Source organism: Cornus florida, unplaced genomic scaffold (assembly GCF_030987335.1).
Source record: "Cornus florida cultivar Cherokee Brave unplaced genomic scaffold, ASM3098733v1 CherokeeBrave_3.0.0_Hap2_Chr03, whole genome shotgun sequence".
Classification (NCBI taxonomy): domain Eukaryota; kingdom Viridiplantae; phylum Streptophyta; class Magnoliopsida; order Cornales; family Cornaceae; genus Cornus; species Cornus florida.
This window is the reverse complement of record NW_026775573.1, coordinates 6,947,945-7,020,033: the sequence shown is the minus strand read 5'-3', so window position 1 is coordinate 7,020,033 and position 72,089 is coordinate 6,947,945. Positions and strand designations below refer to the sequence as shown.

At 34.5% G+C, this 72,089-nt stretch overlaps 2 protein-coding genes and 1 pseudogene across 2 annotated transcripts; 1 reads left to right on the top strand and 2 right to left on the bottom strand.

Annotated features, from left to right (window-relative positions):
• Positions 1–30,829: 30,829 nt before the first annotated feature.
• Positions 30,830–45,931, bottom strand: LOC132298629 (non-specific phospholipase C4-like; annotated as a pseudogene).
• A 15,009-nt stretch (positions 45,932–60,940) lies between these two features.
• Positions 60,941–63,710, bottom strand: LOC132301010 (non-specific phospholipase C4-like). The gene is made up of 4 exons (XM_059798307.1): positions 63,100–63,710; positions 62,244–62,653; positions 61,364–61,534; positions 60,941–61,281 (listed from the first exon to the last, which is right to left on the bottom strand). The coding sequence occupies exons 1-4, from the start codon at positions 63,708–63,710 to the stop codon at positions 60,941–60,943; spliced, it is 1,533 nt and encodes a 510-aa protein (XP_059654290.1).
• Positions 63,711–65,843: 2,133 nt separating this feature from the next.
• Positions 65,844–71,831, top strand: LOC132299247 (IAA-amino acid hydrolase ILR1-like 4). Its single transcript, XM_059795756.1, has 5 exons — positions 65,844–66,342; positions 66,950–67,075; positions 69,547–69,861; positions 70,385–70,513; positions 70,902–71,831. Exons 1-5 carry the CDS (start codon positions 65,983–65,985, stop codon positions 71,307–71,309), a joined length of 1,338 nt encoding a protein of 445 aa, XP_059651739.1. The 5' UTR covers positions 65,844–65,982; the 3' UTR covers positions 71,310–71,831.
• Positions 71,832–72,089: the final 258 nt, after the last annotated feature.

Here is a 72,089-nt window from a genome sequence, read left to right as displayed (position 1 = left end):
GTTAGAATATTAAATAGATATTTGTGTGTTTGATTGATGGGTCTGAATTAAATATTTAGATAATTTAATTGGATTCATTAAGCATTGAAATGCATGATTTAAATTTACCTGCTAAGTATGAAATTTAATTAATTTTAAAAGGATAAATTAATTAAATATTGTTGGATTAAATTTTTTAATCAATTGTTGGATTTAAATTAATTTAATCAAAATATGGAGATGTACACTGTAGTTGAGATGCATATTAATATCTTGTGATGTAAATTAAGTGCATGTTACTTAGAATTGATATTTTTGCTCAAAGAAATGCAAAAGATGTGTATATGATGCATATCCTGTTTATTTGGATTATTAGATGTAAATATTATTTACATTATTCTTGGATTGGAAACTTTTATTTGATTATGATATGGATTAATGCACCATTATGGGATGGGGGCATATTAGGGACGGATTAACTTAAGAGTTAAGTCCTACCTATTTTTAATAAGGGAATGGATTAACCATAGTGTTAAGTTCTACTTATTCGTGTCAGGTCAACGGAATAGTTGGATGACATATTATTAAAATAATAATTGTATTGGTTATTATTTTTTTTAGTTGGATAGGACGGATTTTAAATATATAATTATACGCCATGATATGAGCTTGAGTCTCAAGATCAGTGGTTAGGGTGCGTATATTGCCAGGGATGTGTAGCTAGATATAATATAGTTGTGTACCCTGGTAGGTATAGGTACTCATGCCCACTGTATGTGCGTTTTGCATGTTGCCTACTATTCAGGTTGAGACAACTCTATAGTCTAGTGAGGTTCCTTTAGTGTGTATATATCTATATATGGACTATTTAGTTATTGTTGAATTAATTAGGATGTGTATGTGTATCGGGTCTCTGTTTGGGATGTAGTAGATTAGAACTTGTTTGTGGGCCTGACCCACCATTATTTTTCAGGTGTTCGTCAGTTCCAGTCTTAGAGATTGTTCGTGCCGAGCAGAGACATCCATTCACTCTTCCGACTCTACGTAGGACTCCTCTTCATTAGTTACTTACTATTTTTATTTCGGTTCGGTTATTTCAGTTAAAATATTATTAGGGGTCCACAATATGGATTCCCGAGTTGTAGTTTAATTAATTACTGATATCAGAGGATTGGAGGATTTTAGTATGGGATTTTTAATTATCATTTATTTGAGGATTTTTTTAAATGAGGTTTTTAATTAATTATCATTTATTTGAGGATTTTTAAATGAGGATTATTTATTTAGTTTTCTTTTCAGCTTCTTTATTTATTCTTAATTCATCTTGTATTCCAATGCTTGTTTAAATATTAATTGTTTGATATCCCTTGTATTCTGTGCTCGGACTTGATCACCCGTGGCTCTAGAATCGAGGGGTATCACAGTTGGTATCAGAGCACTCCAGGTTCAAGTGTCTCTAGGGATCTATCGTTTAAGACTTCCCGTAACGTATTCTTTTATTTAGAGCCTAAGTTTAGGATTCATTGTATTCCTTTACGGTCCGCTTAAATCGTACTGATGTTTGTCTTTCGTTGTTAACAGAATGGTTAACGCTAGAAGAAGACGGGATAATCAGAGGAACAGGCAGCATAGGGGAGCGGCACGTAGGCAACAGGATTTCCTACGGCGTCAGCAGATAGAGGAAGGACAACAACTGCCTGGGTTTCAGGAGGAAGATAGTCAGTTGCACAATAGGCAGGAGGAAATGCAGCAGACTACTCAAGAGTCTCAGGATCGAGGCTACAATCAGGGCAGGGATCCGGAGTTTCCTCCCCATATAAATGATCTCATTGCTCGGGCTATAGAAGCAGGTATAACAGCTGCACTTCGAAACCAGCCTCAGGTACAGCCGGCCCCATTACCGATACCGTTACCAGCTCTGGTTGTTCAGACTGATACTTGGGAAAAGGCCAGGAGTTCTTTCACAAAGGGGAGCCCACCTGAGTTTACAGGCTCCACCGATGCGAGAGCAGCTCACCAGTGGAAACAGGACATCGAGCGACATCTTCGCTTGGTTCAGTGCACGGAGGTTCAAAAGCAGATGCTTGCTGCTTTCAAGCTAGTTGGGGATGCACTACAGTGGTGGGAGTCAGTTACCACCATAGAGGAGAGGATGACATTGACTTATGAGGAGTTCAGTGCGCGTTTTGAAGAAAAGTACTTTCCTTATGCAGTCAGGGCAGCTATGAAGACTGAGTTTCTTAATCTACAGCAGGGGAACATGACGGTGGCGGAGTATGAGCAACAGTTCACGCGCTTATCTCTATTTGCACCGGAGGAGGTGAATACAGAGGAGAAGAAGCGCAACAGTTTCGTTAAGGGACTGATGTGGTCTATCAAGAGAGCTATTACAGGTAGTCCAGCCTATACTACTTATGCTCAGGTGGTAGATGCCGCTCTTCAGCAGTATCAGTTGACTATGGATTTCAGACAGGCCAGGGGTGAGAAGCGGGGCGACAGAGACTCTGCTAATCAGTCAGCTGAGAAAAAGAATGGGAACGGACACCGACAGAATGACAAGGGTAAGTTCCAGGGACAACAGCCTTGGAAGAAGCACAAGGGTGGTTCAGATGCTCCCAGGGATGTGGCACCTATTCAGCGACAACAAAATGGGGGATCACAGGCAGGACAGGGTCAGCCACTGGCTAACCGACAGAAGAGGCCATTTGGTACTTTCCAGGGTAGTTGCTACACCTGTGGAGAGTATGGTCACACTTCCAGGCAGTGTCCTACAGTAAGATAGGGACATGGACAGCATGTACAGCAGGGGCAGAGGGCGCCAGTGCCTTTACCAGCTCCACAGGTACCACGGATTCAGGGACAGACATATCCGGCTTTACCAGCGCCGCCGCAGCCTCAGGGACAGGCACCGCAGCAGTTACATTATGGCAGGGTGTACAACCCCATGCCACAGGATATGCAGGCACCTCAGGCTGTTGAGGGTAAGTTTCCGATTCATGGTTTACTTGGACGTGTTTTATTTGATACGGGTGCTACACACTCGTTTGTAGCTAGGTCATTTGTTGCTTTGTCTGGGATGATGACTCGAGTATGCAGTAAACCACATGGAATCACTACACCGTTAGGAAATACAGCCATTCTTCATGAGAGTGATGGGCTTGTGACACTAGATATTGGAAGACTCAGATTTCTAGCCAATCTTTTGGTCCTGGACATGCACACTTATGATGTGATACTTGGGATGGATTGGTTATCGCATTACCATACCCAAATTAATTGTTATGATAGGTCTATTGTTTGCACCATACCTGGTCAAGACATGCACGTCGTCGCTATGCCACGTTCTAACGGGGTCACTAGCACCTATTTGTTCCATATGAAGGAGGAAACGGAGGAGGGGACTACTGTATTATTGGATAACATACCAATTGTACAGGATTTCCCGGATGTATTTCAGGAGATTCCAGGGTTGCCGCCTAGTCGAGAAATCGACTTTGTGATAGACTTAGCTCCAGGCACTACGCCTATTGCTAGGGCACCGTATAGGATGGCCCCAGTAGAGATGCGTGAGCTGAGGGATCAGATTCAGCAGCTACTCAGCCAGGGTTTCATTCGTAGGAGTACTTCACCCTGGGGAGCACCGGTTTTATTTGTGAAGAAGAAAGATGGTTCGCTCCGCTTGTGTATAGATTACAGGGAGTTGAACAAGGTTACTATTCGTAACAAGTATCCTTTGCCCAGGATTGATGACTTGTTTGATCAGTTGAAGGGAGCTACTTATTTCTCTAAGATTGATCTGCGGTCCGGATATCATCAACTTCGGGTTCGGGAGCAGGATGTTCCGAGGACAGCATTTCTCACTAGATATGGATCTTATGAGTTTCGGGTGATGCCGTTCGGGTTGACTAATGCGCCAGCGGTTTTCATGGATTTAATGAACAGAGTCTTCAGGGCTTACTTGGATCAATTTGTCATTGTCTTCATAGATGACATTTTGATTTACTCGAGGTCAGAGGACGATCATGCTAGACATCTTCGGATAGTCTTGCAGACGCTTCGTGAGCATCAGTTGTATGCCAAGTTTGAGAAATGTGAATTTTGGCAGCGGGAAGTGAAATTTCTGGGTCACGTGGTGTCAGAAAGGGGAATAGCGGTGGATCCAGCCAAGGTTTCAGCGGTGGTTGAGTGGGGACAGCCTACGTCACCTACCGAGATTCGGAGTTTTCTCGGTTTGGCAGGATATTACAGGAGGTTCATCCAGGGATTCTCGAAAATAGCGGGACCACTCACTCATCTGACAAAGAAGGGTGTACGGTTCGTGTGGGATGAACATTGTCAGAAAGCTTTTGAGGAGCTGAAGACTAAGTTGACTTCTGCACCGGTTTTGTTTACCCCACAGAGCGGGATAGAGTATCTTGTGTACACAGATGCTTCGTTGCAGGGTCTTGGATGTGTTTTGATGCAGGAAGAGCGACCGATTTCGTATGGATCTCGAAAGCTTAAGCCTCATGAGCTTAATTATCCAACGCATGATTTGGAGTTGGCAGCTGTGGTCTTTGCCTTACGTATTTGGAGGCATTATCTGTTGGGTGAGTCCTTCAGGTTATTCAGCGATCACAAGAGTCTGCAATATTTGTTCACTCAGCGGGAGCTGAATATGAGACAGCGCAGGTGGTTGGAGTTTGTGAAAGACTATCATTTTTCTATACAGTATCATCCAGGAAAGGCTAATGTGGTGGCGGATGCACTTAGTCGTCGACCTGTTGGTAGTCTTTCCGCTCTATTCACTACTGAGTGGAATGCGTTGAAGAGGGTGGATGAATTGTCGGATGTTTTCCTGGCTTGCATGGTAATTACACCTTCTATCATTCACAAAGTTTTGAAGGCACAACTCACGGATCAGCAGTGCATTGATAAAGTTGCAGAGATAGCTTCCAGAGAGGTTCCATTCTACCATGTTGGGGCTGATGGAGGTTTGAGGTACAAGGGACGGTTAGTGGTACCTTCTGCTGACGAGTTGAGGAAAGATGTGATGACCGAGACTCACCACTCTGAGTTTTCGGTTCATCCAGGAGGTGACAAAATGTATCAGGATATGAAGCGGCAGTTTTGGTGGGCATGTATGAAGAGGGACATTGCTCTATTTGTCTCACGATGTAGTACTTGTCAGATGGTCAAGATTGATCATCAGAGGCCGCCAGGAGCTCTACAACCACTGCCGATACCGGAGTGGAAATGGGAGAGCATTTCTATGGATTTTGTGGAGGGATTGCCTAATTCGTTCAAGAATCACAATTCTATTTGGGTCATCGTTGATCGGTTGACCAAATCAGCTCATTTCTTGCCTATTCGCACTGATTACACTTCGGAACAGTTGGCGAGACTTTACATTACAGAGATTGTGAAGTTGCATGGCATTCCGTTATCTATTATATCGGATAGGGATTCGAGCTTTGTATCAGGGTTTTGGAAGAGTTTTCAACAGGCTTTAGGTACAGAGTTGCATCTTAGTACTGCTTATCATCCTCAGACTGATGGACAGACCGAAAGGGTTAATCAGATAATGGAGGATATGCTTCGTTCTTGTGTCCTTGACTTTAAGGGTCATTGGGAGGAGTATTTGCCACTTGTGGAGTTCGCATATAACAATAGCTTTCAGAAGACTATTGGTATGGCACCATTTGAGGCATTATATGGCCGACCTTGTCGATCTCCTGTCTGTTGGATGGAGGTTGGCGAGAGCAGATTTTTGGGTCCTGAGTTCATTAAGGATACTTCTGAGAAGATTGCTCTTATTAGGGATCGCATGCGCACTGCCCAGAGTAGGCAGAAGAGTTATGCGGATCGTCGTACCCGTGCATTGGAGTTTCAGGTTGGGGATCAGGTTCTACTCAAAGTGTCTCCTATGAAAGGTGTAATGCGCTTTGGGAAGAAAGGGAAGTTATCACCACGGTTTGTGGGTCCATTCATGGTTACCGATCGCGTTGGAGCTGTAGCTTATCGGTTGGCACTTCCAGATCATTTGGATCGAGTGCACAATGTGTTTCATGTTTCCATGTTGCGGAAATTTCTGCGAGATACAGATCGGTATCAGCATATCGGTGTTGGAGAGATTGAGTTGCAGCCGGATGCAACATATGTGGAGCCACCATGTCGCATTATAGACCGTAAGAATCATGTTCTTCGCAATAAAGTCATATCGTTAGTACGTGTCCAGTGGAGTCATCATAATGAGGCTGAATCTACTTGGGAACACGAGGATGCCATCCGCTCCCAGTTTCCAGACATAATGGAAGAAGGTAAGAGCGAATTCCGAGGACAGAATTCCTTTTGTTAGGGGGGAAGAATGTAATACCCCTAATTTTGAAAGGATAGTCTCGGTATTATTTAAATTATTTTAATTGCGTTTTAATTATTTCTTTGATTTCTTGGCTAATTGTTTACTTGTTTAATTAATTTAAGTATTTGTTTATGTGTTAATTGAATTGGTTGTTTAAATTAAATGGTGTGCTAAAAGTATGTGTACTTGACTTATTTATGTAAATTAAATTATATATGATGATGTGTATTTGTTTGGGAATTTAATTGTTTTATTTTTATATATAAGGAAAGTCATTTAGGAATAATCTGATGTGTATATTTATATAGGGATTACACATAGATTATACGTAAAGATATATTTTAGTTACCTTTTTAGTATTTACATTTTATTTTATTTTTATTATTAGTTTGACTTGGATTGGGAAAAGGATTTTAGGGTTATTTTAGTTGCCTATAAATATATAACTATAGGGTTGTAAAAGGGGTTAGAACATAAATCACGTAATATATTCTAGAGAGAGAAAAAAAGGAAGAAGAAGGAAGAGAAAAAGGAAGAAGGAGGCTAGGGTTGAAAAAGGAAGAAGGAGGCTAGGGTTTTTTTTTTATCAAATCCCTAAAGGCAAGTTCTAATTCTTCTCTTCTCCTTTGATTCATACTCTATGCATGCTAGATTAATTATAGGTTCGTTAAATAAATTAATTGGATAAATTACATGAATTAATTTAGAAATTTTAGTTCATGTTTTAATAAAGGGGTTTTATTTATTTTATTTTTCTTCTTTTATGTCGAACAGGTCATGTGTGGTGGTCATGAGTTTAATTTATTTTGTTTTATTTTTACTTGAATTAATGAGACAGTATTGTATATAAATACGAAATCAGAATTTATTTTTGCATAAAGCATGCACACAAAACGAGGCCTTAAGAGTACTGAATTAAAACATAAATTGATTTATTTGTATAAACTCAAAAGTGGACGTGAGAAGCAGTTTTGTGCACAAAGTATGAAATCAAATTTGTTTCTTTCTTAATAAAGGCACGCCGAACGAGGAAGGATGGAAAAAGTCAAAAGGTTATATTAATGCATAAGTTTTGCTATTTGTAATTAATACTAATACTAATAATGGGTTATGCATTTAATTTTTGTTTTTAATGTTATTTTGATTAATGTTAGAATATTAAATAGATATTTGTGTGTTTGATTGATGGGTCTGAATTAAATATTTAGATAATTTAATTGGATTCATTAAGCATTGAAATGCATGATTTAAATTTACCTGCTAAGTATGAAATTTAATTAATTTTAAAAGGATAAATTAATTAAATATTGTTGGATTAAATTTTTTAATCAATTGTTGGATTTAAATTAATTTAATCAAAATATGGAGATGTACACCGTAGTTGAGATGCATATTAATATCTTGTGATGTAAATTAAGTGCATGTTACTTAGAATTGATATTTTTGCTCAAAGAAATGCAAAAGATGTGTATATGATGCATATCCTGTTTATTTGGATTATTAGATGTAAATATTATTTACATTATTCTTGGATTGGAAACTTTTATTTGATTATGATATGGATTAATGCACCATTATGGGATGGGGGCATATTAGGGACGGATTAACTTAAGAGTTAAGTCCTACCTATTTTTAATAAGGGAATGGATTAACCATAGTGTTAAGTCCTACTTATTCGTGTCAGGTCAACGGAATAGTTGGATGACATATTATTAAAATAATAATTGTATTGGTTATTATTTTTTTTAGTTGGATAGGACGGATTTTAAATATATAATTATACGCCATGATATGAGCTTGAGTCTCAAGATCAGTGGTTAGGGTGCGTATATTGCCAGGGATGTGTAGCTAGATATAATATAGTTGTGTACCCTGGTAGGTATAGGTACTCATGCCCACTGTATGTGCGTTTTGCATGTTGCCTACTATTCAGGTTGAGACAACTCTATAGTCTAGTGAGGTTCCTTTAGTGTGTATATATCTATATATGGACTATTTAGTTATTGTTGAATTAATTAGGATGTGTATGTGTATCGGGTCTCTGTTTGGGATGTAGTAGATTAGAACTTGTTTGTGGGCCTGACCCACCATTATTTTTCAGGTGTTCGTCAGTTCCAGTCTTAGAGATTGTTCGTGCCGAGCAGAGACATCCATTCACTCTTCCGACTCTACGTAGGACTCCTCTTCATTAGTTACTTACTATTTTTATTTCGGTTCGGTTATTTCAGTTAAAATATTATTAGGGGTCCACAATATGGATTCCCGAGTTGTAGTTTAATTAATTACTGATATCAGAGGATTGGAGGATTTTAGTATGGGATTTTTAATTATCATTTATTTGAGGATTTTTTTAAATGAGGTTTTTAATTAATTATCATTTATTTGAGGATTTTTAAATGAGGATTATTTATTTAGTTTTCTTTTCAGCTTCTTTATTTATTCTTAATTCATCTTGTATTCCAATGCTTGTTTAAATATTAATTGTTTGATATCCCTTGTATTCTGTGCTCGGACTTGATCACCCGTGGCTCTAGAATCGAGGGGTATCACATTATATGGAGGCCTTTGACCATTAGAGTGGAGGCCTTTGACCATGAGAGTCGTTGTTGGAGAGGACTTGGGTTCAAATCTTGGACTTGAAGATGTTAATTTCAAGTCACGTTGCTGGACTTGGAGATTTTAATCTGAAGTGTCGTAACTTTGGTGGGGATATATTTCTGTACGATTCTCACAGACGGCGCCAAAGTGTAGGTGCAAAATTTCTCTCAACCAATAATGATTGAGAAAAATAAAATAACTCACTCAAAAAATAATAAAAATAAATAAGAACAGTGTATAGAGAAGCGTAAATTGCTTGATCCTTTTATTGGAGGTCTGAGCCCCTATTTATACACAAAAGGGTGGTCGAATTAAGGTAGGACTCGCATTGCTTGTCCTCCAATTCTTCCTATGCAGAGTTTCTTTACAAATAGAGCTTTCCCTTTATATAACTTTCTATACGTATTACTTGCCTTGTACAGAACTTCCTATCATAGAATTCTCCTTTTATAACAAATCCTTCTACTGATAGGATTTGTTCACTCTTGGATAACTGGGCTGAATGTACCTTGAACCGGTTGGGCTTGACCAACGGGCTAGATGTTTAGCGCGTTGGACTGATAATCTCTTAATTCGGGCTTTAATGGGATTAAAGACCAAATAACATTAGTATCGGGCTTATGAATAGTGATCTTGGATTGGCAGCGTTCTTAATTTGGATTTGAGCGAAGTGGGCTTTATAAATTTCCCTAATTTTATATTTATGATGACTTGGATTAGTCTTATTGGAGGAAGATTTTTTCCCTCCACACCCTCGATTTTCTACTTGAAAAAAAAAAGTGCCCTAATTTTCTTCATAATAAGATTGACTCCGGCCATCTGCAATTTCAAAAAGGAATTTTTTATTTTAGTTAAAAAAAATAAAATAAAGATTGGATAGAGTTCACAATCCCCAATCAATGTTATGTGCTTGGACTGCATCAAATATTAATATTTTAGTTATTGGCCCGAGACTATGTAATAATATATATTCAAAATCCACAATAACATAAATTTAACCTCCAAAAAATATATATATAACATAAACAAAAATAGACAAATAGGTTAAAGTAAATTTTCAATATTCTTCATTCATTACCTAAGTTCAACATTCTTCATACATCACCCAAAAGTCATAAGTTCAATAACCAAAAATCTTCTTGACATATAACATAAGTTCAATAACATATCACACAAGAGAAAGCCAAAAATATAGTTTTCATACATTCACAAATATAATTGTACTGATTAAAAAAAAAAACATTTCAATTTATTTTACTCCTAAGAATGCAATAAAAAAATTTAACCTTTACACAAGTCTCCATTCTTAGGATATATGCTTTTCTATTAAATAACATTTGAATTTTATTAATTTCAAAAAAGAAGGAATATTTGCATTAAAAGTTGACTTTCATTGTCACATTTTTATTAATGAATTATCCTGTATCTCAAGGTCTCGCTTATGGGTCCTCCAAACACATTAATTACATAAAAATAAGGTCCTCGTTAATCACTACCCATCTCTTTCTTTCAAAAATCAATAATAAATAAAAGCAATTATGTGAGACACACTAATTATTCGGGAAATCCAACATTAATGCCAACGTAAGTGGAGGATAGCTGAGATGAATGAATCAATTCAAAGATAAAAAGAACAGAATCATAAAATTCAGAAAACGTAGAAGTTGAGAATTTCAAATAGTAAAAAGACCAAGTTCATTAGTTCATCTCTGTTACAATAAAAAGATAGATAACTGTGCTCTTGACAAAACAAAAAACACAGAGTCTTGTTCCTGTACTTAATGTTTTGTTCCAAATAGTGGGTTACTTAAATATGTACACAGATAGTTGAAGAAGAGGAGAGAGGAAGAGAGAGAAAAGAAGCCTACTTGGTGTAGTCGCCGTAGAAGACACCGGAGAGAAAAAAAAATCTGCTAGTAGTCGACGTCGGAGAGAGTCGCGAAGGAATGGAGAATTTGACAATTTTGGGTTAGGGCACAGGTTGAGTCTGTTTGGCCCATACAAATTTACAGGACAGAGGAAGTATATATATATATATATATATATATTTTTAATAGCACTCCTATGGGTTAGGATTCCTAAAATTCTTTTCTTTCTTTTTTTCTCACCTCACACTATAAACAAACAATAACTTTCCTTTATGTATCTTCCCAAAAAAAATAACTTTCCTTTCTGTATGTGTGTATATCACACGAAGAGATATTGATCAGTAAAAATTAGATGATATATATATACGGAGTATTTATATATATATATAGTAATTATATACGCACTTCTTATATAGCTAAACACAATTAAAAAAGAAAAGAACGCGAAGTAAAAAAAGAAAAAGATAGAAAGAAAATAATATTATGAGAATTTTTTTTTTGGTCATGGAGAAGAAAATCACACACATTCTACTTACACACCCTACTTTGCTTCTTTAGAAATATGAATCCACCACATCCACTTTGAAAGGTAAAAGAATGTTATTGATATATACATATGTGTTTACATATGAATATAGATCAACTTAATATAGAAGAAATAACTAAAATGTCATTTTTGTCCTATAAATTTATATTTTAATGTTCTATAATGATAGAAGACATTTAATTAACTGGGGTGTAATTTTATGAATCTAACCATTCAATGACAATAAATTACCATTATAGAAAATTCATTAAAAAGGACACACTATGTCTAAATAGACAACACCACATACAATTTCTAATCGTGTATTAGCTTTACTTTAGACTCCTATCTCATGTAAAAAAATATCAGTGATCAGTGGCTTGTAATGGTGGGAGTTGTTCTTACTTATCAAAAAAAAAAATGCAGTGCCTATACATATACCAAAATAGTATAATTTTTGGTAAGTAAAAACCTTCACAAATATATATATATATATATATATATATATATATATATATTGGTAAGTAAAATCCTTCACTAATTGCGTGCTTTTATGTTTTTGGGACTGGAGAAACATACAATTCTTTTTCTTTTTTTAATAAATAATATTGTTGTTCCTTCACTTCGAATTTGGGACCAAACAGAGGAGCCATGAGTGACCCACCTGTTAGGAAAGTTTAAATTATATTTAAAAAACTTTCCTTGTCTAATACTCCTATATTTGTTAGGGGATCAAGAAAGTAAACAATATATGAATATATTATATTGTGAAACTCGATCTAAATCCCCAATGGATATGCTAACAAATTTTTTTTTTTTTTTTTTTTTCCTCCTGTCAATTGTTTCTAAAAAAGTAAGAAAGGCTTTTGTAATGGGATCGAGTTTGAAGATTATCTTGTATTCGTAATGTAGTTTCATCGAGAGACTTGAACGAGAAGGTGTTGGCATATTAGAATACCTAAATTTTTTAGAAAATTTTCCCAACAGTTTAAATCAAGCTATTGCCTTCGAGCAAAAATTAATCCAAAATTTCATGTCAGAAAGTCCAATTCTTCTTCAAATCCACAGGACTCCCCTAGAATGGGTAAAAGACGAAACTATAATTTTGGGACATCATCAAATTTACATTTATTCGGATCCAACTGAAGTCAAGATGTTGATTTTGCACATAACTTTCGTAATGAGATAGAACCAGCTACCTTCAACCATTTAGTGTACTATAAAGCCGATCGTCAAGTTAACTCAAGTTACAATCCTAGTTTCAGACTTTACGACCATAATATTAACATGAAATTTTTTATCAAAGCCAGAATTCCCCATGGCATCAAAGCTCCTCCTGAGATCGAGATATCTCCTGAAGTTGAAGAAATAATAAATGAGGAAAAAATGTTACTTGAACAGTTCGAACTTGCTTATAGAAATGAAGAAACCAGTTCACCAGACAGCACTAATACATATTTGGCCCACATGCACAGAGATGACAGCCCACCAGATAGCAATACCGACAGAAATTTGTCCAATATGCAAGAATTCTAATAATTGCAAAGAGCATCCAAGAAAAGCAGATTCGCCACAGTATACCGATAAAAGCATTCAAGAAAAAGCAGATTCGCCACAGTATATAGATAAAGCAGATCCACCGAAAGTAGATTCTCAACAGTAAAAGCCATCTTATCTCTCCAGAAGCCGACATTAATAGTCCAACAATAATTCAAGCCATCTTATCTCTAAAACATCTTGCATCTCAACAGTCTAAATAGTATCTGCAATCTCAACTGAAGATTCATCTCCCACTTTTCCTAGAAAAGGAGCCTCTCTACTCTATCAAAGGATATCGAGTTTTAGAGCAATCAAGTCTAGAACCATCAAGCATTCCAGCCTTCCGTGTGTTTTGTGACTTCTTTCAGTATATTTTCTTTGTAAAATATAGTGTGAGAGTGTATCTATGTATAAACAGTGTGTATCTATGTATTTATTTCTTATGAAATAAATTATCTAGTTTGCTCTTATTCAAAACTTCTTAATCCCAATTTAGTATTATAATACTTTCGGGCAAAAGACTTCGATCGACAAAAGATCAAATATATGGATTTTATTTAGCCAGACACTGTAGATCTTAGAATTTTCTTTGAGTCCAACCAGTACAAACAACCTTAGAATTAAATTAGCAATTTCTTCTGTGAGTTGACTCGAACTGTTGGCTTGTTGGCCCGTTCTTGCCGGTGTCCAGGCGTTTTTATAGGGTATTATCAGAGCGTTATCAAGTTCGGTAATCATTTTTGTGATTTAATTGTTAAATTTATTCTATATTTATTTTGCATGCTTCTATCCTGTTGGATTCAACTCAATTTTGCTATCAGAGTCTGTACTGTTTTGTTAAATTTAATTTATATATTAGATCTTTTATCGAAAGAAGTCTATAAGTCCATACTAATCTACTGAGAATTTTAATTTAGTGGAAAAATATTAAAAAGTTTGTTCAATGATCTTTCCGTAAGCTTATTTCATGTTTTAAAGCTTTTATGATATAATAACATATTTTGTTGAGTCAAAGTAACAATATAAATTGTTGTGTGGTCTAAAGTAGAAAGTAGTCCATTTTAGAAAAACAATTATGTAGTCTTTTCATTTGTAAGAAAAAAGTTGTGTGCTCCCCTCATTTTCTTGATAATTTAAGAAGTTGACCTCATCTTATAGTAGTATTTGGGCCTTAAGTCCTTGGTAAAAATCCCTCAAATATAAACTTTTAAAAGTTGTAACAAATTTTTATATATAATTGTATAAATGATATGTGAATAAAAAATAAAGGAAAAAATAGTTTACATTATCAAGTCTTGAGCAATATTTTTTTTTAGAATCAACAGGAAAAGAAAGGATTGAAATGGAAAATTTTTAAACTTTTTTTATAGTTTGGTTGGATAGAAAAGGAAAAGTTTTAAAAAAATTAGAATTCTTGTAACCTTTTATTTTCTCCAAAACACGAGAAAATTTATTTTCTCGTATCGTATATAAATAATAATAATTCAAAAGGTCTAAATTAATTGAAAAACTTTATCTTTTTTTTAAATATATTTTATTACTAATTCTTTATTATTTTATAAAATAAGAGTAATTTAGGTATCCAAACTATAATATGATATTTTCTTACAATTTTCTTGAAGAAATTTTCATCAACCAAATATATACTAGAAAATCACTTTTCTTTTCATTCACTTCACTTTTCTTTTCATTTCCTTTCTTGCTATTTCTATCTAACCAAAAGGAGCCTTAGTAACCATAAACAGATCTTTTCTTTAAAAAAAAAAAATTACATTTTCTATTCAAAATTATCATTAATCACCATAAATAGTTACTATTAATAGAGTTCAATAAAAGGTTAAAAAAGTCAACAGGAAAGACATGGACAACTTCAGAGAATCTGAAATATCATATCTAAATTCATAAACATTAAAAAAATTCCATATTTATATCGAAGGAAAAGGTTGAGCAGAAGCAATCTAGCTAAAAGCCCCTGGATGGGTGGAGCGGAGATATAAAGCAAATTCGCAATTGCAGACCAAGCTGTTGATATAAAAGGATAGCTAGCATCACTTCAACGAAACCAAACTGTTGACATGGGCATGATGGGAGTTCTTCAATATTACGTCATATTTCCCCCCTTTAAATGAAGAAATTTCATGTGTCTTGATATTATAAACAATGTAATTTCTAAATGGATTTAGAGAACGAAAGATCACCAACTCTCCATTTTTTAACCAGACAATAGGTAACATACCAAACCATACTGAATAATTATTGCGCCGAAGCATTTTAATATGCATGCCACCTCGACCTCTCAAGTCAACTTTAAAAAGTCTGGTCCAGTCTCCTCTTCCTGTCTTTAAATCTCTCAATGCCCACACCTCCCAAACATAATCCGCAACGACAAATATGAAAGTGAGTACACTTTCCCTCACTAAAAAATAACCACGTTTATTATTGAGGAACGTGGGAAGTGGAAGCTGGTGCATTATTTCAGCTTCAACATCCATAGCTAGAAGAAAACTACCAGCTGTAGCCCTAGAAGTCCAATAAATATATCCTCCAGCAAATAGTGCAACGTCAACGAAATGCTGATAAGTATTTAGAATAGATTTAGTATCAATCAGCCTCCACCCAGTTTCAGCACCCACAGTTAATATTGCAAACTTATATTGAAGGTTGTTAACAACAAAGCGATGGACAACTTTGTATCTCCTGATAGAATGATCATGTACTAAAACAGAAGAACTATCACATAACACAGGTTCTAGAAATGGAGGGAGGGTAAGTAAATGCTTGGTAATAAGATTTGCAACACCGAATAAAAGTTTATTCTTGTCGTGACGAAACAAAACTAAGCCATCACAACTGGAAAGAATATGGGTAGAGAATCCATATCTTAATTTTCTTAACCTAACATTGCTATTGCTAGTCTCCGCAATATAGATCACTTTTCGATGCTCAGTGTGTTGCACGAGGAAGAGTTTCTTTGATCTTTGAAGATGTGCATTAATGAAGTGGGGGCTATTGATAATATTATACCACTCTCGGCAAACATATCTCATCACATTGAACAGAATCTCGGCAGAAAGCAAAACCAAGATGTTGAATACAATTCCTTCAGGAAGATAAGGTTTGTTGCTTACCCTCCATCTTTTGCTTGAAAAAGAAAATGCCTTGAATTTCTTCATAACATGATTGACTCCGGCCATCTGCAATATCAAAAAGGATTTTTTTTATTTTTTTAAAAAGAAAAAATGCAACTTTAGATATGATTCACGAAAAAAATTCCTAACATGGAATTCACAAGACTACAGAATAAAAAAAGAAAAAATAACGTACTAATTTAATGTTGTTACATGTGCAAGAATCCATTCAATATGATCAGAATCATGTCTTTAGAGAGAAAAGAAGCCTACTTGGTCGAGTCGCCGTAGAAGACACCGGAGAGAGAGAAAAATCTGGTGGATAGTTGCTGCCGGTAGTAGTCGACGTCGGAGAGAGTCGCGAAGGAATGGAGAATTTGGCAATTTTGGGCTAGGGCACAGGTCGCTTCTGTCTGGCGCATACAAATTTACTATTTTGCTTTTTTAATAGCACTCCTATGGGTAGGATTCCTAAAATTCTTTTCTCTCTTTTTTCTCTCTCCTCACACCATCAGCAAACAATAACTTTCCTTATGTACCTTCCCAAACCAAAAAAAAAAAAAAAAAAAAAACTTTCCTTTCTGTATGTATATATATATTGGAAAATAATAGTTATAGTTAATTGTTACACTTACTCTTTTAATTTTTTTTTTTCTCTTTTTTTCCCCCTATTTTTTATTTTTTATTTTTTTTTGCCATTGACAAAAAAAATCACACACTACTTACACACCCTACTTTGTTCCTGTTAGAACATATTATAAAATATATTATTATTACATCTAACCTTACATGGGATTAACCATATATAGGTTTACTTGTTCAGTTCCTTTGGAGACATGAACCCACTCCATCCACTTTGAAAGGGAGAGAATATTATGAGAATGTAACTTCCGAAAAAAACAAAAAAAATAGTATGAAAATGTTATTGATATATACATATGTGTTTCATATAAATACCGATAAACTTAATATAGAAGAAATAACTAAAATGTCATTTTTGTCCTATAAATTTATATTTTAATTTCCTATAATCGTAGAATACATTTAACCTATCAATTTATATATTTAGGAATCCTAACCATTCAATTACAATAAATTACCATTATAGAAAATTCATTAAAAAGGACCCACAATGTCTAAATAGACAACACCCCACACAATTTCTAATCGTGTATTAGCTTTACTTTAGAATCCTATCTCATGTAAAAAAAAAATATCAGTGATCAGTGGCTAGCTTGTAATGGTGGGAGTTGCTTTTACTTATCAAAAAAAAATGGTGGGAGTTGTTCTTACATTAATAGAGTGATCTATAATGGCCCTAATGAAGTGGATCTAGAGATGCAAGCTGAGAACTTGGAAGCAGAATTGGGGATCCAGGATGCTAACAGAATTCAGAAGGAAGTCATTGTGCTTTCAATGTATTATATATATATATACACACACACACAGTCCCGTTCAGTTGCTCTGCAAGGAGCAGTATACGCGACTTCAATTTCAGTTATTGGATAAATCCAATGATTGAAATTGATTGCTTCTGGTTTTTTAAGACTCTAAAACCACTCAATTTGAGTGTTTTAAATAAAATTAAACATCTTATAATAAAGAGGTATTAATAATGAAAAAGAGTCTTTCTATTACGAAAAAAAAAAAAAAAAAAAATCTAAGAATTATTTTATACCATCAGTTGTGATGATAACTCCCAAAATTTTTTTATCTTCTTTCATTTTTAATGTTAGCTAAGGAAAAAAAAATCTCAACAATTGGAGAAACAAATTGATTACACGAGAATAGGAACTAAAAAAATGTATCCCCTATTCATAGTCATGCATCGAGAAAAGAGTATATTGAGTGAGATACTAACCTCTATGAGAAATTTACCCGAGTACGCAGTAACAAAACTTGCATTGTTTGAAGAGAAACTTTTTCACCAGAACATGAATATAGTGAAAAGAGCTATAAAATAAAAAAATAAAAATGTAAGTTTTTTGTCAAAATTATTTTAGTGTAATTATTTGTTTAATTTTTATTAATACCTCCTTATTATAAGGTGTTTAATTTTATTTAAAACACTCAAGTTTTGGAGTCTTAAAAAACCAAAAACAACTAATATAGTTATTTTCAATTTCAGTCATGGGATGAAATCGAACCACTGAAATTGAAATCGCCTATATTAATAACACCAGGAGCAACTGAACAAAACTGTATGTATATATATATAGATACATATATATATATATATATATATATATATATATATATTAGTGAAGGCTTTACTTACCAATATATATATTGGTAAGTAAAAGCCTTCACTAATTGCGTGCTTTTATTTTTTTGGGACCGGGCAAGCATACAATTCTTTTTTCTTTTTTCCCCGAAAAAAGAAAGAATTGTCTATCACCATTAAATATATTGTTGTTAAATGAGAAAAACCATTACTTTTTCTTTGATATAAGAATATTGTTGTTAAAAAAAATATTATTGTTCCTTCGCCTTAAAGAAGTTTGGGACCAACCATGAGTGAGCCACTGGTAGTGGTTAGGAAAGTTTAAATTATACTTAAAAACTTTCCTTGTTTAATAATCCCCCAGCCTTGTCCCAAAAAAATGTCATACTTTCATTTTTCTAACAATATATTTTACATCTTTTTATATATGTCTTGAAGTTTAAAATTTAAACTTGAATATTTAAAACTTAGAAGGCAAATTAATAACTTTCCAGGAAGACAGGGCATGTCCCACGTGTCCTTTAAAAATTACTACTTCCCAAAAACGACATCTAAATTGAGATAGACGAAATATTTGTTAGAGGATCCAGAAAGGAAACAATATATGAATATATTATATTGTGAAGGTGTAAATCCCCCATTGATATGTTAACAAAATATTTTTTTTCTCTGTCAATTGTTTCTAAAGAGTAAGAAAGGCTTTTGTACTGTGATCAAGTTCGAGGATTAGCTTGTATTCGTACTGTCCGTCTTCGATGCGGATAAAATTACTTTTGAGGTAACTCAAATACGCTTCCGTACTCATTGTTATTATTATTATACTTGATTTCCTACAAATTTATTACAAAAATTCTTAGACAACAACAACAAAATAAAAAAACTAATAAAGAGATAAGACAAGTAAGACACCAGCTTGATCAGAAATTCGGACCCAACGAAAGTATTTTTTATTTTACATACACATTGAGTGTTATCATGTAGGCTACAGATCTAAAATATTATTTACAATTCTATTTTTTATATTTTGGTATTTGGTTGTCATAAAATATTTACTTAAAAAAATATATTAAAACCTAATAAAAATAACATATTCAGTAATTTTTGACAAGTTATTTTACAAATCCCATTGAATTCGATTGACTTAGCCTCAACCTCCTCAACTTAGACCTTTATCAAATTAGAGAAAATATATATATATATATATATATATATATATTACATGAATATTAGTTGGTGTAGCAATCAGTTTCTAGCTTTGGTTTTCCATCGCATACTAATCTTTTCCGCTATAGATACACATTATATAGTATAACAATAATGTAAAGTTATCCTCCAAAAATAGGGAAGAGAGGAGGGAAATTTGAGTAATGTTTTTTTTTTTTGGTTAAAGGGTAAGCTTGTATATATGATAAAAAAATGTACAAATGGCCCCAAGTTGGGAAGAAACACCAAACATTACAACCAAAACCAATTAATGGCCTCCAGAATTAACTAATATATATGCTGCAAATGTGAAAAACTATCCAGTTTGATTCTCCCCTAGAGCAGTAATGAAGTATTACTATCACTCCACACAATAGGCCCAACACTCATGATTCAGGAATGAAGCAAACGTTGCCCGGAGGCAATGGCACAGCCTTGTTGAGAGAGTGGTTGCAATTCTGAGATGGATGTGATCTTCTTCTTTTAAGTCCATGTTTGTTCTAAGGTTTTTTTTTTTTTTTTTTTTAATTAAAGGGTAAGCTTGTATTAATAGATAAATATAAATGGGGCCCCAAAGGGGAATGAAGCAAAACAAAGTAATGTAGAAATACAAAACAAACAAGGCCGTAGCCTAACAACACCTCAGTCAAACAATAAAACCATTGTACCATATAAACAATCCAGCCCAACCAAATCAGGAAGACATTTTTCCTTACAATCTTCAATGCAGACTACGGATGAGGACTTAAGAAATCAGCCAAGAGTGCAATCTTGAATCACTACAAGACTGAACAAACAAGCTGTGGAGGTCGTGTGTATCGGATATATCTCTGAGCTCAGCACTACGTTTCAACTTGATGGCTGCAAGTTTGGATCTTGTAGAAGATTTAATCTTGTGAAATGATGAGGGTAGGTGGTTTAAAAGAATTCCTGAATGCTCTGAAATTCCTCTCCTGCCACAGAAAGTAAATTGCTGCAGAAAGCAAGAGCTTGTGAATTAGGAATTTTTCTGAAGTCCAATGAGTTGAGCATCATTCAATCAAGTCTGTCCAGCAGCTGGGGAGAATAAAAAATCCTGCAATCTCTTGGAGAACTCTCCAAACCCGAGAGCTGAAGCCACATTTGAAGAACAAATGATCCATGGATTCATTATCAGCTAAGCATAAATAGCACCTGTTAACATAGTGCCTATGAACCATAGGTTTAGAGTCCAGAGTAAAGAGTCTTCCTCTAACTGTTAGCCAAGCAATACAACTATGTTTTGGAATATGATTCTTAAACCAAATCAATTTATGCCATACAAAGGTTAGAGATAGTGGAACAAAGTAAGCATAGGTGTGGGAGAATGAGAATGTTTTAGTTAGACTAGGAAGCCATATGATATTGTCATCCTGCTCAGAGGGAGAATGCAGAGAGTAAAGCTGTGAGAGGAAATCTAAGTTTGATTGTTGCTAGTCTAGCTCTGACACAGTTTTTGATTTGTGCTATTATACTGTGATTGTGAAGATGATTGATTCCTAAATTGTGATACTCCTCGATTCTAGAGTCACGGGTGATCAAGTCCGAACACAGATCCGAAAGATATCAGACAATTAATATGTAAACAAGTAGGAATACAAAAGAATTAAGAAATAAATTTAAAGGCTAAAAAAAATTCTAAATTTGAAAATCCTCCAAAATTATAGATTAATAAAATTCAAACTTCCCAATATCCGTACAACTCAGGAATCCATCTAGTGGACCCCTAACAATCCCAAATGAAAGTAAAATACAGAATCAAAACCCAACACTAAAAACATAAAAGGAAATCCTACATAGTCGGAGAAGTGAGTGACTATATCTGTTCAGCACGATTAAGCTCTAAGCCTGAAACTGACGAACACCTAAAAAATAAGAATGGGTCAGGCCCACATGCAAGTTCTGTCCTACTACAATCCATACAAAAACCCAATACACAAATACATCCTAGATAGCTCGGCAATAGCTAAAATAGTCCATATAGATATAAATACACATTATAGGACGCTTACTAGCCTATAATGTAGTATCAACCCGAATATAAGGTAACATATAACTCACACATTACGGTGTGCATGTGCACCTAGACCTACTAGAGAACATCAACTATATCTAGTTACTCATCATTGACAATATACACACCCTAACCATGATCCTGAAACTCAAACTCATATCACGGTACCATAAGTATATATATAAATCCTTTTTAATACAGAAAAAAAATAAAACAAATATCCGATATGTCGTTCAACTGTTTTAGTTGATAAGACATGAATCCATGTAGGATTTAACTATTTTAGTTAATCCATTCCGTATGTATGAATAGGTAGGCATTAGCGTTTTGATCTAATCCATCCCTAATATGCCACCATCCCATACCAGTGCGTATAATGCATATGATCCATAAATGATGCACACTCATTTGAACATTAAATACATCCAGAAATGAACATAATAGAAATCAGATATAGATAAGATCCTATTATGCATCCAGTATATGATTATAATCTTAGAACCTCCGTTTAAATTGCTAGAGTAATGATACATAATTTAAACTATCCATATCCATATAATTGATAGAACATAAATTATAACAGTTCATCAATTAACATCCATAGCACGATATAATGATAAGCAGAATTATGAACTGAGCACATTATACTAGAATGCCAAAACCACTTTCATACTAGTCCATTTAATTTACCAAAACAAGACTAGTAATTAAAATTTTCACTACTCCTGACAGCATACAATTTAGTATCTAAATTTCATGATGTCTATAACTATAGCAGAAACCAACATTCCTGGGACTTAAATATGTTATATATATCATTTATATAGAATCCCTAAAGTAACTTTCATATCAGTCCATTTAACTTGCTAGAACAAAATTAGCAATTAAACCTTCCACCATCCTTAACAACATGCCTATTAATATTTAAAATTCATGATGTCCATTCCCATAGCCTAAATCAATAATTCTAGGTATTTAACGTGTTATATACTTCATTTAAGAACCCCCATCAAAGAATTGCCCTTTAGCCCCTGGAGTAGCGAAAAATAACAAAAATACCCCAGTAGGGGTGTTTTGGCAAGAAAGCCGGCTCCTCCTTCATGGGAGCCGACTCTGGCACTCTTGGAGCCGGCTCTCTCACCTAGGGAGCTGGCCCCCTTCATTACGGAGCCGGCTCTCTCACCTAGGGAGCTGGCCCCCTTCATTACGGAGCCGGCTCTCTCCCCCTTAGAGCCGTGCCTCTTCTCCTCTGGTCTTCTTCTTCGCTTCCGGCGAAGCTCAAGTCGTCTGTCCCAATTTTTTTAAAGGTTATAAGGTTCAATCCAAGTCTCAAAAATTCTAGAACCTCCTGAAATTCCAATATGGATTGCTTGACAAAAATTTAAAACATGATTGAAACAGTTTATGCAAGAAAAATAATTTCAGTTAATTAAATATAAAAGAGTTTACAGTCCGACATAACATGCATCAAACATCCGTTTTAAAGTTTAATTAAATTCCTAGAGACTATATAGCATGCACAGAACACAGGTTTAAGGGAAGGAGTTAAAATAAAACTTACCTTCGGTTTCAGTTTTGAAACCTCAAACCACTATCTCTGAGTTCCGGCGAATCCCAAGACTATTCTCCACCTCTATTCACTGTTCTCCTCCTCTGTTGCCTCTTGGTTCAACCCACGAGCAACACCCTTTCTTTCTTCCGGCCTTAAGCCTTTCTATGTTTTCTCTCAAAACCCTCTCTATTTTCCTCTCAAGACACTATTACGTGAATAGGGTTTTCCCAACCCTAGCAGACGTAAACAAGAATACATATATAGGCGTCCCAACCTTAAGTCTGATAATAAAAGTATATATATAAGCTTTAATTCAAACCTAATTCAAACCCCAATATAAGTCAGCGACTGCATAAATATATAAAATTTTAAAATCATTATTAATAAAACAGTATAAATGTAATTATTAATAAATCATAATAGTTAACTTAATCCTATACACACATATATATATACATGTATATCCATCCATGGGTAATCACTGTATCCAAAAAATCCCATATCCAAGCCCAACTCCATTTTAAAACATTTAATTTAACCATTTAATGTAAGTCCACCTAAGCACAAAATTCAATTAAAACAAATAAAATAATTTATAACATTCCACATAAGCATATAATTCAAGTAAACAATAAAATCAATTAAACAAATAAATCAATTAAGCAAAAATCCAAATAATTCAAATAATTCAATAAAAATGCAATATAATTCAATAAAAATGCAATAAACACATTAATTAAAATACCGAAACTATCTTTTTAAAATTAGGGGATTACATAAATGCTCTAGCATTTCTTTCCATCCAAATGGAATAAACAGCCGCAACCCAAAGCAATTTGTGCACCAAGAATTCAGTGGATCTCGAATGAATATAACACCATAGTACCGGTTGAGACCAGTTGTCTGGACTAACGTAAAACCCTACCACACCACATCCTGAACAAACCTCTAAACATGTGAAGTGTAGTCACATTTGAAGAAGAGACGGTCAATGGACTCCCACGCTGAGTTACATAGATAGCAGTAGTTAGTGTAATGCTTGTGGAGGACATGTTTGGCATCTAAAGTATACAATCTTCCCCTCACAGGCAGCCAAAGAATAATGTTGTGCTTAAGAATATGATCTTTGAACCAAAAAACTTTGTACCAACTGAAAATTGGAGAGGGTGGAGTGAAGTATTTATAGGTGTGTGCCATTGTTTAAATTTGAGTAATGTTTGTTACAAAAATTATACTACTTTGGTATATGTATAGGCACTGCATTTTTCTATATTTGTATTTGACTTGATTTTTTCCCGATTTTATAAGAAATTATTTTTTGAAACTGAATTGTAAGAATACGTTTTAAAATAATTGTGAATTGTGTAAGTATTTTAAAGGACAATTGTGTCATTTATATTTTTATTTTCAAAAATATAAAAAATAATAATAATAATAATAAGTGGAGTGCAAGTCTAAATATTGGTATTTCTCTAGCATCTCCTCAAGCCTAATTTAAAAGATCAATATTTTGACTTTATTTTTTGGATGATTAAAAAAGTTTTTCTCTCTCTTTGATTTTGAAATTATTGTGAATATAAATTTTGTTTTTCATTGAACACAATCAAGACAAGGTTATATGGTGTCCATCAAATGCAACCAAATTCTCAATCTCTCAAACGTTGAAACACCTAAACAAACACTTACCTACCTTACCATGGACCAGGGATGGCAACGGGGCGGGTTTGGAGCGGGTTTCCCTAAATCCCGCCCCGCCCCTTTTAATTTTTGTCAAGTCCATGCCCGCCCCGAGACCTGCGCCGGGTTGAATTTTCATATCCAACCCCGCCCCGTTAGGAAATACTGTGCCCCCGTGCCCGCCCCACTAACAAATTTTTTTCTCCCACTTTTTAGAACTTAAACTCCTGCTATTTAAATATGCAAAGCCTAGGAATGACACAACATAAATAAAATTATGTATTCTAACAAAAATAAAAAAAATAACATGCACATAACATAATTCAAAGAACATAATAAACAAAAATAAAAATTTAATACAACCAAATCACAAGAAGTTCTAACCTCCAACTTCCACCATAACCAAAACAAAAGTAAATTTAATACCAAGTTTACATCCCAAATTAGGATTGTAAGAGATGGGTTGGGTAAGCCGCTAAAATAACTTATTAATATATATATATATATATATATATATATATATATATATATATATTAAATATAGTTATATGCGGTGCGGGGCGGGGCGGGGCCCCTAGGATATGTATATTGAACCCTTACCCGCCCCGTGACCCTCGACGGGTACAAAATTTGTATCCATGTCCGCCCCAACGGTATAATAAGTGTTCCCATATCCGTTATTAACGGGGCGGAACGGGGCGGGGCCCCGGCGGGGCGGTAAAAATTGACATCCCTACCATGGACTCACCTAGTCTGGACCAAGCCTTCAAATTCCAAAACATTCATTTACTTTATGGGTTGCCATCCAAAGCCACCTCCCAACATTAAATAGAAGATGCACCTCCCACATCAATGCCACAATGCGTGTCCTCTGCAACAAGAAATTGGAAACCCATGACCACCTTTTCTTCAAGTGCGATTTTGTCAAACCTTTGTGGACATTTCTACAAATACGTTGTGGGTTTCACATTCAGCCCTCTTCATGGTCTACTTTGATTAATTGGGCATCACACCATTGGAGAAGAAGACCAAACTTCTACAGTGTCACAGCTTCAAAATTAGGATTGGCATCACTTGTTTATTGCATCTGAAATGAACGCAACAGCAGGATTTTTCAGAAAAAGTCTCTTCATGCAAACTCACTCTTACACCAAGCTCTGGAACCAGTTCGATGGAAATTGCACTCCATCCCAACAATCGACTCATCTAACCCTAGCAGAATTGCAGAGGAATGGGAGCTTCCATCTACTGTGCTAACCACAAGACCACCGGCGAAACCTCCTGACAACAATGTTCGTGATTGAGGAGATCTTCTCCATGCGCCTCGCTGCAGTGTTTGCCTCCACCGGTCTTCTTCGCTCTACGTTGGGCATGGTTGTTTGACCTCAGGTCACTTCCTTTTTTGGGATGTTTTTGGGCTGTAATGTTTGTTTGGCTGTTAGTCTGTCTTAAAGGCTGTAAATTTGGGCTGTGTGGTTTGGCTGCATTGGTTAACATTGGGCTAGCCTTTGGTTGGTCCTCTTTTTTATAAAATCTGATCTTTCAAAAAAAAAAAAAAAACCTGAAAGAAAGATTAGTGTCATATGGCATTTGAATTAATTACTCTCTATATGGATAAAATTAATTAAATTAGGGGATTTAGTAAGAAATATACACATTTATGAAATTTTACAATAATTTTATTGTAGATGCCAAGTTTTCAAATGTATCTGACCGGGAATAACGATCATTATTGTAAGATCCATATATCTAATGGGAATCCTCGATGCCGTAGCTGCTATATATACCAGGTTTGTATATATGTGATAAGAATATGGTTTACTTCAAATTTGATGCAATTTGTACGTAGCATGAATGAAAGTCTGAATTTTATATAATGACAATTGTCATAACAAAATGGTTTTTTTTTTTTCCATTCTTTTTTCTTTTTATTTGTTGTGCAATCTTTATGTGAAATCCAAATTTATATAAGACAAATTTTAATTTTTTTTTCTATTTTTAATTATGTAAGTGCAGGCAAGAGGTGTAAGATATCTCAATCTTTCTTTTGATCGAAAACTTTGTCAGGACTGTTATTCTGTAGCGGTCCTGGATGATGAAAAACTTGGACTTGCCATTCATAACGTGCACAAGTTTTTCGAAGCATTGAATATTAAAATCAATAAGGACATTCAGATTTTATTGGTCGATAGAGATGAGATGAACAAGTTTGCAAATATGGGAAATCTAGTAAGGCATAATATAAAGTTTGAAAAGTTTATACGCTATTTATATATATATATATATATATATATATATATATATATATATGTTTCACTAGGTTTTTCTGTTTTTATTGTATGAACAGATTGGTCATCCGCGTAATACAAATATTGGATCGTGCATTTCTGTTGAGGGTACAGTCAACAGGATTAGGATTTTTGTCGGTTTTCATTTTTTTTTTATTGTTGTATTACATAATTTAATAACAATAATTTTGTTACCAGAAAATGTATTTATTATTTAATAGATTGATTTTTCTTCATATTTGTTATCACAATCATGGGCTCAAATCCCTTATTGTGAGTTACCCTGCAGTCCCCTGCTGTGAACTGATGAAAGGCCTTAGTTTAGCCACGCGTGCTTCAGTTTGTAATATGTCTGTGGGCTCCACTAAAATGGTGTAAAACGCATTATTCCGTTAAATCTGTCTTCCGTTAAACATCCATCTCTCGGCATCTCTGAAAAAGCCCAAAAGAACCGGCTCTACAAATTAATTGAACCGTCTCCAAAAAATTGGGTTGAGCCGTATCCACATTTCTTCTTGAGCCGGCTGTCCATTATTTTTTTTTTCCTTTTATTTTTATTTTTTTTTGCTTGGCAAGGAGCCGGCTTTAAAAATTCTGATCACAGGAACTCTGATCACCTTCACCATCAAAATAAGCTATTGACACAGTTCTGTAAAACTAATTTCACACCTCTGTAAAACTAATTTGACACCTAAATTTAACATTTTTTACTTCTTTCATTTGTCATCTGTTAGTGTAAATTATGATATTTTTCTACTTGAAATTGACATTGGTTAAGCATTCTAGCATATTTGAAATGTTGGATAATTGTAGGATTTTTTTCTATAATCTTCAATAACCATTCTAGTGAATGTAAAATCTTACATAATTATTTTTTTTAACTGAGTTGGCTTCATTAGGTACCAATTTGTTATCTAAATATTGTTTCTTCTCATGTATGCGGCAATTACACATTTCACAGGTTATTATGTGACATTTATGAGAAAAAATACATTGTGAAGTTTAATAAGTAGGGACACTGATTACCTTCACCATCAAAATAAGTTATTTACACAGTTCTACTAAACTAATTTCACACCTCTGCAAAACTAATATCACACCTAAATTTAACATTTTTTAATTCTTTCATTTGTCATCCGTTAGTGTAAATTATGATTTTTTTTTTACTTGAATTGACATTGGTTAAGCATTCTACCGTATTTGAAATCTAGCGTAATTGTAAGATTTTCTTCAATAATCTTCAATAATCATTCTAGTGAATTTAAAATCTTCCATAATTGTTTTTTTTTTTTTTTTTTTTTTTTTTAACTGAGTTGGCTTCATTACATACCAATGTATATCCAAATATTTTGCTTTCTCATGTATGCGGCAATTACACATTTCATAGGTTATTATGTCACATTTCTGAGAAAAAATACATTGTGAAGTTTAATAAGTAGGGACACTGATCACCTTTACCATCAAAATAAGCTATTCACACAGTTCTATAAACTAATTTTACACCTCTGCAAAACTAATTTCACACCTAAATTTAACATTTTTTAATTCTTTCATTTGTCATCCGTTAGTGTAAATTATAATATTTATTTACTTGAAATTGACATTGGTTAAGCATTATAGTGTATTTGAAATATTGGATAATTGTAGGATTTTCTTCTATGATCTTCAATAACCATTCTAGTGAATGTAAAATCTTCCATAATTATTTTTTTTTAACTGAGTTGGCTTCATTAGGTACCAATGTGTTATCCAAATATTTTGTCTTCTCATGTATGCGGCAATTACGCATTTCACAGGTTATTATGCGATATTTATGAGGAAAAAAAATTATGAAGTTTAATAAGTAAGGATACTGATCACATTCACCATCAAAATAAGCTATTCATACAGTTCTGTAAAACTAATTTCACACCTCTGCAAAACTAATTTTACACCTAAATTTAACATTTTTTAATTCTTTCATTTGTCATCCGTTAGTGTAAATTATGATTTTTTTTACTAGAAATTGACATTAGTTAAGCATTCTAGCGTATTTGAAATCTTGGTTAATTGTAGGATTTTCTTCTATAATCTTCAATAACCATTCTAGTGAATGTAAAATCTTCCATAATTATTTTTTTTTTAACTGAGTTGGCTTCATTAGATACCAATGTGTTATCCAAATATTTTGTCTTCTCATGTATGCAACAATTACACATTTCACATGTTATTATGTCATATTTATGAGAAAAAATACATTTTGAAGTTTAATAAGTAGGGACACTGATCACCTTCACCATCAAAATAAGCTATTCACACAGTTTTAACAAACTAATTTCACACCTTTGCCAAACTAATTTCACACCTAAATTTAACAGCTCTTGGGATTTAATGGAGCCGGCTCTTGAAGTTCAATGGAGCCGGCTCTTTGAGTTGGCAGCCGGCTCATAATAAATATGGAGCCGGCTCTCAGAATTTTTAAAGCCGGCTCCTTGCCAAGCAAAAAAAAATAATAATAAAAGAAAAAAAAAAATGGACAGCCGGCTCAAGAAGAAATGTGGAGATGGCTCAACCCAATTTTTTGGAGACGGCTCAATTAATTTGTAGAGCCGGCTCTTTTGGGCTTTTTCAGAGATGCCGAGAGATGGATGTTTAACGGAAGGCAGATTTAACGGAATAATGCGTTTTGCACCATTTTAGTGGAGACAAACTGAAGCACACGTGGCCAAACTAAGGCCTTTCATCAGCTCACAGTAGGGGACTGCAGGGTAACTCACAGCAGGGGATTTGAGCCAGTTGTTGAGGGGGTACTGAATGATGACGCGGTGGCACTGTCTGAAATTGCTTCCTCTGTTATGATATTCGACGGGACTTGCAGCTATTTCAGTAGGTGTATTTGTCTCATGTTCGTCATTCTAATAACCGGGTTGCTCATGCTTTGGCTCAGCTATCTTCATCTTCTCTCCAGGTGGATCACCTTTTATCGCCGATTCCTTCTTCAATTCAGCGGCTTGCGTTGGCGGATGTTGGGGGTTCGTTGTGGTGGTTGTTTTGCTTTTGTTTTGGGGCCTTTTGGCTCCGTTGTCAAAAACAAAAACAAAAAAAAAGCATCTTAAGTAATTCACTAAAATATTCTTTTGTGTAAAATGTACATTATGATGTATGATGTGTAAAATTTTTTTTATCTCTAATAATATGTTAATATACATTGTTAGATTACTAATGTGTAAAATTATTGTATATTTTGTACAATTATTTTATACAACTACATTAACATATTTCCTTTCTCTTCCATCTTTCTTATTCCATTATTAATCAACCTTATATTAAATAGGTTTGTAAAAATTATATGGGATCCAGGACACTGGTTGGTTATTATTAGAGATATATTTTTACATAAAAAGTATAAAACAACTGTTAAAACTAAAAATAAATAATTTAAATTTTTTATGTACATCTATGATACATCATATTTACACAAATATATATATATATATATATACACACAAAACAGGTAGAGATGATCTAAGCAACAAGCCACAAACCTCACCTTTTCTCCTCTTCTTATCTCTCTCAATTACTCAATTTCTCTCTCCCCGCCAATTCCTTTTAACCTTACCTCCTCCATATTAATTGAAAATCAAATTACCAAATTACGTAAATAAACAAATTTTCCTCCTTCATATTTCTTTCTGATCTGCAGCATTTATAAATTGAAATATATAGTTATATTTGTAAGGGACAGAAAACACCTCTAAAGTATACTTAGCATATTACTTTTACCCCCTATTTAATAAGTGTGCAAAAAACACCCTTAATTTTTTCAAATTGTGCAAAAATATCCCCTTATTATAATACCCGTTTTGTCCTTTTCCTCTTTCGAAAATGTCCAAGGGAGTATATATGTTACTAATCTCATAGTATAAGTGTGTTACCTTATTATTATTATTTTTTGAAAGTTTTTCCTCTACATATATCTCTAAACATTTTTTATTTATTTATTTATTTTTTAAGAATTTGTAAAACAAGGATTTGAATTTTTTAAGATTTCAGTTTACTTTTTTCTACTAAAATTTGTTTTTCTTTATTTTCTTTTGTTTTTTTTTTTTTTTTTTTTTGTTTTTCGTACCAACACTTTATGACCGGAGAGACACTACCATCGCCAATTGAAGCATGAATTCTCTGCTTCCAAAAGGTGATATAAAGAGAATTTGTAATTTTCCCAAGATATGATTATTTGACTTTGCAGCATAATATTTCAAGCATTGGATCAATTAGTTCCCCCAGCAACCCAGAACTGATGGAAGAAAATTTTCGAAGTATGAGTAAATCCTAGGTACGTTGCTGGGGAAGTAGCAATTGATCCAATGCATGAACATGCTGCAAAGTCAAATAATCATCTTGTGAAGATTTCCAACTCTTTTTATATCACCTTTTGGAAGCCGTTTTGGAATTGAACTTAATTTTTCTTTAATTCTAATTTCAAGACACATATTTCATTTTTTTTTTTCATATCTATTTAATTTTATTTGATCATAATTGGAAAATAGAAATTGTATATTTACAATATGCTAGTTCTAACATTTGATTCATACTATAGTAGTGCTTTGCGGCCTACTTCTGCCTCTATCTAAACTTTAGAATCTGCTATATATTTCTCATGCTTGTTGTAAAATCAGTTGTACATTCAAATCTTTATTAATTACAACAAATCATTCAGAAGAAGTATATGAATATGGAAATTTATGAATGCTCACAAACCAGACAAGAAAAGAACTTGGAAGCAAAGGACTTGGACTTAGCCAAATTGGGTGGATCTCCTCCCGGCACACAAATGTGGGATTCATCAGCACCATTTTTCATGGCATTTTCACATTCATCTAAGAATCTCTTGAATGCACTATTCACATACTCAACAGCCTCACCAACACTCATGTTCTCTACTAGGTTGTGAGGATAAATGTCCTTCTTATGATCCCCACATAATGCTGCTCCCAATTGCACCAGCTCCTCTTGAAATTCACTCAACTTTGCATTCTCTTTCGCTTCGGCTTCGCGCAACTTCACAGGCTCTGGCAATGTAACTGGAACACACACATTACATTGCAACAAGTAACTAATCTTTGTTCAAAATATTTCAAATATATATGGTGCTTTTTAGATTACCTGGGCAGTCTGTTCTTGAGATTTCTCTGCTAATAACACACTCAAAAGTGCCTGCCCATGCGTCACGCTTTGTCAGGAACTCTTTTAAATTGAAGATCTTTTTAACAGTCTTTGGAATTGATGAATGCTCAAACTCTGACGTAGGATATGGCCCTGAAGGCCCATGCAACACTGCAAAAGATTGGATTAATTTCTTGTGTGAATTAAAGTGACTGAACTCTTTGTTAAAATCTACTATAACAAAGGAAAATTGTAACTATAACCACTCTGATTATTCCAAGTGAATGGTATATATATATGACCCTGGAGGCTTAGGATCTGAACCGTCACATTTTATCATCAATAGTTTGGATTGTGGCTGAAAAAGAACACTAGTTTTCAAAACCACTGCATAAAGTATAGCTTGAAGTTGGCTATAATCAGGGAGAAATTGTGTGAGGGAGGCCTTATAAGGATTTTTTTTTTATATTTTATTTTAGGGGGAGAGGCAATATTAAAATTTTATAAGTATATAATTCAAAAAAGGAAAAATCACTACTATATAATACTAAAAAAGAATCAATCGGGGCAATTGCTCCCACTGTCTGTATACTAGGTCCGTGCCCGGCTATAATAACTATGCATAAGAATAAATACTATGGAATTTGAACGCATAGTGAACCGAAGAGAATCTAGGTTTAAATATCGTAACGCCCCTACTATTTATATACTAGGTGCGTGCCGGTCATAATAACTATGCATATGAATAAATATCATAAAATTTGAATGCAGAGTGTATCAGAGAGAATCTAGGTTCAAATATCATAATGCCCCCCACTGTCTATATACTAGGTCCGTGCCCGACTATAATAAATATGCATATGATTAAATACTATAGAATTTGAATGTACGGTTTACCAAAGAGGCCAATCTAAGTTCAAATATCATAATGTTGGCACTATGCGTACCTGTTCCACGTTCGATCCATGAAGAAATCAGGATAGCTGGAATACGGACACCTAAACGATCAAATTGGAAGTTGTATGGCTGAGGACCCGTGATACCATCTAGACTTGGAACTCCAGTCACTGGCGTTGGCACATGATCATAGAAACCGCCATGCTCATCGTATATGATTATAAACAACATCTCATTCCACTGTGGACTTCCTTTCAGTGCCTCATAGACTTCCTTTACAAATTTCTGGCCCTCAAAGACATAATGAGAAGGATGATCATCATTCCCTGGCAATAATTTTAAATCGAAATATCATTGCTCAACCACCATATAGTTTGGTAGCTTTCCCTCCTTACAGTGCTTTTTGAAGTTTAGATCAAACTGGTGAAAGTTCTTTATGTATTTCAATTTTCGAAGATTCCTTGAAATAGACAACACATTTTGTATCAGAAACACAAAATGTGCTAACAATAAACAATATGATTAAGGCATGCCATTCCTAGACCATAACACAAATTAAAATAATTTGCATATAAATTATTAAAAAAAATTACAAGTACTAGAGGAATATAAATAAGTTATATGATTTATAATGTAGCTAGACTAAAAAAATATTTCAAGTTTTGAACAAATAGGTACATTTGACAGGGGATATGACTATGCTATGTTCCCCTGTATAGGGAATTTTGTGGTGGATAAATTTATAGTGCTGGAGGATGATCATATTTCACCAAATAACCTTATATATCAACTCTGCAAAGAGAATAAATTAGATTTCATATGAATAGTTCGAGCTCAACTCATTTAAGACTCGATTCAGATTCGTTTTTTAAGTAAAAAGTTTTAAACTCGTTGTCGATTATAAGCGATGTTGGATTTCATTCGTTTAAACTCCTGAACAAGAGCTGAAATATAGAGGGTAATATATTGGTTATGATATGTTACGTGTCAAATTATATATATATATGTTACCTGTAAAAAAGTGTGGAGGGAGGGTACTGATAATAGATCCCAAAACTGTAACCAGCCTTATCCAAGGGTTCAAATATAGTCTTCTGAGGGAACCCTTCAATCAACTGCAACCTATTATTGCTGGTGGCGCCATGTGACGTGGCCGAGTGCACGTACAACCGGTTTGGCTGCGTGGAGGCCGGAGCCGCCGCGAACCACCAGTCACACACCGCAAACTTCAACATCAGCTCCCTATAAACCGGCATAACGTCCGGTTCGTATCCATTCATCACTGTACCGGACAGACCCACCTTCATGCGCTCAGCATTCTAAGCAAACCCCTCCATAGTTGGCAGTAGTTTAGTGGAGGATGACTGTGGGGTCCACACAACGCCGAACACTTGCTCGTAGATTGATTGGATGGAGTGGTCCGGGTCCGGCTCAACGTACTTACTGTAATACCCCGATAATTTTAAAAGATTTATTAATTAGGATTAATTATTTTATTTTATTTTTCAATGATTTATTTTATTTTATTGAGTGCTAGATTAATTATCTTATTTTAATTAAGTTATATTTCGTGATTATGTATGATGATCGATTGTTGTGTGGTTGATTATTGATTGAATTATTGGTGTGTTGATTTTATTGGTATTATATGACTTAGTTGTAAATTCTTGTTTGTTTATGTGCTTCATGTAATTAGTTATTTTAATTTCTGTATTTAAGTAATTATCTTATTTATTTAAATTAATTGGATTGGGCTTAAGGAAAGTTGGACCAAAAGATGTGGTCTTGGGCTTGTATGAAACCTTATTGGGTTAATTAATGAAGGTCCGTGGTTATTTAATTATTTAAATGATCACTTTTGTATCAATTATATTTATATATAGATATATATATAATTATATATAAATATAATTAATTAATAATTGTTATGGAAAGATATATATATAGATATATATTTATTGATATTTATAAGTATATATGATTTAATTAACTAATGAGTTAATTATGGAAGGAATATATATTTATATATATATATATGTTTATAGATATAAATTATTTAAAGATTATTATTTTAATTCATAATACTAGTTGGAATAGGATTTGGAATTTAAGGTGTATAAAAATACACATAAGGCTTTAGGATTAAAGGTTTTACACGTTAGAAAAATAAAACAGACAGAGAGAGAGGAAGAAGAAGGGCTGATAAGGAGGAGGTCGGATCTGAAAAGGAGGACGTCGGAATTGGAAGAGATAATTAAAGCTTAAAGCGTCGGTTTCGTTTCGAAACCTTCAGGCGAGTTTTCTCTAACTTTCCTCTTAGAACTCATAAGGATTTCACCTTGAGTATCAAGGCTTTAATTAAATTTATTTGTTTAAAAATTATGGTTAGATCGGAATAATTAAAAAGTATAAACTATTATATTTGATTTTTAGATTATTGGATTTTAATTGATATATATAGGTGTTATGTATATTTTAAAATCAATCTATAGGTGGATTTGTGACCCAAGAGAGTTAATTATGGTTTCTTTATTTTCTAGAATTGTTCTGTAATTTTCTGGAATTTTTCTGATATTTTTAGGAATTTATTAGGATTTATTTTCCTATTATTTGTTAGGAAAATAATTTTATATATATATATATATATATATATATATATATATATATATATATATATACTAGGTAACTGGCGCATGTGGAGCGGCGGCACAATAAAGAATTGATCCAGTGCGGCGCGATGTAGGATAATAGGGTGTATACGCCAATTAGGGCCATTTGATTAATTAAACTTATGTGAATTGATATGGTGCATCGCGGCGCATAAAACTTTGGTGCGCATGTGTATCTGGACCATAGAAGTGGTCTGGTCAACTATGGGATTATTTGGTGTATTGCAGACCATGAGAAGATGGTGCACTCGCTGATCTGGACCTTAGATCTATTATAGTTAATAGAAAATAATCTAGTGTGAGCGTGTTCATTTGCGCACTCATTTATAACCATTGGATGCGGCATAAAGGAAGTGATGGATTCAGTGTGGTGAGCTCACGGTAGCTGAAAGAGCTTAGCCAATACCAGCACACAAGGAGGCTTGAATCCAGCGCGTGCAAGTGCATAGTAAGCACGTGGGCGCGCGTGGGAAACTATGTTGGCCTAATTCGACACTAGAAATTAAAACGGTCATAACTTAGTCATTTTAAATCGAAATTGGGTCATTCTTGAGCTCAAATTCAAGGATTTTTCGTCTTCTTTCCAATGGTACCAATTTCATTATCAGATTCCCATCCTACTAGGAGATATTTATGTTTTAGTGAGAAAGTGTCGGAAAACTATTTAAACCAATATGGAGTATTTAAAGGAAACTATTTCTGACACATTTAGTTGCACTAATTTGTGTAAATATAATAAATTAATAATTTGTTATGGAATGAAGTGTATATACATATATATATATATATATATATATATATATATATATATATATTCATCCTTCCATACAATTCATAGACAAATTAAACTATATATACCCATATATATATAAATAGTTATATATATATATATATATATATATATATATATATGTATGTATGTATGTATATTGATTTTAAATAATCAAGGATTATTAAAGAAGGTGTTAAACACATATATACATTAAATAACATATGTGTAGGTATATATATATATAAATCATTTAAGATGATTAATATTATCATTCTTATTTGGCATATCTTAATAGGCTGGTTTTTAAATTAATGATATGCGTATAATATGCATGTGATGGCTATGTATGATTTAGCGTATTGTTAATTTTAAAGTTAATTCATGGTTAAAGCGTGGGCATGGATGAATTGTCAAATGATTAAATATATTACCTAAATATTTGTATGAATAGAATACATATATGGAAAGTATGGATGAATTGCTAATTAAATGTATGAATAAATATACCTGTGGAGGCATGGTTGAATTGCCAATGTATAAATATACATACACGGAGGCATGGTTGAATTGCCAATGTATAAATAAATATACTTATGGAGGCATGGTTGAATTGCCAATATATAAATAAAAATATTTACAATGGCATGGTTGATTTGCCAAAGCATAATTACGTTGTTATGTGTTAGATGATTAAAATATCATCTATGGTTGTTGTATGTATGGATTGGATTAGGGTTAGATATTCTTAAATGAGAATAGTTTAGTACTTACTGGTTAGTGTATTATTTTACATTAATAAAATAATATTGGGGAAGACGTGGATGATTTATCAAAACTTGGATTTTGGATATGTGATTTAAACAATTAAAATCATTATCGGGTTGGGATTAAATAGAGTATTTCTTTTATTATAATTTGTTGTTTAAATGATTAAACAACTGACTAGGATGGGATTAAGGTCAAAGGAGTTTTTATAAAATGAAATGGTAGATTGGTCTAGGTATGAATATTATTTTAATAATTATTTAATAGGTATGGAAATTTAATAAACCTATTAATGGATGTGATTAGTATAGTATATATAATTATATATAGACATGTATATCGTGTTTTATTAAAGTTAAAACTTTATTAGGTTTGGTTTTGATCAGAGATGATCTGCTTATTGGTTTTCAGAGGCCTGGTAGAGTGAACTTGCTCGTAGGGTTTAACCCACGATTTATTTTTCAGGTTATTAGAGGGTCCAGTCTCGAGGTTGAGGATCCGCAGCTGGGAGACTGTCATTCGTCTATTCATCTTGTGTACTTTTAAATAGTATTGGATTATTGGATAATGTTTTAAGGGGTCCTTGAGTTATGGGATTTCCGAATTGTAATTGTTGGAGAATCATTAAGTAATATTTATTTATTAGTTTTCTCCAGCGGTTTATTTATTCTTTATTATTCATCTTTGTATTCTGTGCTTGTTAAATACTTAAATTGTTTTGATATCCCTTGATTTTGTGCGCGGACTTGATCAACCCGTGTTCCGAAATCAGGGGGTATCACACTTACACTGGTTGCTGAAGAAAATCCAGTCTGAACCTGTCGAGAGAGGGTTCAACTCGGTTCCGTCTACGCCGTTGATTTTGTTAACAAATTTGGAGTTACAAAATTGGAATTGAAGTTGGCTCAAAATATGTCATCGTTTACAATATCAGGCTTTGCATATGTCATCGCTTACAACATCAGGCTTTGCATATGTCATCGCTTACATCATCAAGCTTTACTTACATCATCGTTTACATCTATAAAGGGAGATTTGTTGGCTATAAATAGCCCTTGTATCTCATAATTTGAAATCATTTGAAAATCATCCAAGAGCATTCAAGTGAGGATCGACTTGGATCAAGAAGAGAGAGTTTGAGTGAGCAAAGAGAGTTTGGAGAAAATAGTATTTATTTTCTCATTTGTGAGTCTTTTGTAACCCTTTGGGTTTTGATATTAGTACATTGATCTTGAGCTCCCGTGGATGTAGGCACATTGCCGAACCACGTAAATCTTTGTCTTCCTTTTGTGTGTGTGTTTTCTCCTATTTATTATTTTGTTAGTGCATTCTTCTTGTGTGTGTGATCACAACCACCATTATTTATTTGTTGGGCCCACGCTTTTGCACAACAAATTGGTATTAGAGCACCACGGTTCAGTTATTTTGGGTGATCGTGATCGTTAAAAAAGAAGATGGCAACTGTAAAATTTGATAGGCGCAACAACTTCAGCGTGTGGCAATGCGAAGTTATGGATGTTCTGACTCAACAAGAGTTCGACACTGCTCTGGGGAAGGAGAAACCAGAAGAATGAAGGAAGAAGATTGGAAAATGATCAATCGTAAGGCTTGTAGTCAAATTCGGCTTTATCTTGGAAAGGATCAAAAATATCCTTTCATGCATGAAGTTTCAGCAAACAAGCTTTAGACATAACTGGAGGAGAAATATATGACAAAGAGCATTGAAAATCAGCTCTATTTGAAGAAGAAGCTCTTCCGGTTTGATTATAAAGAAGGTATGTATATGTCCAAGCATCTGGATAATTTTAACAAAATTGTTACTCATTTGCAAAATTTGGATGTTAAAATTGATGATAAAGATAAAGCATTAGTATTGTTGAACTTTCTGCCTGATTCGTATGACCATTTGATTACCACACTACTGTACGGAAAAGAAGAAATTAAATATGCTGATGTCTCTAATACCCTCATGAATAATGAGCTTCGCAAGAAGGATAAGGAGGTTAATAGAGACTTAACAGCTGAAACTCTAATAGTACGTGGTAGAACAGATCAGAAAAATTCTGGTAGTCGTGGAAGATCTCAATCCAGATCAAGAGAGCATTAACTTCAGGTAGGAAAAATCTTGCCAAAGATGAATGTGTCTTTTGTCATAATAAAGGGCATTGGAAGAAGGATTGTCCTAAATTGAAAAACAGGGATGACAAAAAGATTACCGCCAATATTGTTAGCAGTGACGATGAAGCTGCAGAGTTTATTTTGACTGTGTCAGTTGGATCCAATTCTTATAATGCATGGATCTTGGATTCGGGTTGTTTCTATCACATGTGTCCCAACCGGGAGTGGTTCTCCAATTTCCAAGAGCTAGACGGTGGAACTGTTTTCATGGGCAATGATCATGCCTGTCAAACAAGTGGTATAGGAAAGATCTATTTGAAGTTACACAATGGAACAGTCAGAGTTCTCGAAGATGTCCGGTATTTACCGGATTTGAAGAAAAACCTCATCTCACTTGGATTATTGGCAGCAAAAGGTTATGAGATTACACTGAAAGACGATGGTCTAAAGGTGACCTATGGAGCTCTAGTTCTGATAAAGGGTACGAAGAAGCGTAACTTGTATTTTCTCCTTGGAAATACAGTTACAGGCGCAGTTGCTGTTGCAAACAGTTCAAAGGGAGATGTATGAGATGTTACTAGATAGTGGCATGTACGCTTGGGACATGCGGGTGAAAAGGTTTTGCAGGGACTAGTGAAATAGGGTCTATTGAAAGGTGTCAAGACCTGTAAGCTTGGCTTTTGTGAACATTGTGTTCTAGGCAAGCAGACAAGAGTCAAGTTTGGCACAGTAATACACCGTACGAAGGGAATACTTGACCATGTTCACACAGATGTTTGGGGACCTACCAGAGTTGCATCTTTGGGAAGTAAGCATTGATTTGTCTTATTTGTTGATGACTTATCTGGATGAGTATGGGTGTACACCATGAAATATAAAGATGAAGTCTTAAAAGTATTTTTGAAATGGAAGAAGATAATGCAAGTATGCCAGGACGAGGGTACTGTTCTTCACTTTACAGTCAGAGACACGCCACAACAGAATAGGGTGGCAGAATGCATGAATCGAACCTTGTTAGAAAATGTTAGATGTATATTGTCCAATGCTGGATTGGGTAAAGCGTTTTGGGCTGAGGCTATGACATACGCATGCCATCTCATCAACAGGTTGCCTGCAGCTGTGAATGAGGGCCAAATGCCCATGGAGGTATGGTCTGGGAAACCCACTACAGATTATGATTTTCTGTGAATATTTAGTTATACTGCCTACTTTCATGTTAAAAGAGTAAGTTGGATCCTAGAGTCAAGAAAGCTATATTCTTAGGCTATAGTGAAGGCGTAAAGGGTTATAGACTTTGGTGCCCCGAGTTGAAAAAAATCATTAATAGCAGGGATGTTACATTCGATGAGTGTTCTATGCTGAAAAGTTATTCTACAGAGAACATGACCAAAGAAGTTTCGCAGTAGGTGGAGCTTGAGGCTCCAATTGTTCCAGCTAGACCTATCAGTAACTTAGATGATAAGGAAACAAGTACAGATGAGGAGGAGGCTCCTACCCAAGAGTCTCCACAGCAACCGTATTCTATTGCAATTGGTATATCAAAAGGAGAAATAAAGAAACCTGCATTGTTTACTGATATGGTGGCATACGCACTACCCATAGTTGATGATGACATCCCATCTACCTATAGGGAAGCTGTCAGAAGTTCATAAAGTGTAGATTGGAAGAAAGCAATGGACGAGGAGATGCAGTCTCTTCATATGAATCAGATTTGGGAGTTGGTCCAACTTCTAAAGAAAAAAAAGGCTATAGGGTGCACGTGGGTATACACCAAGAAGGAAGGCTCTTCAGGGCAAGATAGTGTGAGATTCAAAGCTAGATTGGTGGCGAAAGGCTACGCGCAAAGGGAAGTGTGTGATACCCCTCGGATCCGAGACACGGGTTGATCAGGCCCAGGCCCAAACCCAAGGAATATCAAACAATTAATACTTTAAAACGAACACGGAATACAAAATGAAATAAGATTAAATATTAAAAGCTGAAAGAAACTAAATATAAATCCTTTAAAAAAATTGAATACTGAAAATCTGACAATCCAAAACTCTTTAAGTTTAATAACTCGGGAATCCATCCCTAGTGGACCCCTAATAAAAATCTAAATTGAAATAAAACAACTGAAAGAACATCCTGATAAAACTATGGAGAGAAATCCTATGTCGTCGGTAGAGTGAGTAGAACCTCTGCTCAGCACGAACACGTCTAAGTCCGGAACTGTCGTGTACCTGAAAAATAGAAGTGGGTCAGGCCCACGCGCAAGTTTTATACTACTACAATCCAAACAGATGCCCGATACACATGTACATCCTAAAAAATTCAATAATAGCTAATAGTCCGTAAATATATATATAGTCACACTACAGGACTCTCACTGGACTACAGGCCTGTCTCAACCTGAATAGAGGTAACATGCTAAAACGCACACGAATGGGCATGTGTACCTAAACCTAAACATGTTACACCTCCAACCATCGTATTCAGCTATACCTCCCAATGCATATGCGCTCCCTAATCATCGATCCTGAGACTCAAGCCCACATCGAGGTACCATAACAATATATATAAAATCTGTCCAGAATCCCTAGTAGTGCCGCTCAACTAATCGTTGCCATGACACTACAATTTAATAGGACTTAACTTTTAGTTAATGTATTTCCAAATCCAGAGTAGGTAGGTTTTGGTATTTTGAATCCAAACCGTCCCTAGTATCTCACCGTCCCATACCGATGTATACTATCCAATCATCCAGTAGTTGATAATATCAACAATTAAAGTAAACATCAACTAAATCCATATCTCCATCACTGATACTAACAGGCATAGTGTAAGCATCAATAAACAGAATCAGCTATATACGTAAACATGTTTGGTTGTATATCCAACACTGATACTAAAAATCATGATGTAAGCATCAAGAAATATAGTCATCATATATATACAAACCTACTCAGTTCAAGTTGTTTCATTAAATCTGATATAATGATAGGATTATTTCAAATTATCATTCAACACTCAGCAGTTGATATTACAGACTTTTAGAGTAAACATCAACAAGGTCCATTCCTCCAACAGTTGATACTAACATTATTAACGCAAGCATCAAGACAAAATTACAATATGCATATATACATGCTTAGTTTAGGTTGTTTTACAAAATCTCATTAGTGCTAAGTTTAAGAATTATTAATCTTCAACACTAACATATTCTAAACAAGTGTAATTCAGATACATGCTCATGATTTATATTTAATAACCATTCACAGACAGTTCATAGAACAACCTAAACAATTTGAACCACCTGCAGTCACAACAGTTTGCATAACTTGCTAGAAACTAATCAATGTTCCACCTAGCAATCCTAAGTGATTTAATATTCATTCCTACATCCCCTGAAATTCTGATACCACCAAAGAACTCATCTAAATCTCCACTTACAATCCTTGAACATCCCAAAAATTCAAACCCATTCATTGTCTGAAGGAAAACACACGGAAAAATCAAAATAACAGATCACTGGAGCAAGAGCCTGCTCCAAACAAGTGTGGAGCCGGCTCTTTGCCCTTGGAGTCGGCTCCCACATCCTTGGGAGCCGCCTCCCATCAAAAGGAGCCGGCTCTCTCCAAAGGAAAGCCGGCTCTCCCCCTCTGCCTCGTCTCTTCGCCTTCTGTCTCCATTTTACACCTCTGCTACCTCACGCCATGACTTCCAGAGGCTACAACCTAATCCCAGTACATTCCTAATCCATGCTTAAGTTCAGTTAACATTACATATATGGCTTTAAACAGAGATTTATGTAAGCAAACATCATGTTTTAAACAGTTTTACAAAGCATAAAAACATACTGATAAGTTTCAGTTTAAGCACGAACAGAGAATGTTTTTAATTGATGCAATTAATCCTAAAACTGTTTAAGGATGCAAAGAACACGAAACCTAAGCGAGAGAGTAAGGATAGAACTTGCCTTACACCGACGTTCGTCTCAAATTTCTGGCGAACCCTCTGTTTGTCTCTCTGTTTCTTCCTAGTCGTCTCCAATTCCCTCAGCCCTTACTATATCATAATAGTTATCTACAACCCTAGTCAGAATAATACTCGTATATTTATAGGCCACTAACCTTAAGTTCAATTAAACCCTAAACATGACCTACTCGACCCATTGAACAATCTAGGTTAAAACAATGACAGCTGCCTATGAAAAGCTATATAACAGTCCCGTTGAAAACTAACTCCATGTAACTAAATCCAATCATTTAAAACAATTAATTTAAAACAATTAAAGTATTAAATCCCACAAAATTAATTCACTTAAAATAATTAAGACAACCAATTAAAACAGAACAATTAATTAATTAACTTAAACAATGAAATGTAATTAAAAACAATCACACCAATAATCAAATAATTCAAACAAATTAAGCAACGAGTAATTCAAACAAATTAAACAATTAAATAATTAACCATTAAAAATTGTAATTAAATAATTAATGAAATTCCAGGACTATCCTTTGTAAAATTAGGGGTATTACAAAGTGATTGATTATAATGAGGTATTTTCGCCTGTTGTAAAATACTCTTCCATTCGGATTTTACTAGCTTTGGTTGCACAGTTTGACCTCGAGTTAGCTGAACTCGACGTCAAAACTACCTTCTTACATGGAGATTTGGAGGAGGAGATCTATATATCTCAGCTAGACGGATTCAAGATTGCTGGTAAGGAAAATTGGGTTTTCAAACTGAAAAAGTAGTTGTATTGGTTGAAACAAAGTCCAAGGCAGTGGTTCAAATGATTTGATCAGTTCATGAAAGGGCAACAGTACATAAGAATCCATTTTAATCACTGTGTGTATATTCGTAAGCTTCGTGATTGATTATTTGTATATTTGCTCTTATATGTTGATGATATATTGATTGCATCTAAGAGCAAAGTTGAAATTGATAAGTTAAAGATTTAGTTTAGTACTGAGTTTGAGATAAAGGATCTTGGTGAAGCTAAGAAGATACTTGGAATGGAGATTAGCAGAGATAGAATGAAGGGCACTGTTTTTTTGTCTCAGAAGCAATATTTGAAGAAGGTGCTTTATCGGTTTGGTATTGACTGAAATACTAAACCTGTAAGTACCCATTTGGCCCCTCATTTCAAGATTAGTGCTTTATTATCTCCACGCACAGATGAAGAGCGTGCACAAATTGCTTATGTTCCGTATGCAAGCGCAGTTGGAAGTTTGATGTATGCAATGGTGTGTACGAGACCCGACATTTCACAGGCCGTTAGTATGGTGAGCAGGTATAAGCATGGCCCAGGAAAAGGTCATTGGCAAGTAGTGAAATGGATTTTACGGTACATCCATGGTACTATGGATGTTGGTTTGATATTTGACCGGGATGATAGGCTTGATCAGCATTTGGTTGGATATGTGGATTCGGACTACGCTGGTGATTTGGATAAATGTCGGTCAACTACAAGTTATGTGTTCACACTTGGTAGAGGACCAGTGAATTGGAGGTCAATATTATAGCCTACAGTTGCTTTTTCTACAATAGAGGTAGAATACATAGCAGTGACAGAGGCCATTAAGGAAGCCGTATGGCTACATGGGTTGGTTGAGGACTTGGGGATTATTTAGGAGCATATTGATGTTTACTGCAACAGTCAAAGTGCTATCTATTTGGCAAAGAACTAGGTTCATCATTCACATACAAAACACATTGATGTCCATTTCCATTTTGTTCGTGAAATTTTGGATGAAGGCGATATTCTCCTTTAGAAGATTGGGACTGCAGATAATCCCACAGATATGTTGACGAAGGTTGTAACGAAGGTCAAGTTTGAGCATTACTTAGACTTGATTAACATCCTGCGAGTATGAACGCCTTTGGGGGCAATTGGAGGCAGTTCAAGATCATGTTTGAAAAGATGTACAGAATTTTTTCGCTAAGGTGGAGATAGTTGACAAATTTGGAGTTGCAAAATTGGAATTGAAGTTGGCTTAAAATATGTCATCGCTTACAATATCAAGCTTTGCATATGTCATCGCTTACATCATCAGGCTTTGCATATGTCATCACTTACATCATTAGGCTTTGCATATGTCATCACTTACATCATCAGGCTTTACTTACATCATCGCTTACATCTGCAAAGGGAGATTTGTTGGCTATAAATAGCCCTTGTATCTCAGAGTTTGAAATCAGTCGAAAATCATCCGAGAGCATTCAAGTGAAGATCGACTTGGATCAAGAAGAGAGAGTTTGAGTGAGCAAAGAGAGTTTGGAGAAAATAGTATTTATTTTCTCATTTGTGCGCCTTTTGTAACTCTTTGAGTTTTGATACAAGTACATTGATCTTGAGCTCCAGTGGACGTAGGCACATTGCCGAACCACATAAATCTTTGTCTTCCTTTTGTGCGTGTGTTTTCTCCTATTTATTATTTTGTGAGTGCATTTTTCTTGTGTGTGTAATCACAACCACCATTATTTATTTGTTGGGCCCACGCTTCCGCAAAACAGATTTGTGGGTTGAGGGACTTCATCCAACCCAACATGTGATCAAATGAGCGGTTTTCTTGGACCAACACTACCACTGTTTTGATGGGGTTTGTAGTTTCTGAAGCCATTATTGCTGCTTTGGAGTGCCCTTCAATGGTGTTTGTTGAAGAGAGACTTTAAAGCTTGTTGAAAAACAAATGCTTTTCTTGTTTGTTTGAGAATTCGTATTGGCATGTGAAGAAACCAATCCAAGTGGTTAGACTACATCAATGGTGACATAATTTTTATTTATTTATTATTTTATTATTATTATTATTAATCAAGATGTTACAACAACTTTTTCATGATGTTATTTTATTATTATTTAGTTATTATTTATCAATTGTTATTATTTTGCCTAGCCATTTTTATATAGCAATTGATATTCATGATGTTACAACAACTTTTTTAATTGTCGTTTATGTTACAATAACTTTTTCGATTGTATATTTGTTGCACTACGATATAATGTGTTTGTGTTTCACTATTAATCTACACGCGGCACAAGATCAAGGCAGCAGAGGAATTCGGATTCCTTGATTCATTGGTGGAGGAGAGTGAATGCTGATTATCTAGTTTAGGAAAATTCTTCTAAAAATGAATTTTATTTATTTATTTGACATATTAAGAAAAAATGAATGTGAATGGAAGAAAAAACTGCGTAAATCGGCACCGAAGAGATAAAATCATGTGAATATGACATGAAGATATCTATCAGTATTAGCCTAAACTTTGAATTTGTATAGTATTGCTTATTAGTTAAGAAATTTTAATCGTATTGCTCAAACAAACTAATTGTTATTTTTATTTTTATTTTCACAATTCAGCTAATTATTATTCTCACTTGAAGTTCACGTAATGTAATTGTTTTAATCATATGGTGTTGACTCTGTTTTCTTGATTCTTAGATTACGTGCAAGCTATTATATATTTCTATATATATTTGCTTTTCCATTCTTTGCGGTACCAACTCGTTATGAAAGATTTGGGACTATGAGGTTATGCTCTGGAATCAAGCATATGCAATGCGTGTAGAAATAGGACATTATCTGCTAATCAATAGTTTAATGATGTGTCTAATTAGAGAATTCTATCATAAATATTTATTATAAAATTATCAGATGTGCCTTGCTCAAACATACTGAATATATATATATATATATATAATATAATATAATATAATTATATACATACTGCCTAGGGAAGAACATTCCTACTTTTAACATTGTACTTTTAGAATCAATCAAAATAAAAATTTTCGTACTTAGAGAAATTCGGAAGTATTTATTTTTTACTTTAAATTCGGAAGTATTTATTTTTTACTTTAAATTATTTTAAAAGGAGATGAAACATTATTAAATTACACACCATCTCGTGGTGAGTAAGATTATTTACTAATATAGTTAAAGACAACACATTCGATATAACTCTTTTTAAATTAAGTTCAATATATTTGTATAATGAAAAAATAACTTATGATAAATATTTAATGATCTTCATGCCACATGACAATAGCTAATTAAAAAGAACAACTAAAAGCTTCATAATATGAAGTTCACTAATTATTAAATCATTTAAGTATCAATAACTCTTTAAACTATTAAGTTGACAAAATATTTTGATAATAATGTAATTTAAAAAAGGGAAAAAATACATTAATAGATTTCTTTACATGAATCAATATAAATATTTCATTAAAAAAAATTGCAAGAAGGAAATATATATATATATATATATATATATATATATATATATATATATATATATATATTGGTATAAGCCAAATCAATATAATTTTGACAAAATTTAAATAAAATTAAATTTTACTTGATAATAGATTTGACATTTCGACAGTTGACACCTTTGAAGCACGGATACGGATACGGGATACGGGTACGACACGACACGGATACGGCGACACGGCAAATTTCAAAAAAATAGGACACGGACACGGCGGGGATACGCTTATCAAATTATATATATATATATATATATATATATATATATATATATATATAATTATATATTCAAAATATAATTATTAGAATCTTGTACAGAAAAATAAAATAATAACAAAGAACAGAATCAATTTCAATAATTTCATCTCTGTTATAAGAAAAAATATAGACAAGACAAAACAGAAAATAAATGAAAAGTAAAGTTGATCCAAATTCCAAACAAAGATGTGCAGAAGAGACATAACTATAATGAACTAAATATGTATATGAATAAATATATATACTTTTAGTCTTTTACAAAGTTTTGTTCATGTAACTTAAATATATATATATATATATATCTTGTTCATGAAGAGAGATAATTGAAGAAGAGGAGAGATTGAGAGGAGTGGGAGAAAATAAATTTTGGACACTTTATAGAAGTGTCTGATCGTGTGTCTGAGCCTCGGACACGCGTGTCCAATAAAAAATAATATTTGGACACTTTACAGAAGTATCGGACACGTGTCTGACCCTCGGATACGGGTGTCGGTGTCCGAAAAATATCCGATACGGGTACGGAACCCCTAAAAGGAGTGTCCGTGCTTCATAGGTTGACACAAAGAGAGAATGAGATATTGCATCGCAAAAATGACATCTTGATTGGATGTACAAAACCTTCATGTTAATGATGAAGCCCAATAAAGACTTGGTTAGGGCTATTGGGCTTGAGAGGGTTACTATGGCCCACATCCAATTCTAGTTGTAATAGTTTGTGATTTGTAACAGACTTACCCAAGTATCAGTTAGCGTTGGGACAGCCCAATAGTTTTATTTATTATTATTATATTTTAAAAGAAATCAAATTAGCCATTAATATTAATTAATTTAACCCGTTCATGTAATCATCAAATTTATATGACATTGTATAAATATGCCAATATTCCTATATAAAAAAAAAAGTAAAATACAAATATGGAAATACGCGAGAATTTATATATCATATATATAGATGTGTATAAAAATGCAAAAAACATGTATATAATTTAAGTATAAGATTTTGTTATAATAAGAAATTATCAAGTGAGAATTTATTTATTTATTTATTTTTATCCTATCAAGTGAGAATTAAGACTCATCCTATATGAATAAAATTTGGACTAAATTAGTTATGATATATTTCTTTTCTTTTTTTGAAAAATTTAATAGAGTTCAATATAGTATGAGACATATTTGCGTTTCATTGTGATTGTGTCATAGAAACACTTGTATAATTCAAATTATGGAGATGACCCTCATAATACAGGGAGTATTACATTCTTCATTTTCCACATTTTAAAGAGGGACTGAGAGTCATTGGTCACAGATGTCTTAGATAGTCGAGTGGCAATCGGTTTTGGATGTGGTTAAAGAATTTTAGGAACCCTAACTCATAGGAGTGCTATTAAAAAAGCAAAATAGTAAATTTCTATGCGCTAAACAGGCGCGACCTGTGCCCTAGCCCAAAATTGCCAAATTCTCCATTCCTTCGCGACTCTTTCCGACGTCGACTACCAGCGGCAGCAACTCTCCACCGGATTTTTTCTCTTTTCGGTGTCTACTACTCGACTACACCAAGTAGGCTTCTTTTCTCTCTCTTCCTCTCTCCTCTTCTTCAACTATCTGTGTACATATTTAAGTACCCCACTATTTGGAACAAAACGCTAAGTACAGGAACAAGACTCTGTTTTTTGTTTTGTCAAGAGCGCAGTTATCAATCTTTTTATTGTAACAGAGATGAACTAATGAACTTGGTCTTTTTACTATCTGAAATTCTCAACTTCTATGTTTTCTGAATTTTATGATTATGTTCTTTTTATCTTTGAATTGATTCATTCATATCAGTTATCCTCCACTTATGTTGGCATTAATGTTGGATTTCCTGAATAATTAATGTGTCATATAATTGCTTTTATTTATTATTGATTTTTGAAACAAAGAGATAGGTTGTGATTAATGAGGACCTTATTTTTATGTAATGAATGTGTTGGGAGGAGGACGTACCCAAGGCGAGACCTTGAGATACAGGTAATTCAATTTTTTTTTTATTTTCTGTTGTTTACCATAACCAAACAACAGAAAATAAAAAAATATTTTCAAAAAAATATTTGACTGAGGTAGTCTTAATAGAAAAGCATATACCCAAAGAATGAAGACTCGTGTAAATGTTAAATTTTTTTTAATTGCATTCCTAGGAGTAAAATAAATTGAAATGCTTTTTTTCTTTTAATCAGAACAATTATATTTGTGCATGGATGTATGAAAATTGTATTTTTGGCTTTCTCTTGTGTGTTATGTTATTGAACTTATCTTATCAAATGAAGTAGATTTTTTGGTTATTGAAGTTATGACTTATCGGTGATGTATGGAGAATGTTGAACTTAGGTGATGTACGAAGAATGTTGAAAATTTACTTTAACCTATTTGTTTTTTGTATGTTTTTATTTTTTATTATTATTATTTTTTATTGAGTGGTTAAATTTATTATATTGTGGATTTTGAATATATATTATTATATGGTCTGGGGTCAATAACTAAAATATTAAAATTTAATGCAGCACAACCACATAACATTGATTGGGGATTGTGCAACTCTATCCAATCTTAATTTTTTGTCTAGCTAAATTTTTGTTTGTTGGTCTCAATTAAATCTTTTTGAGAGACCATAGTATCCAAATCACTAATCAAATCCCTCCCTAAAGGCATGATTCTGATCATATCGAATCATATCTAAAGTTGCATATTTTCTTTTTTAAAAAATAAAAAAATCCTTTTTGATATTGCAGATGGCCGGAGTCAATCATATTATGAAGAAATTCAACGCATTTTGTTTTTCAAGTAAAAGATGGAGGGTAAGCAACATACCTTATCTTCCTGAAGGGATTGTATTCAACATCTTGGTTTTGCTTCCTGCCGAGATTCTATTCAATGTGATGAGATATGTTTGCCGAGAGTGGTATAATATTATCAATAACCCCCATTTCATTAATGCACACCTTCAAAGATCAAAGAAACTCTTTCTCGTGCAACCCGCTGAGCATCGAGAAGTAATCTATATTGCGGAGACTAACAATAGCAATGTTAGGTTAAGAAAATTAAGATATGGATTCTCTACCCAAATTCTTTCTAGTTGTGATGGCTTAGTTTTGTTTCGTCACGACAAGAAGAGACTTTTATTCGGTGTTGCAAATCCTATTACCAAGCATTTACTTACCCTCCCTCCATTTCTAGAACCTATGTTATGTTATAGTTCTTCTGTTTTAGTACATGATCATTCTATTAGGAGATACAAAGTTGTCCATCTCTTTATTCTTAACAACCATGAATATAAGTGTGCAATGTTAACTGTGGGTGCTGAAACTGCGTGGAGGCTGATTGATACTAAATCTATTCTAAATGCTTATCAGCATTTCATTGATGATGCACTATTTGCTGGAGGATATATTTATTGGACTTCTATGGCTACAGCTGGTAGTTTTCTTCTAGCTATGGATGTTGAAGCTGAAATAATGCACCAGCTTCCACTTCCCACGTTCTTCAATAATAAATCTGGTTATTTTTTAGTGAGGGAAACTGTACTCACTTTCATATTTGTCGTTGCGGATTATGTTTGGGAGGTGTGGGCATTGAAAGATTTAAAGACAGGAAGAGGAGACTGGACCAGACTTTTTAAAGTTGACTTGAGAGGTCGAGGTGGCATGCATATTAAAATGCTTCGGCGCAATAATTATTCAGTATGGTTTGGTATGTTACCTATTGTCTGGTTAAAAAATGGAGAGTTGGTGATCTTTCGTTCTCTAAATACATTTAGAAATTACATTGTTTATAATATCAAAACACACGAAATTTCTTCATTTAAAGGGGGGAAATATGACGAAATATTGAAGAACTCCCATTATGCCCATGTCAACAGTTTGGTTTCGTTGAAGTGATGCTAGCTATTCTTTTATATCAACAGCTTGGTTCCATGTCAACAGCTTGGCCTACGATTGGGAATTTGCTATCCACTCCACCCATCCAAAGCTTTTAGATTGCTCATCAAAAGCAGGATGGAAGATTTGGTATGCATATTACAAGCTATTGTTTCTGCTCAATCTTTTCCTTTGATATAAATATGGAATTTTTTTTAATGTTTCTGAATTTAGATATGATATTTCAGATGCTCTGAAGTTGTCCATGTCTTTCCTGTTGACTTTTTTAACCTTTTATTGAACGCTATTAATAGTAACTATTTATGGTGATTAATGATAATTTTGTATAGAAAAATTGAAGCTAACCCCCAATTTTTTTTTTTTTTAAAATCTGTTTATGGTTACTAAGGCTCCGTTTGGTTAGATGGAAATAGCAAGAAAGGAAAAGAAATGGAAAATGAAAAAAAAAGAAAAGTGAAGTGAATAAAAAGAAAAGAAAAGTGATTTTCTAGTATATATATACTTGGTTAGGATGAAAATTTCTTTAAGAAAATTATAGGAAAATATCATATTATAGTTTGAATACCCAAATTACCTTTATTTTATAAAATAAAAAAGAATTAGGAATAAAATATATTAAAAAAAATGATAAAGTTTTTAATTAATTTAGACCTTTTGAATTACTATTATTCATATACGATGAAAAATAATTAAGAATGGAAGTTAAGTTAATTAAAAATTTATCAATGATAAAATTGTTAGTGGACTCTAATTCTTTGAAACTTAATAAAAATTTGTTATTGTTTTTAAATATAAAATGAACTAAATAAAAAGACATGCTTTCACGGGAAAGTAAAATTCTCCCGTGTATTGTGAAAGAAACATTTTTGGAGAAAATGCTCCACTAAATTGAGATCAACTAAGTTTATACCATTGAATTGAAAGACTGTAAGGTTTTTTGTTCTTATCCAATGAGTGAAAAGTATATGGGAGCACATACATGTACACTTTTGTCTGGAAAAAAAAAAAATCAAGAGAGTAATTAATGATAGGCAAGGCGACATAAAAAACGCGAAAACTCTCCCAATCTCCTAATCACCTCAAACCTCCCTTCCTCCCACCACCAAATCATGACATTCCTACTGGCCTTCAACCCAATCATCATTCATCTCATATTTCTTTAACCAAAAGTCATCATCACAAGTTGATCTTTCCAACCATCAAAGAACTCATCATCTTCTCAAGGAACACCCACTAAACATAACCCATCAGCCTCTTCACACCACATCCATCCACAACCCCCACCTCCTTAGTCCATCCTCAAAAAATCATCCCTGCCGAGCAAATCTCCCACTAATGTTCCACAATCACCATCCTTGAAGAAAGCCACAAAAAAAGTTGCCTTTTCTCCCTTTTTTGGGAAACCAGTTTTCCCCCACTTCAAATATATGGATGATCACAACAATATTATGGTGGACATTGATCCATCTAACACTTAAGCTTTGATTGATGAGATATTCAGGTTGCGTACTGACTTGATGGAGTACAGGAGCAACTACAAGTATAAATACCTTCTTGAAGAAATGGAATGGTTCAGAGATATCATTGGAAATGGTCTCAAGAATCAAGCCAAACTGAGAGCTAGAATAAATGAGCTCAGTGACCAAATTATTAATGCTAATCATTTTATTGCTTGCTCTGAAATGGAGAATTCTAAGGTTGATGAAGAGGAATCCACACACATTTGTCCTGCGATTTCATCTCCTGCATCAAACATGACTCACCCACCTAAGCAGTGTTTCGGCCCTCACTACCACATCCACCACCACAGATCGGAGGGAGAAGAGGTCTTACACCCCAATTTGAATTTGAATTCAAACCCAAGTATGCATATTTCAATTACGTCATGAGCACTCTCTTTTCCTACTATTACAGCTACCTCACCCTCTATGGGAAAAAGGATTGACAATGCACATGTTTCACTCAACCACCCTCCTATAGGTACTCCCAATGCAAACCCCTTGACTTCATATGAACTAGTCAAGTCAACCTCACAAAATGTTCACATGGCACACAATTCCCCACAAACCAAAGCCCCAAACTCCCCTCAAACCAACCGCAACAATCAAGGGTCCTCTCCTACCACATCATGGCTTGACAAAACCTGTAGACAAACTAGATGTCCATTGGATTATATCCATCATAGTCTGCCAACTAATGGTATCATTGAACTACCACAAGAAATCAGTGCTAAGGGACTTTCCCATCTCAAATCTAGTTTACTTGGCTATTTCGTACACAAAGCTCTCCCATTTGGTATGGTCAAAGATCTGGCAAATACTTTGTGGGCAGATAAAGGACTGCTCAAGGTTACTAGCTCAGAGAAAGGGTTGTACGAGTTTCATTTCTCCACCACAGAACAGTGTACCATAATACTTGAAGAGGGGCCTTGGTTTTTTGCCAACAAACATATTGTACTCAACCATTGGAAACCTGATTTCCAAATAGCAATGCACTCTACCATACCAGTGTGGAACAAACTTTTTGGGCTAACATTAAACTTTTGGACCAAATCAGGGCTCAGCCACATTTCCAGCTTCATTGGAGTCCCTCTTTTTGCTGACCCTATCACTGAAAAGAAGCAAAAAACTTGATTTGCCAAGGTTTGTGTTGAGATTAATGCTTCATCTGATCTCCCTTCTGTCCTCAAGCTACACCAAAGCTCCGGGAAGATAGCAAATATAATTGTGGATTATCAGTATAAGCCTGTGGTCTGCTATGTATGTAAGTGCTTTGGTCACTCTGTTAGAACCTGCCATTCATCAACCCCCCCTCAAAGAACCTTCAACCTTCATCAGAATGGAAAATCATCCCCTTTAAGAGTCCTCACAAGATCACTCAACCAACCTCCCAATATGCGGACAACACAGCAACCACTAACCAGTCCCTCCCCTCTCATACTACCATTGCAGTTCAACCTGGACAAAACATAATCACATAAAATTGATAAACTCAAAATTGATCTTACCTCCTACAACCTCACAAACCTCACTCCAGAGTTTGTGCCAAATTCACCTCCTGATCCACCCTTATCCCCACTGAAGCTCACACTACTAAAGCGTCCCTTGCCATCAATCAGTTGAAGATGATTATTCTAGCTTTTTTGAAAATGAATCAACCAGTAGCTTACCTACTATCCTGGACAGAGGCAAGGCTAAGAAATCCAACTCATTCAAGAAGAGACGATCAAGAAAGCTCATCCTTCTAAGAGGGAATCTATTCCCAAAAGGTCGACCCTCCAAATCCACTAAATGGTAGCTATTGCTATATGGAACATCAGGGGCTTGAATAGTACCCTGAAGCAAGATGAAGTTAAACTTCTTATTTCTGAAAATAAGGCAAACATTGTTGTAATCATCGAGACAAAGGTGCAACCAGTCAATATTGATATAATTCACAAATTCATTGCCAGAAATTGGTGCCTTGCACACAATTATACCTATTCATCATTGGGAAGAATTTGGGTTCTGTGGAACCCTAGAGCAGTGGATCTTCAAATCCTGTAGTGTTCAAGGCAGGCTATACATTGCCATGCCACTATTCTCAGTTGCAGAACAACCTTCTACATATCTTTTATCTATGCTGCCAATGAAGTTAAAGAAAGGGAATGTCTATGGGATGACATTATCAGCAATCATCTACCATCTCTTCATCTCCTTGGATCCTAGGAGGGGACTTCAACACCATCAAATCTCCAATGGAAGATCATAGTGGTAGGGGGAAATTGTTCAAGCCTATGCTTGATTTCAGGAAATGTCTCTAAACAGCTTGCCTTGAAGATCTTCAATTCTTAAGGGTACTTCATTCATGGTCCAATAGAAGTCCTATGATATCTAATATTGCAAGGAAGCTTGACAGAGTGCTCATCAATGACTCTTAGAACCATACTTTTCCCCTTTCACATTACAGCTTCCTCATTCCGGGTATCTCTGACCACAGCCCCATGATTATTAATCTTGGCAGCCTCCATCCACAGAGGAAGGTTCCATTCAGATACTTCAACAGCTGGAGTGATTATGATAATTTCCTACCACTTGTTCAGTCTCACTGGAGTAGACATTCCGAGGGACACCTAATGTTTCAAGTTGTATCCAAGTTGAAGGGCCTCAAGCAGTCACTAAAATTAAACTTTGCAAAGTCACTCTCCACCTTACAGGAGGAGGTAAATAATGCAAAATCAGCCCTCTTTAGTTGCCAGTTAGCTCTTAACAATGCTCCGGACAATCAATCATTAAGGGATCAAGAGAAACAGCTTCTTGAAACCTACACAATACTCAAGCATACTGAAGAACAAATTTACAGACAAAAGTCCAGAGTTCAATGGTTAAAGAGTGGGGATTCAAATACTTCTTTCTTCTATAAATCCATTTCATCACGATGTAATAGAAATAAAATTGTTTCCATTACTACTCCTACTGGTACTCTCCTTGACACTGAAACAGCCATAAAAAATGAAATTGTTTCCCATTTCCATAAGTTACTTGGGAAGAATCCCCACCAATGCATTGGTCTGGAGTCTCTCCAATCCTTCATCCAGCATTGTGTTCCTGCAACATTCATTGAATCACTCTGCTCCATACCTTCTCATGTTGAGATCAAAGATTGTATGTTCTCCCTCAATTGTGACAAGGCTCCAGGGCCTGATGGTTACAATGCTCATTTCTTCAAGTAGACCTAGGCAGTTATAGGTGATGATGTTATAAGGGCAATTAGTCAGTTCTTTTCTACTGGGAAGCTGCTCAAAGAAGTCAACAATACATACATATCACTGGTCCCCAAGGTTCCAAACCCCCCCCCCCCCCCCCCAACTATAAGTGACTTCAGGTCAATTTCTTGTTGTTAAACAATTTACAAGTGTATATCCAAGCTTATAGCAAATAAGCTTAAACTTACCCTTCCCCTAATCATAGACCAGGCCCAATCAACTTTTATTAATGGAAGGCAGATTGATGATGGTATTCTCTTGGCTCATGAGCTTTTGAATAGGTATCACAGGCATACAACTTCTCCAAGATGTGCTCTAAAAATTGACCTTAGAAGGGCCTTTGACTCAGTGTCTTGGGATTTCCTTTTCCAAACTATGTTGCCGATGGGATTCCCTCAGGTGTTTATTGGCTGGGTCAAAACTTGTATCACAATACCTTCCTTCACCATATCAATCAATGGTGAATTTAATGGTTTTTTTAACAGTGTCAAGGGGTTATGGCAAGGAGACCCCTTGTCACCATTTCTTTTTGTGATTGTTATGCAGGTGTTCTCATTGAAGCTGAACAAAATCACAGCTACCATGCCATTTAAATTCCATTGGAGATGCAAGCACCTGAAGCTCACACACCTCATCTTTGCAGATGATCTTATGCTCTTCATATATGCAAGCATGCCATCCATTGTAACCCTTAAGTATGCTATTGAGTCATTCTCTGCACTCTCTGGACTTCAAATTAACTACAGCAAGAGTCAATGTTTTTTATCAGGTGTAAATGAAAATGTGGAGTCTAGTATCCTCTCTTTCCTTGGGTTCGAAAAAGGGATACTCCCTGTGAGATACTTAGGTGTGCCTCTGATCACTTCCATGTTGAAAACAAATGACTGTAGGACTCTGATTGATATGATCACCAAGAGGATTGCTCACTGGACTAGCAGAGACTTATCCTTTGCTGCCAGGCTGTAACTTATTCAAACTGTGCTATTTTCTATTCAACTCTATTGGAGCTCAAAGTTCATTTTACCAATGAGTATCATCCATGAAATGGATAGCTTATTTAGATCCTTCTTGTGGTCAAGCCCCTCTCTCAAGAAAACTGGTTCAAAAGTGGCTTGGGACATCTGTTGTTTGCCTAAAAGGGCTGGAGGTCTTGGTATTCCAAACCTAGAAATGTGGAATGAGGTAGCTGTAATGAAACATTTCTGGCATATCATCAATTCCAAACAAATGTTATGGGTTAAGTGGATCAATCAATACTTGTTCAAAGGGAGAAGTATTTGGGAGGTCAAGATTCCAGGTCAGTGCTCTTGGAGCTGGAGGAGACTATTCAGCTTAAGATCTTCAATTAAACCTCTTGTCAAACATGAAATTGGTAATGGTTCAATCACCAACTTTTGGTTTGACAATTGGTGTAGTCTTGGACCACTTCATCAACTTATTCAACCACAGCAGCTCAAAGATTCTGGCTTTGACACAAAAACAAAGCTAAGCTCATTTATATCAAACTCCACTTGGTTTTTCCCTCCTTCCATCACCACTTTAATCCCTCAACTTCTGCAAGCAAATAACATGCCACTACCATGTCCAGAGAAACAAGACAAAGTGTTGTGGATTCATTCCACCGGTGGAATCTTCTCAATAGCGCAAACACTAAAGCATTTGAATCTTCACTTTCCAAGTCCATCATGAACTCACCTTGTTTGGTTCAAGAATTCAGTACCTAAATACTCATTTACCCTATGGGTGGCCATACAAGAGAAATTACCTACACGAAATCGAAGATGCACATCCTACATCAATGCCACCATTTGTTTTTTATGCAATTCTCACTTGGAGTCCCATGACCATATTTTATTCCAATGTGACTACACAAAGCCCTTATGGTCATTTATTCAATCAAGGTGTGGTATCCATATCCATCCCAACTCATGGCAATATCTCATCACTTGGGCTTCTCATCACTGGCGTAACAACAAAGGGTTCTATAGCAATACAGTGGTAAAGCTTGCTTTGAGCTCATTTGTTTACAATATATGGATGGAGCGTAATAGAAGAATTTTCAAGAAGAATTTCCTGTCCCAAAATGCACTTCTACAGCAAGTCTTAGATGCAATTAGACAGAAGCTATTGTCCTTTCAACTCATAGATTCCCCAAGCTCCAGGCGTATTATTGAAGAGTGGGAACTCTCAGCTTCTGTTATCCGAACACTGGCAAAACCTCCAGACAACAACTAAATCTTGAAGGGCGAAAATCAGTCTCATGATCAGTGCTTTGCGTTGTGTCCAATTTTAGGCAACTGTTAATTTATGTAGCTCTTGTATGGGTTGCCTTTGTGGTGGACCTTATACTTTTGGGTTTGTAATGTTTGGTTAGCCTAGGCTAACTATCTAGCTTATAATTCTCTTGGTTTTATAAAATTTATTTACCCTTCAAAAAAAAAAAAAAATGGAAAAAAAAGAGAGTTTTTTCTTACATGGTATAATTGAATAGATATATGGTGCTTCCTCTTTTCCCTCACAAACAAATAAAATAATCACAAACTTGTTCACGTATTCCATAAATCTAAATTTACAAAGTAAAAATTCCTAGAACTATATAGTTTGAATATATCAAATCATTTTAAGTCAAAACCTCCCTAACTACTTATTTTAACAAATTTAAAATTTTGGTAATGGAGAAGACGGATAGTTTTTAGTTTCGAATTAATGAGAGAAAAGAGGAAGCACCATTATTAATATTATTTTTTTTGGTCTTTCCTTTTTTTACCTTTCATTTATATCATGTAAGAAAAGAATTTTGTTTTTTTGTTTTTTTAATTCTAATATGTCATAGCGGAGTTTTCGGCGTTTCCACCTTCGCGTTGCCTATTATTGCTCAAATCAAAATTGATTCAACAATACTTCTCTTATTATCTAAATGAATAAAATTTAGAAAAATAAATTTACGAAATTATACTTTTATCATTAAAAGAAAAATAAATCTAAAATAATTAAGTTATAATAATTAAGTGGGATTAATTTTATTGAATATGTATTGTCGTTGGATTGGCATACTAATGACTTAGTATGCCCATTTTATCCGATATTTATTTTTATTTTAAAATAATTTTCAAACAATTGGGAGAAAATCTTAAACAGTAATATAAAATTTTCTATTTGTCAATTGAATCCCATTTTTTGAAACTCCAATAATTAATCCAAGTAAAAAAAAAAAAATTTCCAATGGTTGAAACAATTGTACTCTCTTACAGTTACTTACGTATTATATGTGATGTCCAAATTCAATCGGAAAATATTGAGGCATTTATTGTTCCACTTTCAAAATGGCAAAAAAAAAAAAAAAATACAACTCAATTTAAAATTACTACAGTACTAATTTTGAATTTTTTGACACAATTAATTCAAAATTAAGGATAGAACTTTCCAGCAGTGGGCCCTTCAACTGGTCCCATAAGGCAATGATGGTAAAAGATCACAACAGTCCTCACATTGCGCGCAGCACAGGTGTCTTTCAGTAGGGTGATGAATATCAAGAGATAACAAGCCACAAACATCACCTCTTCTCTCTCTTCTTATCTCTCTGAATTACTCAATTTCTCTCTCTCCTCACAAATTCCTTTAACCTTAACTACTCCATATTAATTGAAAATTAAATTACCAAATTACATAAATAAACAAATTTTCCTCCTTTATATTTCTTTATGATCTGCTGCATTTATTAACTGAAATACAGTATATAGTTATATTTGTAAGGAACAAGTGTATAAAACACTCTTAAAGTTTATCCTTATTTAAAAAGTGTGTAAAAAACACCCTTAATCTTTTCAAATTATGCAAAAATATCTCATCTGACATAAATTAGTATTGTAATATCCGTTTTGCCCTTTTACTCTTCTGAAAATATCCAAAGAAATATATATGTTATTAATCTCATAGTATAAGGTGTGCTACCTTATATATATATATTTTTAAAGTTTTTCCTCTATATATATCGCTAAACATTTTTTAAAAAATAAACTTTTAAAATTTGTAAAATAAGGATTTGAATTTTTTGATATTTCAATTCACTCTTTTCTACTAAATTTTATTTTTCTTTATTTTATTTATTTTTTGGTACCCACACTTTATGACCGGAGAGACACTCCCACCGCCAATCGAAGCATATGAATTCTTTGCTTCCAAAAGGTGATATAAAGAGAATTTGTTATTTTCTTTATTTAATTTTATTTGATCATAATTGGAAAATAAAAATTGTATATTTACAATATGCTAGTTCTAACATTTGATTCATACTATAGTAGTGCTTGCGGCCTACTTCTTCCTCTATCTAGGAACTTTAGAATCCGCTATATATTTCACATGCTTGTTGTAAATCAGTTGTACATTCAAATCTTTATTAACTAAAACAAATCATTAAGAAAGAAGTATGTGATCGAATATGGAAATTTATGAATGCTCACAAACCAGACAAGAAAAGAACTTGGAAGCAAAGGACTTGGACTTAGCCAAATTGGGTGGATCTCCTCCTGGCACACAAATGTGGGATTCATCAGCACCATTTTTCATGGCATTTTCACATTCATCTAAGAATCTCTTGAATGCACCATTCACATACTCAACAGCCTCACCAACACTCATGTTCTCTACTAGTTTGTGAGGATAAATGTCCTTCTTATGATCCCCACATAATGCTGCTCCCAATTGCACCAGCTCCTCCTGAAATTCACTCAACTTTGCATTCTCTTTCGCCTCAGCTTCGCGAAACTTCACAGGCTCTGGCAATGTAACTGCAATACGCACATTATATTGCAACAAGTTACTAATCTTTGTTCAAAATATTTCAAATATATATGGTGCTTTTTAGATTACCTGGGCAGTCTGTTCTTGGAATTTCTCTGCTAATAACACACTCAAAAGTGCCTGCCCATGCGTCACGCTTTGTCAGGAACTCTTTTAAATTGAAGATCTTTTTAACAGTCGCTGGAATTGATGAATGCTCAAACTCTGACGAAGGATATGGCCCTGAAGGCCCATGCAACACTGCAAAAGATTGGATTAATTTCTTGTGTGAAATAAAGTGACTGAACCCTTTGTTAAAATCTACTATAACAAAGTAAATTTATATATATATATATATGACCCTGGAGGCTTAGGATCTGAACCATCACATTTTATCATTATGTTGGAGCTGAAAAAGAACACTAATTTTCAAAACCACTCCATAAAGTAGAGCTTGAAGTTAGCTATAATCAAGGGAAATTGTGTGGGGTTTTTTTATTTATTTTTGTTTTTTATTTTGGGGGGAGAGGCAATACTAAAATTTTATCAGTATATAATTCAAAAAAGGAAAAATCACTATTATAAAATACTAAAAAAAATCAATCGGGGCAAGCAATTGCCCCCACTGTCTATATATTAGGTTCGTGCCCAGCTATAAGAATAAATATTTGAGTGCACATTGTACCGAAGAGAATTTAGGTTCAAATATCATAATACCCCTACTATCTATATACTAGGTTCGTGCCCAGTTATGATAACTATGTATATGAATAAATACCATAGAATTTGAATGCACGGTGTACCAGAGAGAATTTAGATTCAAATATCATAGTGACCCCGTGTTTACATACTAGGTCTGTGCCTGGCTATAATAAATATGTAGATGATTAAATACCATAGAATTTAAATGCACGGTATCCCAAAGAGGCCGATCTAAGTTCAAATATCATAATGTTGGCACCATGCGTACCTGTTCCGCGTTCGATCCATGGAGAAATCAGGATAGCTGGAATACGGACACCTAAACGATCAAATTGGAAGTTGTATGGCTCAGGACCCGTGATACCATCTGGACTTGGAACTCCAGTCACTGGCGTTGGCACATGATCATAGAAACCGCCATGCTCATCATATATGATTATAAACAACATCTCATTCCACTGGGGACTTCCTCTCAGTGCCTCATAGACTTCCTTCACAAATTTCTGGCCCTCAGAGACATCATGAGAAGGGTGATCATCATTCCCTGGCAATAACTTTAAGTCGAAATATCGTTGCTCCACCACCACATAGTTTGGTAGCTTTCCCTCCTTACAGTGCTTTTTGAAGTTTAGATCAAACTGGTGAAAGTTCTTTATGTATTTCAATTTTCGAAGATTCCTTGAAATAGACAACGAATTTTGCATCAGAAACACAGAATGTGCTAACAATAAACAATATGATTAAGGCATGCCACTCCTAGACCCATAACACAAATTAAAATAATTTCTATATAAATTATTAAAAAAAATTTACAAGTACTGGAGCAATATAAATAAGTTATATGATTTATAATGTAGCTGGACTAAAAAAATATTTCAATTTTTGAACAGATAGGTACTTTTTGGTTATTCCAAGTTTCGATATGAATGGTTCGAGCTCAACTAATTCAAGAGTTTATTCAAATTCATTTTTTAAGCAAATGAATTGAGTTCAAGTTTAATTTTTAAACTCATTGTGGATTATAAGCAATATTAGATTTAATTCATTTAAACTCGTGAACATGAGCGGATATATATAGGGTACTATATTGGTGAGGATATGTCACGTGTGAATACATATGTTACCTGTAAAAAAGTGTGGAGGGAGGGTACTGATAATAGATCCCAAAACTGTGACCAGCCTCATCCAAGGATTCAAATATAGTCTTCTGAGGGAACCCTTCAATCAACTGCAACCTATTATTGCTGGTGGCCCCATGTGACGTGGCCGAGTGCACGTACAACCGGTTCGGCTGCGTGGAGGCCGGAACCGCAGCGAACCACCGGTCACACACTGCAAACTCTGACACCAGCTCCCTATAAACCGGCACAGCGTCCGGTTCGTATCCGTTCATCACCATACCCGACAGACCCTCCTCCGTGCGCTCAGCATTCTGAGCGAACCCTTCCATAGTTGGCAACAGTTTAGTGGAGGATGACTGTGGGGTCCACACAACCCCGAACACTTGCTCGTAGATTGATTGGATGGAGTGGTCCGGGTCCGGCTCAACGTACTTGGACCGGTTGCTGAAGAAAATCCGGTCTGAACCGGTGGAGAAAGGGTTCGACTCGGTTCCGTCTACGCCGTTGATTTGTGGGTTGAGGGACTTCATCCAACCCAACATGTGATCAAATGAGCGGTTTTCTTGGACCAACACTACCACTGTTTTGATGGGGTTTGTAGTTTCTGAAGCCATTGTTGTTGCTGCTTTGGAGTGCCTTTCAATGGTGTTTGTTGAAGAGGGACTTTAAAGCTTGTTTGAAAAACAAATGCTTTTCTTGTTTGTTTGATAATTCGTATTGGCATGTGAAGAAACCAATCCAAGTGGTTAGACTACATCAGTGGTGACATAATTTTTATTTATTTATTTATTTATTATTATTATTATTATTATTTATCAAGATGTTACAACAACTTTTTCATGATGCTATTTTATTATTATTTAGTTATTATTTATCAATTGTTAATATTTTGCCTAGCCATTTTTATATAGCAATTGATATTCATGATGTTACAACAACTTTTTCAATTATTGCTTAGTTACAATAACTTTTTGGATCGTATATTTATTGCACTATGGTATAATGTATGCTTGTGTTCCATTATTAATCTACACGCGGACGCAACACAAGATCAAGGCACCAGAGGAATTCGGATTCCATGATTAGGAAAATTCTTCTAAAAATAAATTTTATTTATTTATTTGACAAATTAAGAAAAAATGAATGTGAATGGAAGAAAATACTGCGTAAATCGGCACCGAAGAGATTAAATCATGTGAATATGATATGAAGATATCTATCAGTATTAGCCTAAACTTTGAATTTGTATAGTATTGCTTATTAGTTAAGAAATTTTAATCGTATTGCTCAAACTAACTAATTGTTATTTTTATTTTTATTTTTATTTTAACAATTCAACAAATTGTTATTCTCACTTGAAGTTCACGTAATGTCATTTTTTTAATCATACGGTGTTGACTCTGTTTTCTTGATTATTAAATAATTACGTGTAAGCTATTATATATTTCTATATTTGCTTTTCCATTCTTTGCGGTACCAACTCGTTATGAAAGACTTGGGACTAAGAAGTTATGCTATGGAATCAAGCATATGCAATGCGTGTAGAAATAGGACATTATCTGCTAATGAATAGTTTAATGCTGTGTCTAATTAGAGAATTCTATCATAAATATTTATTATAAAATAATCAGATGTGCCTTCATACTGACTATATATATATGTATAATTATATACATACTGCATACAGAAGTGATCAGGTGGTAGAAACTATAGGCAAGGTCGATCAACTACTAATATAACAAGTCGACACTAAACTTGATGGGGCTTTGTGGATGGGTGAAAATTTGCAATTTTTCTCATTATTTTAGAAGCATTTTTCATAATTTTATGAAAAATTCAACTTTCCAACTTCTTACATTGTACTTTAGAATCTATCAAAATAAGTTTTTTCGTACTTAGAGAGACTCGGAATTATTTATTTTATACTTTAAATTATTTTAGAAGGAGATGAAGTATCACTAAATCACATGCCTTCAATTCATGACGAGTAAAATTATTTAGTAATATAGTTGAAGACAACATATTTGATATAACTCTTTTCAAATCAAGTTCAATAATTTGTATTCTGAAAAAATAACTTATGATAAATATTTAATGAATCTTCATGCCACATTACAATAGCTAATTAAAAAGAACAACTAAAAGCTTCATAATATGAAGTTCACTAATTATTAAATCATTTAATTATCAATAACTCTTTAAACTAGTAAGTTGATAAAATATTTTGATATTAAAGTAATATAAAAAAGGGAAAAAAAAATACATTAATAGATTTCTTTACATGAATCAATATAAATATTTCAAAGTAAAAAAAAATTGCAAGAAGGAAATATATATATATATTTATTGGTATAAGCGAAATCAATATAATTTTGACAAATTTTAAATAAAATTAAATTTGACTTGATAATAGACTTGACACTTTGACGGTTGACACAGATAGAATGAGATATTGCATCGCAAAAATGACATCTTGCTTGGATGTACAAAACCTTCATGTTCACGATGAAGCCCAATAAAGATTAGGTTAGGGCTATTGGGCTTGAGACGGTTACTATGGCCCACATCCAATTCTAGTTGTAATAGTTTGTGATTTGTAACAGACTTATCCAAGTATCAGTTAGCGTTGGGACAGCCCAATAGTTTTATTTATTTATTTATTATTATATTTTAAAAGAAATCAAATTAGCCATTAATATTAAATTAACCCGTTCATGTAATCATCAAATTTATATGACATCATATAAATATGCCGCGTCCAAACGAAAAAAAGAAAAAAAGAAAAAGAAAAAGGGTCGTTGACGAACCAAAAAAGAAAAAGAGAGAGAAGAATATACTGTAATCAACATTTCTTTCCAGTTCCAGTACTCATTTTGCCGCGAAATTATGAGTTTCTTCAATTGGGCCTTCTTGATTTTCATTCTTCCCTTCTTTGGTCCACTACCCACTTGCTCAGCTTCTTCTTTGAGCTCAAATGAACTCTCGGAAATCCCCAAAAATTTCCTCAGTTTTGCCAAAAACCCAGAGGTTTTTGATTGGATTGTGAGCATTAGGAGGAAGATACATGAGAATCCAGAACTGGGTTATGAGGAATTCGAGACCAGTAAGCTTATAACTTCAGAGCTTGATAAGATGGGTATTCCCTACAAACACCCAATTGCAGTCACTGGTACCATCGGCTTTATAGGTTCTGGAAAATCCCCTTTCGTCGCGATTCGGGCAGACATGGATGCTCTTCCTATGCAGGTTTCTTTAAATTTTAAATACTTTTTTCCTTTAATTTTTTAGCTTATTTTTTGATTTCATTTAATATATTAAGGTGTTTGTAATAGTGTCATCTGGTTAAATTGTTGCACATGTCTTGATGTTGAGTATGAATGATGAGTTCTTTTTTTTTTTAATCAGGTTTCTTATTATATTTTGTTTTCAATTTTTTGGCTTATGTTGTGAATGCTTAAATATATTAAGGGTGTTTATAATAGTGTCATTTTGTTAAGAATTTTCAGTACATGTCTTGAAGTTGAGTTTGAATGATAAGGTCTTTATTTTTATCAGGTTTATTTGATTTTAAGAATTTGTTTTCAATTTGTGGGCTTATGTTGTGAATGCATTTGATTATATTAACGGTGTTTGTAATAGTGAAATAATGGTGTTTGTCATAGTGTCAATTTGTTAAGAACTTGTACATGTCTTGATGTTGAGTGTGAATCATGAGGTCTTTATCGTTTATATTGTATAAATGAATTTAGGCAAGAGGGATTTTATGGGTATGAGTGTTTCTTTTGATTGAGGTTTGGGGAAGGGAGTCGGGAGATGTGCTTTCAAGTATTCTGAGGATGTTGTGATTTCATAGGAAATGGTGGAGTGGGAGCACAAGAGTAAAATTCCAGGAAAGATGCATGCTTGTGGGCACGATGGTCATGTTGCTATGCTTCTTGGTGCTGCGAAGATTCTTCAAGAGCATCGTGAACTATTACAGGTTCATTCTATGACTGCTCGCCGTTTTTCTGATGCATGTTATGTGGTTTAATTTGTTTACTATTCTTCATATGATGGTTGTTAACCTTCGTGTTCTTCAGACATTTGTCTTTGGATGCATGTCTTTTATTATTCTAATTGTGCAAATTAGTACAGAAACTGGACATTATCTTATAGCCATATCTAGGATTTGTAGGGCTGGGACAGAGGAATGAGAGTCCTTGGCAAGAGTTCTGGGTGGCAAGTGGAGCTCTACTCTAACCACCTGTTAGGGTTTGGCTAGGGGTGTGGCTTATTAATTGAAACTGGTTTGAGACAGTAGTAAAAAGTTTGAAGGATAGTGAGAAATGCAATATTTTGTCAAAGAGAGGTAGACTGCCACTGGCTATTGTTTAGCTTGCCACATTTTTATCCATTTTCAACATTCCTATGCTAGGGGCTGATTGTCTTGAGAATTCATACAGTACTTTCTTTTCGGTGGGAAATGTTTAGGCGATGATATCAAATATCAGTTCATGTACTTGGAGTTGGTTTGTTTTTCTATTAGTTCAATGGTTTCGGAATTTTAAAGCACACTTTTTTTTAGCAAAAAGTTTTTTGGGAAATGATTGTGGAGATATGAAGTGATCAGGGAGTTCCTGTAGCAGCAGTTGTTGTTTTGTAACTTGTAAGTTTTGGGAGGCTGGCTGTCTACAAGGGAAGGGAGCCTTATGAAATTGGGGGTTTGAAAGGCTAATAGAAGTCATAGGGATGAGTTCTCAAAGAATATTTGCTTATCAGAGGGAATATTGGACAGTACTACTGTGTCCCAGTACAGTTTTAGAAAGATGCATTGTTTTTGGAATCTACTCCCACAGCAGTTTTTTCTGAGGCTCTTCGCTATGACAGAGGGTATGGAGGCTTTACTTGCAGCATACCATTGGTGGTTTTAAGGTGTAATTCACTAGAATTTTATATTTTTAGTGCAAGACTGAAGCATGAATTGGTAGACGTTGTTGCTTTGATTTGCTTCACAGGGCTGGAATTTGTAAAGAGGTCAGGGATTCTGTGAGTTAAGTGGATTCTAAAAGTGGTAATTTTAGTTCATCTTCTAAAAGAATTCTCTTGGCATTGAGGGGGATTCATTGTTTGTGAGGAAAATTTTGAGAGTTCATTTCATCTGCAACCACATATGGTCTCACCTAGTGAAGCCACCCTTGTGTGGCATATCCAAAGCAGCTCACGAGTGATGCTTGTAGGCTTGTAGTCAAAACACCTGTAATGATCTTCACCATGCATGACCGATGCCTAGTACCATGTTCCAATCCTTACCAACTCAACGACCCAATTTCCCCCTTGGAGATAGAGAGATAATTGAAGTGGCAAATGCAGCCACCTATTGTGCTTATCATATTTGATCATTACTGGATCGAATTGGCCTCTATCCATGTTTGATTCATTAGATATAGGGTTTGATGGGTTAAAATCATAATCATGTTATTGGATCAACTCTTGCAGATAATTGGATTGGATTCAATTCAGGTCTAAATTAAAATCTGGTCCATTGATAGGCAAGTGTGCACATGGAAGAGGCAGGATCATAAGCTCAGCAGGCAAACAAAAGAAACATATTTTGCGGAAGTATATGTTATAAGAGAAAGTTTCAAAGTAGCTCCTTGTTCTCCATTATGATTTCTTTGGATTTAAATATTATCTAAGTTGTTTTCTGAAGTTGAATGATTGATGCGATAATTTTTAACCCAAAAATTAGGGATGTTGGAAGAAGTGTCTTTATTGCTCTGGGACTTGGACATGAATATGTAGATAGTAAGTTTTTATCATTGTGCCTAGCAATGACCCTAACATTCTTTACCTGAGAGGGCTGAATGAAATATTCTGTTGCTATTAGCGTTATAAAATTCTACACTCTGTGGAGGCTTGCTAGTGTGCATTTCTTGTGTTAGATCTTATTATTCCATTAATGTTGTTAGCAATTTAGACAAGCACACTTTTCACTTTCTCCCAACCGTAAGAGGTGCAAAATCTTAGGACTCTTCACATCTCATGGCCATCGTAAAAGGAAAATGAGAGGCTTTCATGATTTCAAAACAGCCTTCCAGAAAATATTACAAGCCTTACAAGGTACTAAAACACTACGATACTCCCAGTTACAAAAAAGATGCCATTACACCTGGTTTATATGCTTTTTTTAGAAGCTGGTTGTACAGTATGAATGTGGTGACTAATCAATAAATAAAGAACATATTTTACCAAGCGTCATAAAATAGATTAATCTTATTGCAATAATATAAACAGAGGGTTGTCACGATCATGGTTATTGACCATTGTATGAAGTTTAAGTGCATTCCAGATTTCTCTTTTCTTTGTCCTCCTTCCCTTTTTATTATTCTCCTTCCTTTTTTCAGTAGGTGTTGTTGCCCCTTACCTTATATTTGCTTGAATTGTCTCCTTTGTTACTTTTGGGTTCACTAGGGTACAGTTGTACTTGTTTTTCAACCAGCAGAGGAAGGAGGTGCAGGGGCAAAGAAAATGATCGATGCTGGAGTACTAGAGAATGTTGAAGCTATCTTTGGGCTGCATGTTGCTCCTGACTTACCTGTAGGTCAAGTGGACTCCAGACCTGGACCTCTTTTGGCTGCAAGTGGCTTTTTCGAAGCAGTGATTAGTGGAAGAGGAGGTCATGCAGCGATTCCTCAGCACTCAATAGACCCAATATTAGCAGCGTCAAATGTGATTGTCAGCTTGCAGCATCTTGTTTCACGAGAAGCTGATCCACTGGACTCTCAGGTACATTTTAATTTCAACTTACATTTGTTCTTTTTCTTTTTATATATTTTTTATTTGGGTGAAACTTTCAACCAATATTTTACTCTAGAATACCTGTTTTGGCTCTTTCATATAATTAATTAATCTGCCATTTTCAGATGTTGTCGAGGGAATGAATTGGAATTTCTGTTTCAGACTGTACTTGAGTTTTATTCCCTTGAATTATTTTTGTTTGTCACCATTGCCATTAGCTGCAAACCATATCAGTATACAGATTACAGAAGGGTTCTGCTCTCATGAGAGCAAGATGCTCCAAAATAGGTACCATTATTAGGTTTTCTGAGTAGTATCTGGCACTGCTGAACTGAGTTCAGCCTCAAGTTGTTCTTTCGTGGGATGTGCTCTAAGATTAGTCATTTTGGAAAAAGCACAGGACTTGCTTTTGTTTCTACATTTTCTTGGAGTTCAGACTTTTCTGAGTCATGAAGAATCACGTATTCTTTCTAACAATCCTATGGTCCTGTTCCAAAATATACACTTGCAGGTGGTAACAGTCGCAAAATTCCAAGGAGGTGGTGCATTCAATGTTATTCCAGATTCTGTTACCATTGGTGGCACCTTCCGAGCCTTCTCAAAGGAAAGCATGATGCAACTTAGGCAGCGAATTGAGGAGGTAGCATTTAGACGATGTTAGCAACTTTTATGACAATTATTAAATTACCAAATAATTTTGAATTATCCTCAGTATATTTGTGAAGCATTGAATTTAATTTGTCACTAAAAGGTTCATTTCTAAGTCAGTCAGAAATATTAGTGTAAATGATTCAAAAATCATAAAAGCTTATATATAACCTCGGAGAAACCAAAACACCTATTTGCTTATGCGTTTGGTAATACACTTCTTTCTCATGTCGTAACATTTTTCGATCTCTATCAGCATTATTCTTTAAATTCTTTCTGGATATTAGAATTTTCAACCTGTTCTATTAACGTTATTTTCGATTCACTCAATAAATTTCCCTATTTTGTACTTTTCACAAGCTAATTATCTTCACTTGCAGGTAATAATAAGGCAAGCCGCTGTACAAAGGTGCAATGCAAGTGTTAATTTCCTGGAAAAGGAGAACCCGATCTTGCCTGCTACCATAAATGACAAAGGGTTGCATAAATACTTTCGAAATGTTGCAGGAGATATGCTCGGCATTGCTAATGTTAAAGACATGCAACCATTCATGGGGTCTGAGGATTTTTCGTTTTACCAAGAGGTGATACCCGGTTACTTCTCCTTCCTTGGAATGAAGAATGAAACAAAGGGAAAGACTGCATCACTGCACTCTCCCTACTTCAAAATCAATGAAGAATCACTACCTTATGGAGCTGCACTTCACGCGTCATTGGCTGCTAGGTATTTTCTTGAATTCCAACCCGAAACTCCTTTGATGAATGAGAAACATCACGATGAACTTTAAGGTGCTTCTTGATAACCAATATGGACTTGAACTGGTCATTTTGCCACACCAATTTCTTGGGGTATTGTATTGTGTTTTGGTGAGTGAGAAACATCATTAGCCTTTTAATGGTTTTTGTTGAATAGAGAGTTCAAAACTTGTTGAAAACAAATGCTTTATTTGTTGGTTTTGAGGATTGGTGTTGGTATTTGAAGGAAGCAATCCAAGTGGTTGCATAGGCATGACTTGGACTACATCAGTGGTGACATGATAATGTAACTGTGTAACTGGTTGTATTAGGTGATCCTCCTAAATCATCCAAAACAACAGAAGTTGACACTAATGGTTAATAGAGAATGGGAATTAAGAGCCCTAATTTGATGGGGCTTTGTCCATGGATGAAAATTTGCAACATTTTCTCATTCTGTTAGAAGCATTTTTCGTTTTGTATGAGTAAAGATTATTTAGCTATCTAGCTAGGACAACAGATTTAATGCTTTATAGTAAACACAAGGTGGCATAGTGATATTTCCTCTCATTTCATTTTGGAAGGCCAAGGGTTGAATCTCCCCTACTGTACAGTGGGAATTAATTGGCAGGATAAAAAATAGGGGTTAAGTGCAAAAAAACTCTTCTAAATTATTGCCCTTTCGCAAATAACCTCCCTAAACTAAAAACCGCCCCCTGAACTATTGATTTGTTGCAATAAAGGACAAATTCATCACAAAAGACTATTTTATTTTAACTTTCTCATTAAAATTTTTATTTCTTATTAAATTATTTTTATTATCTTTTCTCTTA

Bases quoted from the DNA above. Each gene is read 5' to 3' on its own strand.
- LOC132301010 (XM_059798307.1), bottom strand. From the start codon at position 63,710: ATGGCTTCAGAAACTACAAACCCCATCAAAACAGTGGTAGTGTTGGTC. The intron at 61,535-62,243 runs GTACGCATGGTG...AATCTTTTGCAG, and splicing joins ATGGATCGAACGCGGAACAG to TGTTGCATGGGCCTTCAGGG. The intron at 61,282-61,363 runs GTAATCTAAAAA...TGCGTATTGCAG, and splicing joins TCCAAGAACAGACTGCCCAG to TTACATTGCCAGAGCCTGTG.
- LOC132299247 (XM_059795756.1), top strand. From the start codon at position 65,983: ATGAGTTTCTTCAATTGGGCCTTCTTGATTTTCATTCTTCCCTTCTTT. The intron at 66,343-66,949 runs GTTTCTTTAAAT...GTGATTTCATAG, and splicing joins TGGATGCTCTTCCTATGCAG to GAAATGGTGGAGTGGGAGCA. The intron at 69,862-70,384 runs GTACATTTTAAT...ATACACTTGCAG, and splicing joins CTGATCCACTGGACTCTCAG to GTGGTAACAGTCGCAAAATT.